This window comes from Nicotiana tabacum, chromosome 16 (genome assembly GCF_000715075.1).
Source record: "Nicotiana tabacum cultivar K326 chromosome 16, ASM71507v2, whole genome shotgun sequence".
In the NCBI taxonomy this organism is placed as follows: domain Eukaryota; kingdom Viridiplantae; phylum Streptophyta; class Magnoliopsida; order Solanales; family Solanaceae; genus Nicotiana; species Nicotiana tabacum.
In genome coordinates this window covers 130354590-130426678 of record NC_134095.1, presented here as the reverse complement: position 1 = coordinate 130426678, position 72089 = coordinate 130354590, and the positions used below count along the sequence as shown (strand labels likewise).

The 72089-nt window shown below is 39.9% G+C and overlaps 2 protein-coding genes across 2 annotated transcripts; one reads left to right on the top strand and one right to left on the bottom strand.

Moving 5' to 3' along the window:
* Window positions 1–45266: 45266 nt before the first annotated feature.
* On the bottom strand, window positions 45267–46091 carry LOC142170410 (uncharacterized). Its single transcript, XM_075232314.1, has one exon. It carries the CDS (start codon window positions 46089–46091, stop codon window positions 45267–45269), a length of 825 nt encoding a protein of 274 aa, XP_075088415.1.
* A 1432-nt stretch (window positions 46092–47523) lies between these two features.
* LOC107762383 (uncharacterized) lies at window positions 47524–50126 on the top strand. Its single transcript, XM_016580741.2, has 3 exons — window positions 47524–47751; window positions 48604–48847; window positions 49363–50126. The coding sequence occupies exons 2-3, from the start codon at window positions 48635–48637 to the stop codon at window positions 49669–49671; spliced, it is 522 nt and encodes a 173-aa protein (XP_016436227.1). The 5' UTR covers window positions 47524–47751; window positions 48604–48634; the 3' UTR covers window positions 49672–50126.
* Window positions 50127–72089: the final 21963 nt, after the last annotated feature.

Sequence of the window (72089 nt, the reverse complement as noted above, 5' to 3'; positions counted from 1 at the left end):
GAACTCCCGAACAATAGGAACAGAGTCAATTGATGGAACCTCTACGCTAGAGTCGCGAACATACGCTAGATATGCTAGACACCCCTTCTCGACCATACGTCTAGCCTTGACATACGAAATAACACTGCGGGTGGCATGGCCTGGGGTCCCTCTCCACTCAAGTTGGGGCAAATCTGGCAAGGCCAAAGTCACGGTCTTGGCATGACAATCCAGAATAGCATGATACGAGGACAACCAGTCCATCCCCAATATAGCGTCAAAGTCCACCATATCTAAAAGCAATAAGTCGACACGGGTCTCAAGACCGTCAAATACTACCACACATGAACGATGCACTCGGTCGACCACTATAGATTCACCAACCGGTGTGGACACATATACACGAATACCTAAAGCCTCACTAGGAATGATCAAATAGGGTGCAAAATAGGATGACACATAAGAATACGTAGATCCCGGGTCAAATAACACATAAGCACCCCTACTACAGACCAGAATAGTACCTGTAATCACAGCATCTGATGACTCGGCCTCTGGGCTGGCCGGCAAAGCATAACAATGGGGATGACCCCCACCTCCCTGAACTGTGTCTCTGGGGCGATCGGCTGCTGGCTGACCCCTGCCTCTGGCGGTCCGAGCTCCACCTCTACAGTTTCTCCCTCCACCCCTATGATCCTTACCCCCGCCTCTAGCTGGCTGGGCGACCTGTGGATCACCTACTGCCTGAATCGTAGGGCGAGGACCTTGCTGCTGAGAACTACTCGAGGCTCGGAGGCAAAACCTAACAATGTGACTCGGGTCACCACAACCATAACATGCCCTCGGCTGCTGAGACTGCTGGCCCTGTCGACCTGTATGTCCTCCCCTGAAGCTCTGAAGTGGCGGTGCACTGATGGGGGCTGGTGGTGCGCTGAAGGTCTGCTGACCCGAATAATACTGCTGAGGACCACCACCGCCTGGAGTACCATGAGAAACCTGAAGTGCCGACTGGAAGGGCCTCTGAGAGTGGCCTCTGTCATATGAATCCCTACATCCAGACGAGGTACCACTAAATCTACCGGAATAACGGGGCCTCTTATCAGACCCATGACCACCTCCATGAGCAAGTGCCATCTCTATCCGGCGGGAACCATCTGCCGCCTCCTGAAATGAAATCTCACCACCGGCACTCATGGCCATCTGAACACGGATCGGCTGGGCCAACCCATCAACAAACCTCCGCACTCTCTCTCTCTTGGTGGGGAGTATCACAATGGCATGACGAGCGAGATCAATGAACCGGGTCTCATACTGGGTGACCGTCATAGGACCCTGCTGGAGACGCTCAAACTGTCTGCGAAGAGCATCTCGCTGAGTAACTGGAAGGAACTTCCCCAGAAATAACTCTGAAAACTGATCCCAGGTCAATAATGGCGACCCTGCTGGCCTGGCTAAACAGAAATCCCTCCACCAAGTCTTGGCGGATCCTGCCAGGAGAAAAGTGGCGAAGTCGACCCCATTGGTCTCTACAATGCCCATAGTCCGTAGAACCTCATGACAGCTGAATATGAAATCCTGAGCATCCTCTGAGGGGGTGCCACTATATGTGGTTGTGAAGAGCTTGGTGAAACGATCAAGCCTCCACAAAGCATCCGCGGACATAGCCGCACCATCGCTGGACTGAGCCGCAATACCTGGCTGGGCTGCCACAGCTGGCTGAACTGCCACGGCTGGCTGAACTGCTGGAACCTGAGCCTGAGGAGCTACCGGCTCTGGAGTACAAGTATCGGGAGTCTGAACTCCTCCCCCAGCCTGAGATGTGGCTGTAGCTACGGGAAGCAAACCCACCCTAGAAATGCCCTCCATAAAGCCTACCATTCGGACCAAAGCATCCTGAAGCACTGGAGTGGCTATGAAACCCTTTGGGACCTGAGCTGGGCCCACTGGAACAACTAGGGCCGGAACCTCCTCCTCAAAATCGACCTGAGGCTCCGTCGCTAGAAATGCTGCTCGGGGCTGAGCTCTGCCCCAGCCTCAGCCTCTGGCATAGCCTCGGCCTCGGCCTCGCCCTCTGCCCCTAATAGGGGCTGCTGCTGGGGGCTCAGGCTGTTGCGTAGTAGAAAAGGAAGCACGTGTCCTCGCCATCTGCGAAAGAATAGAGTGGGAAGACAATCAGTACTTGAGACAGAATCGCACGACAAGAATGAACAAGGTGAAGTTTTCCTAACTCAGTAGCCTCTGCGGGATAAATACAGACGTCTCCGTACCGACCCCCCAGACTCTACTGAGCTTGTCCGTGAGTTGTGAGACCTAAGTAACCTAGGGCTCTGATACCAACTTGTCACGACCCGAATTCCCCACCATCGGGAGTCGTGATGGCGCCTACTGTCGGAACTAGGCAAGCCAACCTTAACATACCTTTTCAACTAATTTTCAACAAGATAATAATAAAAACAATAAATTCAAGCGGAAGCCTTAATTTAATATTAAAAGAACGAAAATACGGAAAAATTAACATCATCCTCTACCCAAGATTTAGTGTCACAATACTCACGGACTACTATAAGATACTACAAATAAGAGTTTGAAAGAAAATACATAAGGAGTGTTCTTCGATACAATGAAAACAAACAGAAATAAAATAGATGAGACTCAGGGCCCACGCAAGCTAGCGAACTACCTAGGAGTCTCTAGACTGAAGGCACACTCCCAATCTACTGCTATTGCGGTCCGTAAGCTACTCCCGAATCTGTGCACAAAAAGGGCACAGAAGTGTAGCATCAGCACAACCGACCCCATGTGTTGGTAAGTGTCTGGCCTAACCCCGGCGAGGTAGTGACGAGGCTAGACCGGACCTACCTCAAATAACCTGTACAAATATATGTGCAACAACAGAAAGATATACAGAATTTAAATAGATAATAGGGAGGGGACATGCTGTGGGGTGTAACAATTTAGATATAAGACCAACGAACAGAGAGATGGAAACTGAATAATTAGCATGTATGAAAGAGAGCAAGTGAATCAATAACTGCACGGCACAAACCTTCGTGCTTTTACTCTCAATTCTCACCAAAACTGTCAAATATAGTGCGCGGCATCACCCTTCGTGCTTTTCCTCACATAACTCTCACATCAAGGCACGGAATGACCCTTCGTGCTCAAATAATTAGAGACATGGCATGGAAAGACCCTTCGTGCATAAATAATTAGAGACATGGCACGGAAAGACCCTTCGTGCATAATTATCAAAACATGGCATGGAAAGACCCTTCGTGCATAATCGCTCTTCCTCACCCAATCATCAGTCACAACCAATCGGGGAAAGGGAATATACAACAAGATTAAACATCCCGGCAAGGGAGAACAAATCAACAATAGGTCCCGGCAAGGGAAAAATACCACACTTCCTTCTTTAACTCATCTACTTCTCAACTATCACTTCATAATTATATTAGCAAGTAATTAGCTCAACTGTTTCACATCTTTCGAATTTAAAAGCAACTATGACTCACGGTTATGCTAGACTCCGGTGCATAGATAACCGTCACCATGCCTATACACCGTACTCCACAGTTAACATGTAGCAAATAACATCCAAATCCTAATCCCTCAAGCCAAAGTTAGAACAAACACTTACCTCGAATGCTCCAAACTCAACTCACGCTTCTAGTATAGCTTTACCTCTTGATTCCACCACCAATCCGCTCGAATCTAGTCATAAGTTACTTAATCACATTAATAATTACTAAATGAATCATCCCTAATGCATGAAAATAGATTTTTCAAGGTTTTTCCCAAAAAGGTCAAAAATACCCCTGGACCCACGTGGAGGAAACTCGAGGTTCGGACCAAAACCCGGTTACCCATTCCCCCATGAATCCAAATATATGATTTGTTTTGAAATCGGACCCCAAATTGAGGTCCAACTTCTCAATTTGTAGAAAACCTAGGTTCTACCCAAAACACCCAATTTTCCCCATGAAAATCTTTGATTTGAAGTTGAAATTATGTTAAAAGATGTTAAGGGACAAACAAATTAAGTTAGAAATCACTTACCAATCGTTTTGGAGAAGAAAAGTTGTTTGGAAAATCGCCTCTTAGGTTTTAGGTTTTTGAAAAGTGAAAAATGACTGAGATTTCCGAACTTGTATACCATTCTGAGGACCTGGCGCGGACCGCACAAAAATGTGTTGTGGCCGCACCGAGTGGGAGAAAAATTGGGGCTTCTCTGAACCATTCCAGCGCGGACCGCACTGTTTTGGTGCGCGGCCCCGCTGGTTGACCTGAAACCCTAGCCCTCAGACTCAGCCACGCGGACCGCACAAAAATGCATCGCGGCCGTGCGGCTCCAGCGCGGACCGCGCGGAAATGACCGCAGCCGCGCTGGTGTCTGCAACACCTGAACCTGCATTTTCTTAAGTCCAAGACCTCCTGGGCCCCATTCAAAACTCACCCGAGCCCTCGGGGCTCCAAACTAAACATGCACACAACCTTAAAAACATCTTACGGACTTACTCGTGCGATTAAATCGCCAAAATAACATCATATACATAGGATCAAGCCTCAAACACATGATTTTCTTTCTTCAACTTTCATAACTCAAATTCTCCATTTTTTGTCCGAAACACGTCATATGACGTCCGTTTTTAGCCAAACTTTACAGATAGTGCTTAACACATATTTAAGACTTGTACCGGGCGTCGGAACCAAAATACGAGCCCGATACCTATATTTTCTAACTCCTTTTCATTTCAAATTTTCATATCAAATTTCAAAAAAACAATTTCTTTCAAAAATTCATTTCTCGGGCTTGGGACCTCAGAATTTGATTCCGGGCACACGCCCAAGTCCCATATTTTTCTACGGACCCTCCAGGACCTTCGAATCACTGGTCCGGGTCCGTTTACCCAAAATGTTGACCGAAGTCAAATTATGCATATTAATACCAAAATTCATCAAATGTTTCACATAATTCACATATTCTAGCATAAAAACTCTCCGGCTACGCGCCCAAACTGCGCACGCCAATCAAGGCAACTAAAAGCGAGGTTTTCAAGGCCTCGAAAGCACGGAACAAGGAAGAACTACGGTGATGACCCTTCGGGTCATCACAATATCCTAAATGCTCAATTAATATCCTAAAAGTTCAATTCATGCACAAAAATTTCAATCCATATCCTAAAAGTTCAATTCATATCCTAAAATTTCAATTCATATCCTAAAAGTCCAATTCATATCCTAAAATTTCTATTTATAAACTAAAATTCCAATACATAAACTAAAAGCCCAATTCTTTTCCTAAAAGTCCAATTCATATCCTAAAGGCTCAATTCATATCATAAAACTTCAATTCATACATAAAAATTTCAATTGATATCCTGAAGGTTCAATTCATATCCTAAAATTTCAATTCATATCCTAAAAATTCAATTTATAAACTAAACAATACATAAACTAAAAGTCCAATTCATATCCTAAAGGTTCAATATATATCCTAAAGGCTCAATTCATATCCTAAAACTTCAATTCATACACAAAAATTTCAATTCATATCCTAAAATTTCAATTCATATCCACAAAAGTTCAATTCATATCCTAAAATTTTAATTTATAAACTAAAATTCCAATACATAAACTAAACGTCCAATTCATATTCTAAAAGTCCAATTCATATCCTAAAAGTTCAATTCATACACAAAAATTTCTATTTATATCCTAAAGGTTCAATTCATATCCTAAAAATGTCAATTCATATCCACAAAAGTTCAATTCATATCCTAAAATTTCAATTTATAAACTAAAATTCCAATACATAAACTAAAAGTCCAATTCATATCCTAAAGGTTCAATTCATATCCTAAATGCTCAATTCATATCCTAAAAGTTCAATTCATGCATAAAAATTTCAATTCATATCCTAAAAGTTCAATTCATATCCTAAAATTTCAATTCATATCCTAAAAGTCCAATTCATATCCTAAACCCTAGATTCTAACTAAACTATCAAGACAATACAAAGTATAATTCAAATCTAACTAAACTATATTCAACACTAATTAAACTAATTAGTTAATAAAATTAATTAACAAAGCTAACTAAAACAAGACCTAAACCCTAATCCTCAATAAAATACAATGTTTAAAGAATTTAAACACTAATTCATATCATTAAACTACAATATTGAAATAATTGTAATAAAAACTAGAAATAACAAAGATTCAAGGTTATAATTCAAACCTAGGTTTTTTTTAGGTGGAGAAGGAGAGAAAGGGGCGGCGTCATCGGTGGCAGCGGCGACTCCGTCAGTCACAGCGGTGGCACGGGGTGGGGGGATTGATTTGTGTGAAGGAAATAGAGAAGGGGAGGGGAATGTGTTGAGAGAGAGTTGGGAAAATTTTGGGGAAGAAAATAAGAGAATGAGAAGGGAAACCCCGTTTTTGAGTCCTGATTTACAAAAAGTGACCAACGTTGGTCTCTATTTTTGGTAGCTAATTAAGTTTTGACTGTTTTACCAAAATAGCGACCAATGTTCGTCGCTATTTTTTGACTGTTTGACCAAAATAGCGACCGTTGGTCGCTATTTCTAAAAAAAAATTAAATAACTCTTTTTTCTATTTTTGTTTTTAAATATTATAATCTATAAAAAATCTTATTAGCTATAAATATTTATTTTATTTAACTATAATTATTATAAATGATTAAATACTATAAGCATAATCTTTAAAAAAATTATATTAACTAGGTAACTACTTTTATAGATTATAATAGCATGTATGTAAAGGAATTTTTAAGTTATATTTAAATATATAAGTAATTTCATACACACGCATAAACTATATTATAATTAATGATCAATCTTATACATTACTGCGTACGAATAATTAATGAATTGATAAACCAATATAATATTGTTCTATTAATTGATATAATAGTATTCATTATTTGTATTATAACAGAGTTAATGAATTATATTCATTCATCACTAGGTTATAAGTCGATGAATCAATTTACAAGTATATCAATACCTAAAAGAACTCGGCCCTGTGTTCTGAGCACTTCATATTCTTATATATACTAGTTTTAGTGTACGCGCTTTGCGCGTGTACCTTATATCAAAAGAGATAAAAAAAATTAAAATAACATAAATAATAATATAAAGATATATCTCTGTTATAAAATAAAGGTTAACAAAAAATTACAGGTTCCTGAAACTACTAAATAGTCATATATTAATTATAGGAGTAATGTTTGATTGAATTGGTAAAGATGTCGTTTCATTTATAATGAGACCAAGCTAGGTATACATGTGTTTATGGCATATTGTGCATTATTAATAATTGTTAATTGAATTTTGTGTCTCTGAGGCCTTGAAAACCTCATTTAGAGTGCGCAGTTTGAGCGCGTAGCCGGAAAGCTTATATATGATAATCTGTGAAAAACGATGAGTTATGATTATAAAATGAGCTAATTTGACTCCGGTCAACGTTTTGGGTAAATGGACCCGTGATTTGATGGTCCCGGAGGGTCCGTAGGAAAATATGGGACTCGAGCGTATGCCCGAAATCGAATTCCGAGGTCCCAAGCCCGAGAAATGAATTTTTAAAGGAAATTGTTTTCTAGAATTGTTTAAAGAAATTTGAAATGAAATTTGATTAGAACATGATGGTACCGGGCCCGTATTTTTGTTCTGGCGCCCGGTACAGGTCTTATAAATGATTTAAGACATTTCTGTGGAATTTGGTGAAAAACGGATGTCACATGAAGTGATTCGGACTTAAATTGCAAAAGTTATGTTTAAAGAAGTTTTGAGAAAATTTCATTGATCTCGAGATTTAATTTGATGTTCATGAGGTTATTTTGATGACTTGATTACACGAGTAAGTCTATATGATGTTGTTGAGTTAATACATGTGTTTGGTTAGGAGCCCCGAGGGCTCGAGTGTGTTTCGGATGTGTTTCGACAAGTTTTGAACTTAGGAAAAAGTTGTAGATTCAGAGAAGTTGCAGGTCTCTGAAGCCAGGTCTCGCAGTCCGCGGTAGAAACTTCGCGGTCACGGTGGGGACTTTGCGGTCCGCGGTGAAAACTTCGCGGCCGTGGTGGGGACTTCGTGACCGCGATGGGATTCGTGCGGTCCGCGGTGAGCAAGGCCAAGCCTTCGCGGTCGCGCTCGATTTCTTGCGGTCCACAGTGGAGCTCCGCGGTCGCAGTCTTTTTTATGCGGTCTGCGGAGAGGGTCTGAGAGGAGTATATTTAAACGGACCTTTCAGTTATTTTTCACTTTTCAAAAACCCTAAAACATAAGAGGCGATTTTTCAAACAACCTTTCTCCTCCAAATCAATTATAAGTCGTTTTTAACTAGTTTTCTTCAATCATTAACATCTTTTAACATGATTTCAACTTCAAATCAATGATTTTCATGGGGGAAAGTGGGTGTTTTGGGTAGAACCTAGGTTTTTCAAAAATTGGGGATTTAGACCTCGATTTGAGGTCCAATTTCAAACCAAATTATATATTTGAGTTCGTAGGGGAATGGATGATCGGATTTTGGTTCGAACCTAGGGTTTTGACCATGTGGTCCCGGGAGGCGATTTTTGACTTTTGGGGAAATATTTATAAAACCTATTTTCATGGATTAGAATTGATTCATTTAGCATTTACTGATATCGTTAAGTAAATTGTGGCTAGATACAAGCGAGTTTGTGGTGGAAACAAGAGGTAAAGCGGTAGTTGAGGCTTGAATTGTGTTTGTTACATTGAGGTAAGTGTTTGGTCTAACCTTAGCTTGAGGGATTAGGAGTTGTGTCCTATTTGCTATTTGCTTCTTGTCGAGTACGACGTATAGGCATGGTGATGAGTATCTATACGCTGGTGTCAAGCATGGCCGTGAGTCTTATATTGTGATTTTCATGATTTCGTTATATTATTCATGCCTTGGTGAAGATTTCTAACAATTTGTATAAGCGAAATTGTTGGTGACCTATGAACATTGAGGAGCGCTGGCTCAAGTTGTATAAGCGAAATTGTGAAAGTATAAGTGACAATTGAACTTTTAGAGCATTGGCTCGAGCTGTGAAATGAGTTGTGAAAGTATAAGTGATAATCGAACCTCTAGAGCATTGGCTCGAGTTGTGAAGTAAATTGTGAAGTAAAATTGAGAAAGTGAAGAGATCATATGTTGACACCCTTGTCGGGCTATTGTTGAATTATTTGTTGTTCCCTTGCCGGGATTTAATCGTTTAACTGTTGTTACGTTGTCGGGATATCTATTACTATTTTGTTTATTCCCTTGCCCCTTTGCTTGTGATTGTTGTTTGGGTGAGGAAGAGTGTTAAAGCACGAAGGGTAATGTCGTGCATTGTTTGTTATTGTAAGGAAAGAGTGTAAAGCACGAAGGGTGAAGTCGTGTCGCATGACGTACCATTCCGTGCCGATTCTATTGATTATATGTTGAGGAAAGAGAGTAAAAGCACGAAGGGTGATGCCGTGCACATTTTGATTATATGATTGTTTTGGTGAGGATGAGATTAAAAGCACGAAGGGTGATGTCGTGCACATTTTTGTTATATAACTGCTTTGGTGAGGCTGAGAGTAAAAGCACGAAGGGTGATGCTGTGCAATTGTTGATTTCTGCTTCTTTGTTGATATTCTAGTTATGTCGTTTCTTTCCTTACTTGATGCCTTTCTATTCAGAACTATTATCTTCCCCACAACATGTTTTCCCCTCCCACATTGACTGGTTACATATATATGAACTGTAGAGGTTTATTTGGTAGTCTGGTCCTAGCCTCGTCACTACTTCGCTGAGGTTAGGCTAGACACTTACCAACATATGGGGTCGGTTGTGCTGATACTACATTTGCACTGTGTGCAGATCCAGGAGCAGCTTTCGGAAAGTAGTTGGAGCGCTTCCTTAAGTCCACCCGGAGACCCAAGGTAGACCTGCAGGCATCCGCAGACCTTGGCATCTCCCTCTACCTCTATTTCCTATTTTATTTCTGTTACAACCCATATCCACATGTGTTAGTTCATGCCATATATTAGTTAACATAAATCCAAAAAGGAATTATCTTTGAGATGATAAGAAGTCAATCCTATCGGTCTTAAGTGATACAAGAGTGTATAAGAGTGATTAACCAGTATTAGAAGTTAAACGAATCAAGGATGTTGTAACTCGTATTTTCAGGTAATCTAGCGGCACTTAATACACTAAAGAGGTCATTTATTAAGGTATTTTAATCATATAATATCCGTATCATAAGTTTTGAAGTCAAACGAGTTATGAAACAAAAGTCGACAAAAGTTGTCGCAACTTAGGTTCATACTTTTACTTAAACATTAGGTCAAATGTTTCTAATCTTTTCTCATAATTTACAAGGAATTACGTGGTGATATACAAACCAAATTAAAGATCTATGAGTCTAGTTTCCAACGCATTAAACCGTTCATCGATACGATCTCGGAGTAGAGACATATTCACGTTTTCGCGAGACTGCGCCAAGCACCTCTCTATGGGGCCCACTAAGGCGGTTTAAGATATTTGGACCTATATAGGATGACTCCAACCCGTTTTAAGTCATTTCTTTTCACTATTTTCAGACCTTAGAACCCTAGGAACATCCTCTCAAGGTTCTCTCAAGATTCAAGACCCAAAAAAGGGCAAACAACACAAATCAAGTGTCGGGAATTCTGTGGCGCTAGTAAGTCTCTTGTTCTTCTTGTTGTTGCTCATTTTTGTGTCGTTCCAGATCGTGTGGGAGGTGGTTTTAAAGGGTTTATGTTCTGTAAATACTCCCTCATGTTCTTAATATCAATCCTAGGTGATTTCAAGCCTTCTAAAGCGATTCTAGTGCCGAAAAACACTAATTGATCGCTAGTTTCGCTTTGTTGTTGTTGTGGCAGCATTGGAGGGATATTTCATGGAAATTTAAGGTCAAATTGGAGTTGTTATTTCTTTATAAAGGTAAGGAACCTCTTACTCTATATGTATTTAAGATTATCCAAGTTTCGGCTAAGCCATTGAAGCTAGAACTTGTGAGATATATATCGAAAGGCTTGGTAGTAATGTTATTGTTTTGTGGACTGTTTTGCGTTGTTGTTGGGCTGCGTATTTTACTACTATCTTGTGGAGTTTTGGAGGAGGAAGGGTGTGGAGAAACACCATATATATGTAGGTTTATGGGCTGATAGTTATTCGTAATATTTCCAGGTTGTTTGACACGACTACGGTGGTCGTCGTATGTATGGAGTGATTAGGCTGTGTGTGGACTATTTTGGGAGGCTCAATATGTTTATTATTGATGTTGTTTGGGCTGTTTGGTGATTGTTTTGAATGGTGTGAGGTCATATATATAGGGGAGGTGCTGTCCGTTTCATCGTAAAATAGGTTGTGGTCGATACATAATAGTTATGACGCTTAAATGATAACGATAGTATCGTTTCTCTTATTGTAGACTAAGGAGTTTTGACAATTGCATAGCTTGAGATTGGGGCAGTATATACAAGGTATGTGAGACTATCCCTTTCTTTCTTTTGCACGACTCCAATTGTACATAATGTAATGAATGAGCTTCCAAAGATACTCTACTCTTAGAAGCTAGCAGTACTTACATTGTTTTCCCTCTTATGGAACGATTGATGTTAATGTTGCTTCTCTTATTCTTATGTTATCAATGTTATTGGTACTTCCTGATTCTTATAAGGTTCATAGTGAAGAGTTAGTCCTAATAACGCGTACAGAGGATACCGACCTTACGTCACTCCGAAAGGTTTAGAATGTGATTCCATGAGTCGAGCATGCATTATATATATGTATCTATTTTACTCTACCGAGCCACGCTATAGTTGGCCGGGTACGGCACCTATTGTGCAACCACTGATCAGTTGGGTTTTACCGAGCTCCACGTGGCCGGGTACGATTCTACCGAGCCTATTATGGCCGGGTACGATATGATGATGATGATGCCCACAGAGGCGAATGCTTTAAAGGTTTATGTATTTATACATATGTATCATGCATTTCATGTAAGTAGCCCTCAGAGGTACTAAGATGTTACAGGTTGTATATTCTCTATCCTTTCTTACATTACTGATCGTATTTATGGTTCCTTGCCTTACATACTCAGTACTTTATTCGTACTGACGTCCTTTTATTTGTGGACGCTGCATGTCGTGCTGCAGGTCCTGATAAACAGGCAGGTGCAGCTCCCCCACCACAGTAGACTGTCCAGTTCAGCGGTGATTGGCGAGATCCCTTCTCCGGACTTGCCTTGGTCTTGGTATGCAATTTTTGTTATAGATATTATGGGTATGTCGGGGCCCTGTTCCGGCTATGTTGCAACACTTATGTTCTTTTAGAGGATCATAGACTGGTGTCGGCTCATGTATAGTTTGGTATGCCTTGTCGGCTAGTTTTTGTTGTATAGTCTTTCATAGTAGCGTGGTAGATCATACCTTATATGTAGTTTCTTGATTGTCTGGTCATCCCCTGCTATGTATGTTCATGCCGTCATATTTTATTGCTGGTTGTCCATGATCTAGGTCTACCATTTATATTGATCTCGTCAGCCCTAAAAGATAATAATGAAGGTTAGATGAAATGTACGTTGGTGCTCGGCAAGTGTGGTCGGGTGCTAGTCATGGCCCTTCAGTTTGGGTCGTGACAAACTTGGTATCAGAGCAAGTCTGTCCTAGGGGTTGTCTATGAGCCGTGTCTAGTAGAGTCTTGATTATGGATGTGTAGCGCGCCACATTTATAATCAGGAGGCTACATGACATCTAGGGTTGTTACCTTCTTCCTGAATCTAGATCGTGCGTAGAGTTGAGTCGTAAGTGTTCGTCTCTAATATTCACCTTGTTTTTTTCAGTGATGCCTTCGACTAGGAAGCAAACGATTAGTAGACGGCTTGATACAGCAACGGGAGAGGGTACCAGTCAGGTGCCCCAAGTCAGAGCAGCACAAAGTGAGGCTCAAAGTGAGATGCCCTCTCATACCTCATCTACTCCATCTCCTCCAGAGGATATTAGAAGGCACCCAGCGCCTCCAGTTCCTCCGTCTGGCACTCCAGACCAGGATATGCGGAGTGCTTTGCAGTTATTGACTATCTTGGTAGCTGCTCAGGCTCAGAGGCAGAATACAGGTGCTGCTGAGAAACCAGTTAGTACAAGAGTTCGTGATTTTATTAATTTAGACCCTCCAGTGTTTACCGGATCAGACCCCAAGGAGGACCCACAGACTTTTATTGACCAGGTTCATCGTACACTTCGGGTTATGCATGTTAGTGATACAGAGGCAGTAGAGTTGGCTTCTTATCGGTTACGGGATTTAGCGGTTCTCTAGTATGATAGTTGGGAGAGATCCAGGGGTCCGAACCCTCCTCCAGCTGTGTGGAAGGAATTTTCTGAGGCCTTTCTTCGTCACTACTTGCCAGTTGAGATACGACGAGCTAGAGCTGATAAGTTCTTGAACCTTAGACAAGGTAATATGAGTGTGCGAGAGTACAGTATGCAGTTTGATTCTTTGGCAAGGTATGCTCCCCATATGGTGGCCGAGATGAGTGATAGGGTGCATATGTTCGTGAATGGATTGGGACCACATCTAATAAATGAGTGTACGACAGCCTCCTTGGTGGAGGGCATGGATATTTCCCGTATTCAAGCTTATGCCCAAACCCTAGAGGATCGTAAGCGCCAGCAGAGGGCAGTTAGGGAGCAGGATAGAGGCCAGCATAAAAGGGCGAGATTTGCAGGGTATTCTGATGACTTCAGAGGCCGCATCAGGCCACAGTTTTCGAGGAGTTCGGCGCCACCTGTAGCTAGTGCTCCTCCATTGTTTCAGAGGCCTCGATATGATCGATCCTATTCTGGTCCAGGTCAGAGTTCGCGGGCATCTGGCTCGCAACATCACAGGGATACTAGTCAGATGAGACCCCCAACACCATATTGTGATCAGTGCGGCAAGGCCCACTTTGGACTGTGTCGTCGAGGTTCTGATGCATGTTATTCGTGCGGGCAGCCTGGCCATATGATGCGGGATTTTCCTAATAGAGGAGGTGATGGTATGGCTCAGCCGACTGGATCTGTGTCTGGTTCTTCCTCATCAGTTCGACCTCCAGCACGGGGTTTTCAGCAGTCGACAGGTCGTGGTAGGGGTAGAGGTGCAGTGCCGAGTTCGAGTGGTGCTCAAAATCGAACCTATGCTCTAGTAGGTCGACAGGATCTCGAGTCGTCTCCAGATGTTATTACAGGTATTATATCTGTGTTTTCTTATGATGTATATGCGTTGATTGATCCGGGATCTACATTATCATATGTTACACCCTTTGTGTCTAATAAGTTTGGCATTGAACCTGAATTGATAAGTAAACCCCTCGCAGTATCTACTCCGATAGGAGATTCTGTGATTGCTAGAAGGGTATATAGAGGTTGCACTGTGATGATTTGTAGTCGTCAAACCTCGGCAAATTTATTTGAGTTAGAAATGGTTGATTTTGATGTGATAATGGGAATGGACTGGTTGGCCTCATGCTATGCAAATGTTGACTGTCGTACGAAGATGGTTAGGTTCCAATTTCCGGGTGAACCCGTCATTGAATGGAAAGGGAACATTGCTACACCGAAAGGTAGGTTTATTTCCTATCTTAAGGCAAGGAAAATGATCTCAAAAGGTTACATTTATCATCTCGTTCGCGTTAGGGATGCGGAGGCGAAACCGCCTACTTTACAATCAATCCTTGTGGTCAACAAATTCCCAGATGTTTTCCCAGATGAACTCCCAGGCCTTCCTCCTGAAAGGGAGATTGAGTTTAGCATTGATGTGTTGCCTAACACTCAACTGATCTCTATTCCTCTATACAGAATGGCCCCGGCAGAGTTGCGAGAGTTGAAGGTGCAGTTGAAGGACTTGCTGGATAAGGGCTTTATTAGGCCTAGCACTTCACCTTGGGGTGCACCAGTCCTATTCGTGCGGAAGAAAGACGGGTCATTACGGATGTGTATCGACTATCGACAGTTGAATAAGTCTACTATAAAGAACAAGTATCCACTTCCAAGAATTGATGACCTGTTTGACCAACTCCAGGGTGCCAAGTATTTCTCTAAGATTGATTTACGTTCAGGGTATCATCAGGTGAGGGTTAGGGAGAAGGATATTCCAAAGACGACCTTCCGGACAAGATATGGGCACTTTGAGTTCTTGGTGATGTCGTTCGGGCTAACAAATACCCCAGCAGCTTTTATGGATCTCATGAATACTATATTCAGGCCCTATCTTGATGTGTTCGTGATTGTATTCATTGATGACATTCTAGTGTATTCTCGTTCGGAGGCGGAACATGCGGGCCACTTGCGGATAGTATTACAGACGCTTCAGGATCGTAAGTTATATGCTAAGCTCTCCAAATGTGAATTTTGGCTGAACTCAGTAGCATTCCTTGGCCATGTGATATCTGATGAGGGTATTAGTGTTGACACTCAGAAGATCGATGCAGTAAAGAATTGGCCGAGACCTACAACACCATCAGAAGTCCGCAGCTTCCTAGGACTAGCAGGATATTATAGGCGGTTTGTAGAAGGATTTTCCTCTATATCATCACCATTGACTAAGTTAACACAAAAAGCTACCAAATTCCAATGGTCTGACACTTGTGAACGTAGTTTTCAGGAGCTGAAGAATCGATTGACATCTGCACCAGTGCTCACTCTTCCTGAAGGAACAGAAGATTATGTGGTATATTGTGATGCCTCTGGTATAGGTTTGGGGTGCGTATTGATGCAGCGTGGGAATGTGATTGCTTATGCATCAAGATAATTGAAGAAGCATGAAAAGAATTATCCAACCCATGATTTGGAATTGGCTGCAGTAATATATGCTTTGAAGATATAGCGGCACTACTTATACGGCGTCCATGTTGACATCTACACAGATTACAAGAGTTTACAATACATCTTCAAGCAGAAAGAGTTGAATTTGAGGCAGCGTAGGTGGCTTGAATTATTGAAAGACTACGACGTCGAGATATTGTATCATCCCGGTAAAGCCAATGTTGTGGCAGACGCTCTCAGCCGTAAATCAATGGGAAGCTTAGTACATATTGAGGCAGGTAGATGGGGGTTGATTAAAGAGCTTCATCAGCTAGCCAATATGAGAATCAGATTGTTAGACTCTGATGACGGAGGTGTTACTGTACAGAATACATCAGAATCATCTTTGGTAGCCGAGGTAAAAGCACGACAATATGAAGATCCTATCTTAGTAAGATTAAGAGAAAGCATTCAACAGTGTAAAAGTATGGCTTTTGGGATCGGAAAAGATGGGGCACTGAGATACTAGAGCCGATTGTGTGTGCCTAATGTGGCAGGGTTGCGAGAGAAGATTATAAATGAGATTCATCAATCCCGATATTCCATCCATCCCGGCTCGAAAAAGATGTATCATGATGTCAAGGAGCAGTATTGGTGGGATAATATGAAGAAGTCTATTGCAAAATTTGTAGCCCAATGTCCCAATTGTCAACAAGTAAAGATAGAACATCAGAAACCCGGTGGATTGCTTCAAAATATAGAGATTCCGACCTGGAAGTGGGAGGTGATTAATATGGACTTCATTATTGGATTACCTCGCTCTTATCATAAGTTTGATCCATCTGGGTGATAATTGATCGACTTACAAAATGTGTCCATTTTTTGCCAGTGAAGACAACTTACACGGCTGAAGATTATGCGAAGTTGTATATCAAGGAGATTGTTAGGTTTCATGGTGTGCTCATATCTATTATATCAGACCGAGGAGCTCAATTTACGGCTAACTTTTGGAGGTCTTTCCAGAAGGGTTTAGGCACACAAGTAAATCTCAGCACTGCATTTCATCCGCAGACTGACGGACAGGCTGAACGTACCATTCAGACACTGGAAGATATGCTACGAGCATGTGTTCTAGATTTTAAGGGGAATTGGGATGATCATCTTCCACTCATAGAATTCGCCTATAACAATAGCTACCATTCCAGTATTAAAATGGCCCCATACGAGGCACTATACGGGAGGAGATGTAGATCACCAGTTGGATGGTTCGAAGTCGGTGAAACAGAATTATATGGGCCAGATTTGATTCACCAAGCTATTGAGAAGGTGAAAGTGATACAGGAGCGATTGAGGACGGCACAAAGCAGGCAAAAATCTTATTCTGATGTTCGACGTCGTGATCTAGAGTTTGAGATTGGTGATTGGGTTTTCCTGAGGATCTCACCAATAAAGGGTATTATGCATTTTGGGAAGAAAGATAAGCTGAGTCCAAGGTATATCGGGCCGTATAAAATTCTTCGACGGATTGGACAGGTTGCTTATGAGTTAGAATTGCCATCCGAATTGGAATTTGTCCACCCGGTATTCCATGTATCTATGTTGAGAAAATGTATTGGAGACCCTTCTCGAGTCGTCCCTATCAAAGATGTACAAGTTACAGAGGACCTATCATATGAAGAAGTGCCAGTGGCGATATTAGATCGGCAAGTCCGCAAGCTGAGAACAAAAGATGTAGCTTCCGTCAAAGTATTGTGGAGGAACAAAAATATGGAAGAAATGACATGGGAAGCAGAAGAGGAGATGAAGTCTAAATACCCTTACTTATTCCAGAATGAAGATAACAAGGATGCTGGTGGAAGACAGGATACATTGGAAGGTGAAACGGCTCTATGAGGTAAGCAATAAATTGAGAATACTCCTCCTTAATACAAAATGGTGATATGTAGATAATGTAAATACGCATAATGCTTTGTGTAGCCTTGTGAAGCCATATGTTGGGCTTAATTACTTGCAAGTTTTGCTAGTGACCATTTTATAGGGGAAAATTGATCGGAAATTTCCATTGGAATCCACGATGATTTAAACTCCCCATAAACCCTTACATTCGAGGACGAATGTTCCTAGGGGGGAGGGTGTTACAACCCATATCCACATGTGTTAGTTCATGCCATATATTAGTTAACATAAATCCAAAAAGGAATTATCTTTGAGATGATAAGAAGTCAATCCTATTGGTCTTAAGTGATACAAGAGTGTATAAGAGTGATTAACCAGTATTAGAAGTTAAACGAATCAAGGATGTTGTAACTCATATTTTCAGGTAATCTAGCGGCGCTTAATACACTCAAGAGGTCATTTATTAAGGTATTTTAATCATATAATATCCGTATCATAAGTTTTGAAGTCAAACGAGTTATGAAACAAAAGTCGACAAAAGTTGTCGCAACTTAGGTTCATAATTTTACTTAAACATTAGGTCAAATGTTTCTAATCTTTTCTCATAATTTAAAAGGAATTACGGGGTGATATACAAACCAAATTAAATATCTATGAGTCTAGTTTCCAACGAATTAAACCGTTCATCGATACGATCTCGGAGTAGAGACATATTCACGTTTTCGCGAGACTGCGCCAAGCACCTCTCTATGGGGCCCACTAAGGCGGTTTAAGATATTTGGACCTCTATAGGATGACTCCAACCCGTTTTAAGTCATTTATTTTCACTATTTTCAGACCTTAGAACCCTAGGAACATCCTATCAAGGTTCTCTCAAGATTCAAGACCCAAAAAAAGGGCAAACAACACAAATCAAGTGTCGGGAATTCCGTGGCGCTAGTAAGTCTCTTGTTCTTCTTGTTGTTGCTCATTTTTGTGTCGTTCCAGCTCGTGTGGGAGGTGGTTTTAAAGGGTTTATGTTCTGTAAATACTCCCTCATGTTCTTAATATCAATCCTAGGTGATTTCAAGCCTTCTAAAGCGATTCTAGTGCCGAAAAACACTAATTGATCGCTAGTTTCGCTTTGTTGTTGTTATGGCAGCATTGGAGGGATATTTCATGGAAATTTAAGGTCAAATTGGAGTTGTTCTTTCTGTATAAAGGTAAGGAACCTCTTACTCTATATGTATTTAAGATTATCCAAGTTGCGGCTAAGCCATTGAAGCTAGAACTTGTGAGATATATATCGAAAGGCTTGGTAGTAATGTTATTGTTTTGTGGACTGTTTTGCGTTGTTGTTGGGCTGCGTATTTTACTACTATCTTGTGGAGTTTTGGAGGAGGAAGGGTGTGGATAAACACCATATATATGTAGGTTTATGGGCTGATAGTTATTCGTAATATTTCCAGGTTATTTGACACGACAACGGTGGTCGTCGTATGTATGGAGTGATTAGGCTGTGTATGGACTATTTTGGGAGGCTCAATATGTTTATTATTGATGTTGTTTGGGCTGTTTGGTGATTTTTTTGAATGGTGTGAGGTCATATATATAGGTGAGGTGCTGTCTGTTTCATCGTAAAATAGGTTGTGGTCGATACATAATAGTTATGACGCTTAAATGATAACGATAGTATCGTTTCTCTTATTGTAGACTAAGGAGTTTTGACAATTGCATAGCTTGAGATTGGGGAAGTATATACAAGGTATGTGAGACTATCCCTTTCTTTCTTTTGCACGACTCCAATTGTACATAATGTAATGAATGAGCTTCCAAAGATACTCTACTCTTAGAAGCTAGCAGTACTTACAATGTTTTCCCTCTTATGGAACGATTGATGTTAATGTTGCTTCTCTTATTCTTATGTTATCAATGTTATTGGTACTTCCTGATTCTTATAAGGTTCATAGTGAAGAGTTAGTCCTAATAACGCGTACAGAGGATACCGACCTTACGTCACTCCGAAAGGTTTAGAATGTGATTCCATGAGTCGAGCATGCATTATATATATGTATCTATTTTACTCTACCGAGCCACGCTATAGTTGGCCGGGTACGGCACCTATTGTGCAACCACTGATCAGTTGGGTTTTACCGAGCTCCACGTGGCCGGGTACGATTCTACCGAGCCTATTATGGCCGGGTACGATATGATGATGATGATGCCCACAGAGGCGAATGCTTTAAAGGTTTATGTATTTATACATATGTATCATGCATTTCATGTAAGTAGCCCTCAGAGGTACTAAGATGTTACAGGTTGTATATTCTCTATCCTTGCTTACATTACTGATCGTATTTATGGTTCCTTGCCTTACATACTCAGTACTTTATTCGTACTGACGTCCTTTTATTTGTGGACGCTGCATGTCGTGCTGGAGGTCCTGATAGACAGGCAGGTGCAGCTCCCCCACCACAGTAGACTGTCCAGTTCAGCGGTGATTGGCGAGATCCCTTCTCCGGACTTGCCTTGGTCTTGGTATGCAATTTTTGTTATAGATATTATGGGTATGTCGGGGCCCTGTTCCGGCTATGTTGCAACACTTATGTTCTTTTAGAGGCTCATAGACAGGTGTCGGCTCATGTATAGTTTGGTATGCCTTGTCGGCTAGTTTTTGTTGTATAGTCTTTCATAGTAGCGTGGTAGATCATACCTTATATGTAGTTTCTTGATTGTCTGGTCATCCCCTGCTATGTATGTTCATGCCGTCATATTTTATTGCTGGTTGTCCATGATCTAGGTCTATCATTTATATTGATCTCGTCAGCCCTAAAAGATAATAATGAAGGTTAGATGAAATGTACGTTGGTGCTCGGCAAGTGTGGTCGGGTGCTAGTCATGGCCCTTCAGTTTGGGTCGTGACAATTTCCTTTTGTTCAGAAACTGTATATTGTATTTCTTCAGACCTTGTATGTAGAAATTCTTAGATAGTTTGTGACACTGTGACACCAGATTTTGGGGTATTGAGGTTTTAAAAGTTGTAATAGACATAGCCTTAAGTTATATAATTGTTGACTTCCGCTTTATTTCTTAAAATTTCGCTTTTATTATATTGTCGCCTTGTGTTTGTTAAACAGAAGCAATGTGAAAGTGTAGTAGGTAGTTAAAGTTTGGCTTGCCTAGCTCCCATTAGTAGGAGCCATCACGACTCCTGAGGGTGGGAAATCCGGGTCGTGACAAGTTGGTATTAGAGCTCTAGGTTACATGGGTCTCACAGTTCATAGACAAGCTTAGTAGAGTCTGAGGTATCGGTACAGAGATGTCTGTATTTATCCCCCAGAGGCTATAGAGTTCGAAAAAACTTCACATTTGTTCTGTCTTGTCGTGTAGTTCTGTTTCCCAATGCTAATTGAATTTCTACTCTTTTCTTTTGCAAATGGCGAGAACACGCACTTCCTCATCCACCGCTCAGCAGCCCGAGCCCCCAGCAGCATCTCCCACGAGGGGCAGAGGGCGAGGCCGAGGCCGTGCTAGAGGCCGAAGTAGGGGTAGAGCTCAGGCCCGAGCAGCAACACCAGTGGCAGAGTCTCAGGTCGACTTTGATAAGGAGGTTCCGACCCCAGCAGTTCCGGTGGGCCCAACTCAGGTCCTAAAGGGGTTTAGTGCTACCCCAATTCTTTAGGATGCTCTAGCCCGATTGGTGGGCCTCATGGAGAGTGTTACCAGAGCAAGCTTGCTTCCTGTAGCACCAGCCGTCTCTCAGGCTGGAGAAGGGCCCCAGACTCCTGCTACTCGCACTCCGAAGAAGGTAGCTCCTTAGAATTAGACTTCAGTGGTTCAGCCAGTTAGAGCGGTACAGCTGGGTGTGGTAGCACAGGTCGGTGATGGAGCAGCTATGTTTGTCGATGCTTTGTGGTGGCTGGATAGGTTCACCAAGCTCTTCACTACTACTTTCAGCGATGCATCTACTAAGGATCTCTAGGATTTTCTAGACAGCTGCCATGAGGTTCTCAGGAACATGGGTATTGATGAGACCAATGGGGTTGATTTTTCTACATTTCGCTTGTTTGGATCCACCAAGACTTGGTGGAGGGATTATTGCTTAGCTAGACTAGCCGGATCGCTAGCCTTGACTTGGGAGCAGTTTACAGTGTTGTTTCTGGAGAAGTTTCTCCTCGTTACTCAGAGAAGGCCTATCGGAGGTAGTTTGAGCGCCTCCAATAGGGTTCCATGACGGTTACCCAGTATGAGACCAGGTTCATTGATTTGGCTCGCCATGCTCTCATCATACTCCCCACAGAGAGAGAGAGAGTGAGGAGGTTTATTAACGGTCTTATCCAAGCGATTCGTCCTCAGATGGCTAGGGAGGCTGGGAGTGAGATTACTTTTTCAGGAGGCGGCCAATGTGGCCTATAGAGTTAAGATGGTTCTATCACAGAGAGGCGGTCATGGGTTAGACAAGAGGCCCTGTCATTCAAGCTGATTCAGTGGTACCTCATCCGGAGGTCGAGATTCGTATGGTAGAGGCCATCCTCCTAGGCCCTTTCAGTCAGTGCTCCAGGTTTCTCATGGTACTTCAGGTGGTCGTGGTCCCCAGATCTAGTATCCCGATCAACAGTCCTACAATGCACCATCTGCTCCTATCAGTGCACCGCCGCTTCAGAGTTTTCGGGGTGGTCATCAAGGCCAACAGTCTCAGCAGCCGAGGGCTTATTACACGTGTGGTGATCCGGGTCACATTGCCAGGTTTTGCCCTCGAGCACCAAGCAGCTCTCAGGATCATGGTTCTCGTGCTATAGTATAGGCACCAGGTGTTCCACAGTCCGCCCAACCAGCTAGAGGTGGGGGTAGAGGTGCTAGAGGTGGAGGTAGAGGTACTAGAGGTGGAGCTCAGGCTGCCAGAGGTGGAGGCCAGCCAGCTGCAGGTCGTCCCAGAGATGTAGTTTAGGGTGGTGGGGCCCAGCCTCGATGTTACGCCCTTCTATCAAGGCTCGAGGTTGAGGCTTCAGATGCAGTCATTACAGGTACTATTCTGGTTTGTGATAGAGATGCTTCAGTGTTATTTGATCCAGGGTCTACCCACTCGTATGTGTCATCTTATTTTTCACCGTAATTGGTCATGCCTAGTGATTCGTTGAGTGCTCCTATCTATGTGTCTACACCGGTGGGTGATTCTATTGTGGTAGATCGAGTCTATCGTTCTTGTATTGTGGTGATTGGGGGACTTGAGACTCGTGTGGATTTGTTGCTTCTAGCTATGGTCGATTTCGATGTTATATTGGGGATGGACTGGTTATCACCTTACCACGCTATCTTGGACTGTCATGCCAAGACTGTGACCTTAGCCTTACCAGATTTGCCCTGTTTAGAGTGGAGAGGGACTTCTGGTCATTCTACCCATAGTGTTATCTCGTATGTGAAGGCTCGGCATATGGTCGAGAAGGGGTGTTTGGCCTATTTGGCATATGTTCGTAATTTTAGTGTTGAGGTCCCTTCTATTGATTATGTGCCCGTTGTTCAAGAGTTTCCTGATGTTTTCCCTTCAGACCTGCCGGGTATGCCACCCGACAGGGATATTGACTTTTGCATTGATTTGGTTCCGGGCACTCAGCCCATTTCTATCCCGCCGTATTGTATGGCCCTGCCGGAGTTGAAAGAGTTGAAGGAACAATTGCAAGACTTGCATGAGAAGGGTTTCATTAGACCCAGTATTTCGCCTTGGGGTGTGTCGATGTTGTTTGTTAAGAAGAAGGACGGATCGATAAGAATGTGTATTGATTACCGGCAGTTGAACAAGCTTACAATCAAGAATAAGTACCCATTGCTGAGGATCGATGATTTGTTTGATCAGCTTCAGGGCGCTAAGGTGTTTTCAAAGATTGATTTGAGATCTGGCTACCATCAGTTGAGGATTAGGGCATCCGATGTCCCTAAGATAGCTTTCCGCACTCGGTACGGGCATTATGAGTTCCTGGTCATGTCATTTAGGTTGACCAATGCCCCAGCAACTTTTATGGATTTGATGAACTGAGTGTTCAGGCCTTATTTGGACTCGTTCGTGATAGTCTTCATTGGTGATATTTTGATATATTCCTGCAGTTGGGAGGAGCACGAGCAGCATCTTAGAGTGGTTCTTTAGACTTTGAGGGATAGTCAGCTATATGCTAAATTTTTGAAGTGTGAGTTCTGGTTGAGTTCAGTTGCATTCTTGGGTCACGTTGTATCAGTAGAGGGTATTCAGGTTGATCCGAAGAAGATTGAGGCAGTCAAGAACTGGCCTAGACCAGCATCAGCTATAGAGATTCGGAGTTTCTTGGGATTGGCGGGCTACTATCGTCGGTTCATGGAGGGGTTCCATCTATCGCAACCCCGATGACCAGGTTGACCCAGAAGGGTGCCCAGTTCAGATGGTCAGACGAGTGTGAGGCGAGCTTTCAGAAGCTCAAGACAACTCTAACTACGGCACCGGTGTTGGTTTTTGCCTACAGGTTCATGGCCTTATACAGTCTATTGTGATGCATCTCGTATTAGACTCGGTGCAGTGTTGATGCAGGATAGCAAGGTCATTGCCTATGCTTCACGACAGTTGAAGATTCATGAGAAGAACTATCCGGTTCATAATTTGGAGTTGGCAGCCATTGTTCACGCATTGAAGATTTGGAGGCATTATCTATATGGTGTGGCATGTGAGGTGTTCACGGATCACAAGAGTCTTCAGTATTTGTTCAAGTAAAAAGGAGCTGAATTTAAGGTAGAGGAGGTGGTTGGAGTTGTTGAAGGATTATGATATCACTATCTTATATCACCTAGGAAAGGCCAATGTAGTGGCCGATGCCTTGAGTAGGAAGTTCGCCAGTATGAGCAGCCTTGCTTATATTCCGATCGGTGAGAGGCCGCTTGCTTTAGATGTTTAGGCCTTGGCCAATCAGTTTGTGAGGTTGAATATTTATGAGCCTAATCGTGTATTGGCCTGCACGATCGCTCGTTCTTTTTTATTGGAGCGTATCCGTGATTGGCAGTATGATGATCCCCATTTGTGTGTCCTTAGAGACACGATGCAGTGCGGAGGTGCCAAGCAGGTTACCTTAGATGATGATGGAGTTTTGAGATTTCAAGGTCGAGTCTGTGTGCCTAATGTGGATGGGCTCCGAGGGTTAATCTTAGAGGAGGCCTATAGCTCCCGGTACTCTATTCATCCGGGCGCCGCAAAGATGTATCAGGATTTGCGACAGCATTATTGGTGGCGGAGAATGAAAAAGGATATCGTTGCATATGTAGCTCGGTGTTTGAATTGTCAGCAGGTTAAGTACGAGCATCAGAGGCCTGGTGGTTTATTTTAGAGGATTGAGCTTTCCGAGTGGAAGTGGGAGCGAATCACTATGGATTTCGTTGTCGGACTCCCACAAACTCGGAGGAAGTTCGACGCAGTATGGGTCATTGTTGATAGGCTGGCTAAGTCAGCGCATTTCATTCCTGTAGTAGTCTCCTATTCATCCGAGAGGTTAGCTGAGATCTATATTCGGGAGATTGTCCGTCTTCATGGCGTGCCTGTGTCTATCATTCGGACCGAGGTACACAGTTTACCTCGCGCTTCTAGAGAGCAGTTCAGCGAGGGTTGGGTACTTGGGAGTTGAGTACAGCATTTCATCCTCAGACGGACGGGCAGTCCGAGCGAACTATTCAGATTTTGGAGGATATGCTCCGAGCTTGTGTCATTGACTTTGGAGGCTCGTGGGATCAGTTTTTGCCTTTAGCAGAGTTTGCCTACAACAACAGTTACCAATCTAGTATCCAGATGGCCCCTTATGAGGCTTTATATGGTAGGCGGTGTCGATCTCCAATTGGATGGTTTGAGCTGGGAGAGGCTCGATTGTTGGGTACGGATCTGGTTCAGGAGGCTTTGGACAAGGTCAGGATTATTCAGGACAGGCTTCGTACAGCTCAGTCCAGGCAAAAGAGTTATGCAAACCGCAAGGCTCGAGATTTGGCATTCATGGTACGTGAGCGGGTATTGCTTCAAGTGTCGCCTATGAAGGGCGTGATGAGATTTGGGAAGAAGGGCAAGCTTAGCCCTAGGTTCATTGGCCCGTTTGAGATTCTTGATCGAGTGGGAGATGTGGCTTATAGACTTGCGTTGCCGCCAAGCTTATCAGTCGTGCATCCAGTGTTTCATGTGTCCATGCTCGGAAAATATCACGGTGATCCATTCCACGTGTTAGATTTTAGCACTGTCCAGTTGGACAAGGACTTGTCTTATGAGGAGGAGCTGATAGCTATTCTAGACCGGCAGGTTCGTCAGTTGAGGTCGAAGAGTTTTCCTTCTGTTCGTGTTCAGTGGAGAGGTCAGCCTCCTGAGGCATCGACCTGGGAGTCCGAGTCTGATATGCGGAGTCGTTATCCCCATCTTTTCCCCGACTCAGGTACTTCCTTCTTCTGTCCATTTGAGGACGAATGGTTGTTGTGTCTCCGAGGCCTTGAAAACCTCATTTAGAGTCACCTCAATTTACGTGCGCAGTCTGGGTGCATAGCCGGAAAGTTTAAATATGATAATCTGTGAAAAAAGATAAGTTTTAATTATAAAATGAGCTAATTTGACTCCGGTCAATGTTTTGGGTAAACGGACCTGGACCTATGATTTGACAATCCCGGAGGGTCCGTAGGAAAATATGGGACTTGGGCGTATACCCGGAATCGAATTCCGAGGTCCCAAGCCCGAGAAATGAATTTTTAAAGGAAATTGTTTTCTGGAATTATTTAAAGAAATTTGATTAGAACATGATGGTATCGGGCCTGTATTTTGGTTCCGGTGTCCGGTACAGGTCTTATAAATAATTTAAGATATTTTTGTGGAATTTTGTGAAAAACGGATGTCACATGAAGTGATTCGGACTTAAATTGCAAAATTTATGTATAAAGAAGTTTTGAGAAAATTTCATTGATTTCGAGATTTAATTTGATGTTTATGAGGTTATTTTGATGATTTGATTACATGAGTAAGTCCATATGATGTTGTTGAGTTAGTACGTGTGTTTGGTTAGGAGCCCCGAGGGCTCGAGTGTGTTTCGGATGTGTTTCAGCAAGTTTTTAACTTAGGAAAAAGTTGCAGAGTCAGAGAAGTTGCAGGTATCTGAAGCCAGGTCTCGCGGTCCGCGGTGGAAACTTCGCGGCCGCGGTGGAAAATTCGGGCCGCAGTGGGATTCGTGCGGTCCGCGGTGAGCAAGGCTAAGCCTTCGCGGCTGCGGTTGATTTCTTGTGGTTCGCGGTGGAGCTCCGCGGTCGCAGTCTTTTTTATGCGGTCTGCGGAGAGGGTCTGAGAGGAGTATATTTAAACGGACCTTTCAGTTATTTTCCACTTTTCAAAAATCCTAAAACATAAGAGGCGATTTTTCAAACAACGTTTCTTCTCCAAATCAATTGTAAGTCATTTTTAACTAGTTTTCTTCAATCATTAACATCTTTTAACATGATTTCAACTTCAAATCAATGATTTTCATGGGAGGAAATTGGGTGTTTTGGATAGAACCTAGGTTTTTCAAAAATTGGGAATTTGGACCTCGATTTGAGGTCTGATTTCAAAACAAATTATATATTTGAGTTCTTGGGGGAATGGGTGATCGGGTTTTGACCATAAGGGCCCGGGGGCAATTTTTGACTTTTGGAAAAATCTTTATAAAACCTATTTTCACGCATTAGAATTGATTCATTTAGCATTTATTGATATCGTTAAGTAAATTGTGGCTAGATACAAGCGAGTTGGAGGTGGAAATAAGAGGTAAAGCAGTAGTTGAGGCTTGAACTGTGTTCGTCGCATCTAGGTAAGTGTTTCGTCTAACCTTAGCTTGAGGGATTAGGAGTTGTGTCCTATTTGCTATTTGCTTCTTGTCGAGTATAACGTATAGGCATGGTGAGAGTATCTATACGTTGGTGTCAAGCATGACCGTGAGTCTTATATTATGATTTTCATGATTTCGTTGTATTATTCATGTCTTAGTGAAGATTTCTAATTGTTGTATAAGTTTGTGGAGAGAATTGTGACCTATGAACATTGAGGAGCGTTGGCACAAGTTGTATAAGCGAAATTGTGAAAGTATAAGTGGCAATTGAACTTGTAGAGCATTGGCTCGAGTTGTGAAATGAGTTATGAAAGTATAAGTGATAATCGAACCTGTAGAGCATTGGCTCGAGTTTTGAAGTGAATTGTGAAGTAAAATTGAGAAAGAGAAGAGATCATATGTTGACACCCTTGCCGGGCTATTGTTGAATTATTTGTTGTTCCCTTGCCGAGATTTAATCGTTTAACTGTTGTTCTCTTGTCGGGATCTCTATTACTATTTTTTTTATTCCCTTGCCCCTTTGCTTGTGATTGTTGTTTGGGTGAGGAAGAGTGTTAAAGCAGGAAGGGTGATGCCGTGCATTGTTTGTTATTGTACGGAAAGAGTGTAAAGCACGGAGGGTGATGACATGCCATACGACGAACCATTCCGTGCCGATTCTATTGATTATATGTTGAGGAAAGAGAGTAAAAGCACGAAGGGTGATGTCGTGCACATTTTGATTATATGATTGTTTTTGTGAGGACGAGAGTAAAAGCACGAAGTGTGATGCCGTGCACATTTTTGTTATATAACTGCTTTGGCGAGGTTGAGAGTAAAAGCACGAAGGGTGATGCCATGCAATTGTTGATTTCTGTTTCTTTGTTGATATTCTAGTTATGTCATTTCTTTCCTTACTTGATGTCTTTCTATTCGGAACTATTCAGTCCACCCGGAGACCCAAGATAGACCTGCAGGCGTCCGCAGGCCCTGGCGTCTCCCTCTACCTCTATTTCCTGTTTTATTTCCTTTTGTTCAGAAACAGTATATTGTATTTCTTCAGACCTTGTATGTAGAAATTCTTAGAGAGTCTGTGACACTGTGACACCAGATTTTGGGGTATTGAGGTTTTAAAAGTTATAATAGACGTAGCCTTAAGTTATATAATTGTTGACTTCCGTTTTATTTCTTAAAATTCCGCTTTTATTATATTGTCGCCTTGTGTTTGTTAAATAGAAGCAATATGAAAGTGTAGTAGGTAGTTAAGGTTTGGCTTGCCTAACTCTCATTAGTAGGCGCCATCATGACTCCCGAGGGTGGAAAATTCGGATCGTGACCCATATATATAGTTTACTTAATCTATAAGAGTGCTAAAACTTGTATCCTTATTCTAGTCATGTTTTAGTAATCATATCAGGCATCCCAACACGACAAATACTAACTAGTCTAGTGGTTCTCTTTTCCAGTTTGTTCTGCTTTATTGTACAAAAATATTGTAGGAGTAATATTTGATTGAAAGGTAAAGACGTCACTTGATTTTATTTCTAAAGTACTTCATTTACGTGATCGATTACATAATACAATTATATTTTATTCCTATTTAGTGAGACAAAGAATATACACAACTCTTATTAAAAATAAATTTCTTATCTTATACACGTGTAAGGCAAGTACTAAGATTTCACTTATTATATTGACTAATTAGATGAATATTGAGTAAAATTAACTTATATAATTTATAAGACTAAGCTCGAGTATAGTATGTAAATATTTGTTGAGAAATGAAAATTTTAATTACCAAAAAAAAAAAATTATAAGCTTACTCAAAAATACTCTTATTTATTTTTGCCTGATTTATTGGGTTAGTATCATAATTGATTGGATTAAAAGTAATAAAATATAGGACTAAATTTAAAATAGTAATAGACGACTAAAATAAGAATTTTTTTAAGTACATGACTAAAATGAAAATAAATAAATCATAAAAAATAGACTAATGCATTATTGAGTCTTGACACAACAAAATAGTATTCTTGGAACAAAGAAAAAGATAATGTAAGAAAAAACCTACGACAAAAATTAAAAAAAGAAAGTCACATAAATACACAAAAATGTACGATAATTAAATGAAAAATCAAATAGTAATTGGTTCAGTCGATTTGGTAAAATCTTATTTGATTTTGAAATTTCAAATTTTAGAAATTTTTACATAGTTCAAATAAGGAAACACTTAATAATTAAAATTTTAGTGTATTTCAAAGTCCTAAAAATTAGGAAAAATAATTAAATGACAATTCTATCCAATGTAAAATATGATTTTAAAGGGTAAAAAGGCGAACGACATTTCGCTAAGGGGCTTCGTGGCTTTTAATATAGTATATATATATATATATATATATATATATATATATATATATATATATATATATATATATATATATATATATATATATATATCACACACAGACACTTCACTGTAATACTATAACGTATATATAACTTGTTATAGTATATGTTAGTGTGTGTATAATATATAACACACACACTTCGTGCTACTTTAACTACATATATAACATGTTATAGTACATGATATTGTATTCATTATTTGTATTGTAACAGAGTTAATGAATTACATTCATTCATCACTGGGTTATAAGTCGATGAATCAATTATAACATATTAATTGATATAAGTCTATATATACACACGCTTCGTGTACTACTTTAACTACATATATAGCATGTTAGAGTATATTTTAGTGTATTCCTCTCTTGTATTACAAAAGTGTTAACGGATTACATTTATATTATTTAGTGTCACGACCCGGATTTCCCACCATCGGGTGTCGTGATGGCGCCTACTATCGGAGCTAAGCAAGCCAAATATATAAAACATTTTTCCTGCTTTCTTCCAAACAATATAATAAACGAGACAAAATTTAAGCGGAAGACTTTAAATCTAAAGTAACTGAGAACCAAAAGTGCGGAAGTTTGAACCAAAATGCTACCCAGAGTCTGGTGTCACTAGCTCACGGACTACTACAGAATACTACAATCAATGTCTGAAAGGAAAATACATCATGTTTGTCTGATACAAGATAAACAAACGAAAAACATGGAAAAGGGACTTCGGCCTGCGAACGCCAGCTAGGCTACCTCGAGAGTCCCTAGACTGAAGATAGCTCCCAGAAGTCCTACTACTGCGGTCCGTAAGCTGCTCCCTGATCTGTGCACCAAAAATGCACAGAGTGTAGCATCAGCACAACCGACCCCATGTGCTGGTAAGTGCCTGGCCTAACCCCGGCGAAGTAGTGACGAGGCTAGACAGTACCTACCACAGTTAACCTGTACAGATATATATACAACAAGTGCAAGAAAACAATAACAAGATAATACGAAGTAAAACTAGGAGGGGACATGCTATCGGGGAGTAACAGATAAAAATGAAATATCGGAAATAAATAGAAGAAACACGATCCCATAATATCATATATAAGTGGACGGCGTGCCACACGATCCCATAATATCATATATAAGTGGACGGCGTGCCACACGATCCCATAATATCATATATAAGTGGACGGCGTGCCACACGATCCCATAATATCATATATAAGTGGACGGCGTGCCACACGATCCCATAATATCATATATAAGTGGACGGCGTGCCACACGATCCCATAATATCATATATAAGTGGACGGCGTGCCACACGATCCCATAATATCATATATAAGTGGACGGCGTGCCACACGATCCCATAATATCATATATAAGTGGACGGCGTGCCACACGATCCCATAATATCATATATAAGTGGACGGCGTGCCACACGATCCCATAATATCATATATAAGTGGACGGCGTGCCACACGATCCCATAATATCATATATAAGTGGACGGCGTGCCACACGATCCCATAATATCATATATAAGTGGACGGCGTGCCACACGATCCCATAATATCATATATAATTGGACGGCGTGCCACACGATCCCATAATATCATATATAAGTGGACGGCGTGCCACACGATCCCATAATATCAATCAATACCTTTAACCCGGCAAGGGTACAGCTAACAGCCCAAAATATCCCGACAAGGGAGAATAAATATATCAGTCTACACATCCCGGCAAGGGAGTATTCACAACACATTCTCCTTTTAAATCATTATTCCTCAACCGTTCACATTATATGAAACTTATCAAATAAACAAGGAGCTTGTGTCACATTATTCGAATTAAAAGCAATCAAGACTCACGGTCATGCTAGACTCCGGTGCATAGATAACTGTCACCATGCCTATACACCGTACTCCACATTAGCAAGTAGCAAATATCATCCTAATCCTATTCCCTCAAGCCAAAGTTAGAACAAACACTTACCTCAAATGCTCCAAACTCAACTCACGCTTCTAGTATAGCTTTACCTCTTGATTCCACCACCAATCCGCTCGGATCTAGTCATAAGTTACTTAATCACATTAATAACTACTAAATGAATCATCCCCAATGCATGAAAATAGATTTTTCAAGGTTTTTTCCAAAAAGGTCAAAAATACCCCCGGACCCACGTGGTCGAAACTCTAGGTTCGGACCAAAACCCGGTTACCCATTCCCCCACGAATCCAAATATATGATTTGTTTTTAAATCGGACCCTAAATTGAGGTCCAACTTCTCAATTTGTAGAAAACCTAGATTCTACCCAAAACACCCAATTTTCCCCATGAAAATCTTTGATTTGAAGTTGAAATTATGTTAAAAGATGTTAAGGAATAAAGAAATTAAGTTAGAAATCACTTACCAATCGTTTTGGAGAAAAAAAGTTGTTTGGAAAATCGCCTCTTAGGTTTTGGGTTTTTGAAAAGTGAAAAATGACTGAGATTTTCCGAACTTGTATACCTTTCTGAGGACCTGGCGCGGACCGCACAAGAATGTGTTGCGGCCGCGCCGAGTGGGAGAAAAGTGGGGCTTCTCTGAACCCTTCCAGCGCGGACCGCACTGTTTTGGTGCGCGGCCGTGCTAGCTAACCTGAAACCCTAGCCCTAAGACTCAGCCACGCGGACCGCACAAAAATGCATCGCGGCCGCGGCTCCAGCGCGGACCGCGCGGAAATGACCGCGGCCGCGCTGGTGTCTGCAACACCTGAACCTGCATTTTCTTAAGTCCAAGACCTCCCGGGCCCCATTCAAAACTCACCCGAGCCCTCGGGGCTCCAAACCAAACATGCACACAACCTTAAAAACATCTTACGGACTTACTCGTGCGATCAAATCGCCAAAATAACATTATATACATAGGATCAAGCCTCAAACACATGATTTTCTTTTCTTCAACTTTCATAACTCAAATTCTCCATTTTTAGTCCGAAACACGTCATATGACGTCCGTTTTTAGCCAAACTTTACAGATAGTGCTTAACACATATTTGAGACTTGTACCGGGCGTCGGAACCAAAATACGAGCCCGATACCTATATTTTCTAACTCCTTTTCATTTCAAATTTTCATATCAAATTTTAGAAAACAATTTCTTTCAAAAATTTATTTCTCGGGCTTGGGACCTCAGAATTTGATTCTGGGCACACGCCCAAGTCCCATATTTTTCTACGAACCCTCCGGGACCATCGAATCACAGGTCCGGGTCCGTTTACCCAAAATGTTGGCCGAAGTCAACATTATGCATATTAATACCAAAATTCATCAAATGTTTCACATAATTCACATATTCTAACATAAAAACTTTCCGGTTACGCGCCCGAACTACGCACGCCAATCGAGGCAACTAAAAGCGAGGTTTTCAAGGCCTCGGGAGCACGGAACAAGGAAGAATTACGGTGATGACCCCTTGGGTCGCCACATTTAGATAGTAGATACAAAAGTCATTTTTAATTTTGACCAATGTTGACCTGAAAAGAGACCAACTTTGGTCGCTAATTCTCCAGAAATTAAAATTAGCGACCAAAGTTGGTCGCTAAATTTAAATCAGATTTATTTATATTTTATATAATATTTAAAATAATAATATAATTATTAAACGTTAGAACTGAGTCCCAGATTAGCGACCAAAGTTAGTCTCTATCTGCTTTCCCTTTCGTAAGCGACCAACTTTGATCGCTAATTTTGAATTATATTTATTTATATTTTATAATTTTTTTAAAATAATATTATAATTATTAAAATTTTATAACTGGGTTCAGATTAGCGACCAAAGTTGGTCTTTATCTGCTTCCCCTTTCGTAAGCGACCAACTTTGGTCTCTAATTTTAAATTATATTTATTTATATTTTATATTTTTTTAAATAATAATATAATTATTAAAATTTTATAACTGGGTCCCACTTTAACGACCAAAGTTGATCGCTAATTTCAGTATTTCTTTGACCAAGTAAGTCTAACTAGTCCGATCAATATTTTGACCACATTATCAACCAAAAAGAGATCAACCTTGGTCGCTAATGTATTTAGAATAATTATTTAATTATTTTCTCCAATTTAGCGACCAACTTTGGTCGTTTTTCTTGACAGACCAATTTTGGTCGCCAAATTTTGGTTGCTTTTTTCTGGATTTCTAGTAGTGGTGGCCCCATGGTATCTGCATAAATCGATTTTAGATCTAAATTCATTATCTTTAACTAAGATTAATCCCTTATTATTTTATTTAATTAGTTTAACCAATGATTTATATTTTTTGGTCAAACAACTATGAGAATACTTTTTATTTGAACATGGTTTTACTATTTCTAATTTTTATTTGCCATATTAATGTCAATATCGTATTTTTTTATATAATAATTTCATTACTTTAATACTTTATTTGGATGATTGCTGTAAAAATGGGAAAAAATTTCAGGCAATTTAATACTTCATTTGTATATTCATTTTTGTAAATAAATAAATAAATATCAACTTATAAGCTCAAAATCGAAAATTCAAAATATCCAAATCAATTAATCCAAAACCAAACTAAAAAAATTTGATCCAATCCGAACTTATTTGGATTGGATTTGGATTTCATTTTATCAATCCGAAAACTGACAATCCAAATCGAAATTTCATATGCAATCCAAACTGTCCAAACGCCCCCTATTTATAACTGCTTTATTTTTTCCAAATACTTTTTTATTAAGTGAGATAATACAAAATATATATTACTTTTTCTTTTTCAGACAATTTAACACGAATACTTTATTTGTATATTCATTTTGTAAAAAAAATAAATATTAATTTATAAGCTCAAAACCGACAATTCAAAATATCCAAACCGATTAATCTGAAACCAAACTTAAAAAGTCAATCGAATCCAAACTTATCTGGATTGGATTTGGATTGTCATTTCATCAATCTGAAAACTGACAATCCAAACTGAAATTTCATATGCAATCTGAATTGCCCAAACGCGCCTATTTATAACTGCTTTATTTTTTCCAAATACTTTTTTATTAAGTGCGATAATACAGAATATATATATTACTTTTTCTTTTTCAGTTTATATGAACTTCTATGTTTTTGATAGTTAATTTTGACTAATATTTCAAGCTAACTTGAGTCAATATATAAAAGTTAAAATTTAAATATTTAAAATTATACGAAAATTATTATAAGTTGCAATTCTTCTCATGTGAATATGATAAAAAAATATTTTTCAATAATGTTGATCAAAGTTTGCATAGTTTAAATCTCGCGATGAAAGAAAGACTGAGATTTGTGAAAATTTTCTCTTGTTGTTTTATTCACACTAATATGTTCTTCATATACAACCTTGATAGATACAAAGAATGTAAATAATATATTCCTATACACTTGTCCTATCTCCTATTGGCTAATTGTGTAACTAACTTAACAAAGAATTATTCTTTACAATGTGAGCATGTGCTTACTCATGTGTAGAAACTTCCAAAATTCCTTCATCAGCTGTATCAAATGAATGGCTCAGATTTCCCTTCTCCTTTCAATCCAGCGGTCAACATTAAATCTTAGGATTATAATATCAAAGGCTAATATGCTGAAACGTCACATAATCAAAATCTTCAGACATAAGTCCAAAGCTTTCTTTGGAAATTCCGAAACTTTATGCTTTCTTCTTCACTGCATCTTCTTCTTATTTCTTCTTTTTCTTCTCCCTTGTATCTTCATCATCCATTAAATTACCATGGGGTTCTATTCTACAACATCCCCCTTCAAGGTGGAGGGGAGAGAATGGACCCCCAGCTTTCACAAAATACTCTGATGAGAACCCCCAAATAAGGGTTTGGTAAATAAATCGGCGAGTTGAGATTCCGATGGAACAAAAGAAAGAGATATCAAACCAGAGAGAAATTGTTGACGAACAAAGTGGCAATCCAGTTCCACATGTTTGGTTCGTTCATGAAAGACGGGGTTCCGAGCTATATGAATGGCGGCTTAACTATTAGAGTGAAGAGGCACGAGCAAAGTAGGGTGGACTGTGAGATCTCCCAAAAGGCGAACAAGCCAAGTGATTTCTACCGTGACTCGACACATTGAACGATATTCAATTTCGGCGGATGACAAAGAAATGGAAGCTTGTTTCTTGGATTTCCAGGAAATAGGTGCATCGCCGAGGGTAATGAAGAACCCACTTACTGATCGTCTAGAATCACGACATGTTGCCTAATCAGCATCGCAAAAGGCCATTAAATCAAAAGAAGGGTGTGAAGATAATAAAATGCCTTGTGAGGGATCTGTGCAAAGGTATCTTAATACTCGTTGAACAACAGAAAAATGAGAAATACAAGGTCTTTGCATGTATTGACTTAGAGATAAAACAACAAAGGAGAGATCAGGTCTGGTGTTCGTCAGATAGTTGAGTTTACCAACTAAATGGCGATAAAGGCTTGGGTCATCCAAAGGTGGTCACGAATCTGCCTGAAGCTTAGTGGAAAGGTCAAGTGGTGAAGAAATCTGAGCTCATGTACAATTGAACTCCTATAGTAATTCTAAGGTAAATTTCCTTTGGCTGATGATGAACCCCTATTTTTCTCTGAGTATTTCCATGCCTAGAAAATAGCGGCCTAAGTATTTCACCTTAAATTCTGAATTAAGAAAGTCAGTAATATGATGTATCTCTGTTGCATCATCCCCTATGAGTAGGATATCATCTACATATACTGCTAGGGTAGAAATGTGACGACCCGGCCGGTTGTCTTAAGAATTAATGCCCCGATTCCCTATTAACTTCCTTTCCCAAGTTTATTTTTGCTATTTTTATTTGCCGGGATATTCGGTTTTAAGTTTCGGAGAGTTTTGGGACACTTAGTCCCTAAATGAGAGCTTAAGTGTTGGAGAGTTGATCATAGCCGGAGCAGTGTGAAGACGGCCTCAGAATGGAAATCAGATAGTTCTGTTAGCTCCGTTAGGTGATTTCGGGCTTAGGGGTGTGTTCGAATTGTGTTTTGGAGGTCCGTAGCTAATTTAGGCTTGAAATGTCGAAAGTTGAATTTTTGAAGTTTTCTGGTTCGATAGTGAGATTTTGATCCGAGGGTCGGAATGGAATTGCGAGAGTTGCAATAGTTCCGCTATGTAGTGTGCAAAATTTCAGGTCATTCAGAGGTGGTTTGTTGGGTTTTTGATCAAAAGCATGATTCGGAAGATTTTGGAAAACTTAGGCTTGAATCCGATGTGTTTTGGTTGAATTGATGTTGTTTGAGGTGGTTTGAAGATTTGTACAAGTTTGAATAAGGTTTTAGGATATGTTGGTGCCTTGGTTTAGGTCCTGGGGGCCTCAGGTGTGTTTTGGATGCTCAACGGATCATTTTAAGTTGTTAAAAAGTTGCAGATTTTGTTCAGCTGTTGCAGAGGAATTTTACCCTTCGTGTTCACGAGTGGACCCTCGCATTCGCGAAGAGTCATTTGAGGAAGGAAAATATTAAGCCTTCGCGTTCGTAATGGTAAATCCGCGTTCGCGAAGGGCTGGATACTTGTGAACCGCGTTCACGACTGAGCTTCGCGTTCGCAAAGGAGGAAATTTGGCCCAGTAGAATTTACTCATCGCGATGAGAGGAACGCGTTCGCGAAGGTTAGACGGGTAAAGCATTGCCTTCGCGAGGGCCTTGTCGTGTTCGCATAAGAGAACTTTTGGTCAACATCATTTTTGTGCTTCGCGAACGCGAGGCTTTGACAGCGTTCGCGAAGAAGGAATTAAATGCCTAGGCAAAATGTTTTAAAAGGTTTATTTCGCGAATTTTAGCCTAGGTTCCTCCATTGTTAGGCGATTTTGAAGTTTTTGAAGAGGGATTCAAGAGGAATCACTTGGAGGTAACATTTTTGACTTCATAACTCGTTTTTATGTGATTAAAGACCTAATTAGTGGTATGAAATTTGGGAAAATGGGTAATTAGGGCTTGAGCTTAAGAGGTCTTTAAATGAGGATTTGAGGGGTCATTTGGACTCCGATTCCAGTGTTCTTGTTATGTATAGACTCGTGAGAGTACGTGGTTTCTGAAAATATAAATTTCACCTGATTCCGAGACGTGGGCCCGAGAGGCGTTTTGGTCATTTTACATTATTTTGCGTATTAGAGTTTAATTGTAGAATCTGTTACTTGAAGTGTTATTTACATTATGCAATTGAATTGAATAAATTTGGTCCATTTGGAGTCAAGTACTCGTGGCAAGAGCGTGGTTTCGGATTGATTATTAAGCCGGTTCGAGGTAAGTGGCTTGTCTAACCTTGTGTGGGGGACTTTCCCCTTAGGATTAGTATTGTGATAGTTGAAATGCCTTGTAAGTGAGGTGGCGAGTGCATACTCGTGCTAATTGTTGAAAATACGGTTTTCATTAAGTAACTTTAATTGTATTTTTCCTTTCTATTTATGTTACTTGCACCTTTAAACCTGTTGTTAGTTAGAGAAGCATGTCTAATTGACTTAATTGCTTTATTTGCTTTAACTACCTTATTTGTATTACATGAAGCTGCTAGGTTAGAATTGTCTGTATTACCTTGTTATGAAGTTGAGTTTATTTGAGTATTCCATGTGCCATTGTTGTGTGTTTTACTTTGGGACTACGGGACGACATCCTGGGAGATCCCCTGTACACATTTACGATTTGAGATGAAGTGTGGGATACTGAGAGATCCTCGGGATACCAAGAGATCCCTAGCATATATTGAGGATACCAAGAGATCCTCGGGATACCAGGAGATCCCTATCATACATTGAGGATACCAAGAGATCCTCGGGATACTAAGATATCCCTATCATACATTGAGGATACCAAGAGATCCCTAGCATATATTGAGGATACCAAGAGATCCCTAGCATATATTGAGGATACCGAGAGATCCTCGGGATACCAAGAGATCCCTAGCATATATTGAGGATACCGAGAGATCCTCGGGATACCTAGAGATCCCTGGTATATATTGAGGGTACTAAGAGATCCTTGGGATATAGTGAGATCCCCGGTTACTTCCTTGTGGTTTGCCTTCATCTCTGGTTTGCCTTCATCTCTTATTTCCGTTATTGTACTCTTATTATCCTATATAGATTCTTACTATAGATTCTCAATTGCACTACTTATCTTATCCTATCATCTTTATATTTTATTTAACCTCAGTCGGGCCCTGACCTTCCTCATCACTACCCAACCGAGGTTAGGCTTGGCACTTACTGAGTACCGTTGTGGTGTACTCATGCCCCTTCTACACATGTTTTTCATGTGCAGATCCAGGTACTACTACTCAGGCCTATCATCCTTAAGGAGGCGACTGCTCTAGAGACTTCGAGGTACATCTGCTGCGTCCGCAGACCGAGAAGTCCCTTTCTATTCCTGTTTTTAGTATTTAGCCCTTTTGTATTTTTCTGTTCTTATTAGACATTCCGGAGTTAGAGCTATGTAGTATTGATCTCAGCTTGTGATTCGTGGGTTTCTGGGTCTTGGAGTTACGTATTGGTATTGAGAGTTAAATATGGTGTATGCCGAGTGGCACAATTAAACACTATTATTACTTTATTCCTGTTTTAAATTGTTTTACTTCCGCAAATTTTGGTTTTTCTTCCGCAATTTAGGCTTACCTAGTCGTAGAGACTAGGTGCCATCACGATGGTTCACGGAAGGCGAACCGGGGTCGTGACAAGAAACAAGACCTCCATTCACTTTGTAGAACAGAGAATAGTCATTGAGGGAACTAGAATAGCCTTTAAAACTCAAAGCACCTGCAAGTCTGGCATACCATTGCCTGGATGTCTGTTTTAGCCCATAAAGAGATTTCTTCAATAAACAAACTTGATTTGGCTTAGGTGGAAGAACACCCGCAGGGAATTTCATATAAACCTCTTCCTGCAATTCCCTATGGAGGAATGCATTATTCACATCAAGTTGTGACACTCCCCAACCTTTCTTCACAGCTACAGTCAAAAGACACCTTATGGTTGTCATCTTCACCACTAGTGAAAAAGTTTCAAAATAGTTAATTCCTTCCTTTTGAATGTCTCCCCTGACTACTAGCTGAGCTTTCGATCTTTCCACGGTCTCATCTTAGTGATGCTTGACCTTGTAAACCCACTTATAGGGTAAGGCTTTCTTCCTTGTAGGTAAATCTACCACATCCCAAGTGTGGTTTAATTGTAATGCTGCAATTTCTGCTTCCATAGTTGCTTTCCTCCAGGGTGAATGGAAGCTTGGGCATAGCTGCTAGGTTCAAATATGTTAGAAAGTGAGTGAACAAGATATTGATTGGTGGCAGAAAGAGCCCCAAAAGAGAAGACAGTAGGTGTAGGAGGCTGTGTGAAACAAGAACCAGTGAGATCAAAAAGGATATGGCATTACACACATAGTCCTTCAAATAGGTAGGTCTTTCAGATATTCTATCAAATTTCCTGATAGGTGGTGGTGGTGTAGGAATCACATTTCTGGACATTGGTTGAATAGGTGAATAAGAAGGAGTATAAGACTCTTCTGGGATTGGTGAATTGTCAAGTTCAAGATGAAGTGGAGAGTGTGGAATTCTGAGTGAGATAGGGCTAGAAATAGGTGTAGAAACTATGTCAAAATTAGGAGAATGTGGTGAGGAAACTAGAAGTAGATTGTGTGAAGGAGAATTAGGAGTAGGAAATGAAGGTGAGGTGTCACGACCCTAAATCCGGACCCGGTCATGATGGCGTCTATCGTGGAACAAGGCCAACCAGCACAAACCCCCAATACCAATTAACAGTTATTTAGTTCCTAATTAATTCATTAATAAGTGATAAATACCAAAATAAAGTAAAATAGAACAAGTGCGGAAACAAGCACAGCCCGACATCGGGGTGTCACCAGTCATGAGCATCTAAACATCCATCTAAGAGTAGGAAAAGACTACATAGTCTACTACAAATCCAGTACAAATGAAAATAAGGATATGAAGGAGAAACACTGGGCTGCAAATGCCGAGAAACTACCTAGTGAACTCCAAACAGTCTGCTGGAAGCAATCAACCCTCGCTAGCAGTACCCGAGGCTCCTAAATCTGCACACAGAGTGCAAGGAGTAATGTGAGTATGCCAACTCAGTGAGTAATAAAAGTAAAAGCAGCTGAGAGATAAGAAAACACGAAAAAATACAGCAAAATGCTACAAAGAGGCAGTATAAAAATCAAACAAGGCAATAATAAGTAAAAGCTCGTAGAAAACACCTTAGTTCAGTAAAAATATCCTTAAAACATCTTTTAACAGTTAAACGAGTGAATGAAAAGAAGTGAGAAAAGATAAACACATAAAATCAGCCCCTCGGGCTAAAATACCAACAGAATCAGCCCCTCGGGCTATCTCACAATCACTCGTATCAGCCCCTCGGGCAATAACATGGAACAACATCAACCCCTTAGGCTAAATCACATCACACACTGGGTACTCGCGCTCACTGAAGGTATACAAACTCCGGGATGGGCCCCTTACGGCCCAAGCACAATAACAAGCCATCCTGTGGCATAATCAAACAGGCTCTTGGCCTCATATCAAGCCACCTTGTGGCATACAACTCAGGCCGTTGGCCGCATAATCATGAATCAGTACGATACCGCTGCGGTGCACAGCTCGATCCTATAATAACCTCACAACACAGGTCCTCGGCCCTACTCAGTCAGAAATCTCTAAACAAAAGCCACTCGACCACAGTAAAATATGATGCTCAGCTCAAAATGTCTTTTAAGATGTCAAAACAGAGTAAACATGGCTAAGTTTATAAAAATAGTAGAATCTAGCATGACTGAGTACAAATATAAAGTCAAAACAGTGAGGAATAGTAGTAAAAATCCCCTAATGGTCCAAAATAGTTGGCACGAGGCCCAAATATGGCATTCAGCCCAAAACATGATAATACTTTCCAAAACACAATGATATCAAACAAGTTTTAATCAAATACTCGACTTAACAATCGTACGGGACGGACTAAATCATAATCCCCAATGGTGCACGACCGCACGCTCGTTATCTAGCATGTGCGTCACCTCAAAATAGCACAACGATTTGAAATCAGGAGTTTCATACCCTCAGGACAACATGTACAATCATTACTCACCTCTAACCGGTCCAAACTCTAGTCCGCGATGCCTTTGCCTCTCGAATCGACCTCTGATGCTCCAAATCTAACCAAAATCAGTACATAACCATCAAAATATGCTAAGGGAACAAAGCCCACTCAAAAAAATCAAATTATAACACAAATTACGAAATTAACCAAACCCGACCCCCGATCCCACATCTCTAAATTCGATAAAAATTACACCAGTAAACTCCTTATCCTCCCACGAGTTCATCCATATCAAAAGTACCAAAATCCGACCACAAATGACCCCTCAAACCCTTACTCAAAGGTCTCCAATCTCAAGCCCTAGTTTCTTCAATATTTACCCACCAATTTCCATAAATTTCAAGCCTAATCAATGAAATAACACCATAGGAACGAGTTTTACGATCAACAATCTTACCTCAATGAAGTTCCCTCTGATCCCCTCTTCAAAATCTCCCAATAAGCTCCAAAGTCGATTTAAAATGGTGAAGAAAAGCTAAAAATAACGAACGATGAAATATATACCTTCTGACCCAGGGATTCCGCACCTGCGGTCCTTCTTCCGCTTCTGCGGTCTTGCCTACCGCACCTGCAGTTTTCACTTAAAGGCCCAATGTCACATCTGCGATCAATTACTTGGCGCAGGTGCGCTCAGCACTCCGCATCTGTGGATCCTGCCCTTCGCGTCCTTGACCATATCTGCGGTCCTTTCTATGCATTTGTGGCATCGCACCTGCGGTCCCCAATACACAGGTGCGGAAACAACAGGAGCAGAAAATTCTGCAACTTTTCCAAAACTCCAAACTCTCCGTCAACCATCTGAATCCATCCCGAGGCCCTTGGTACCTCAACCAAATATGCCAACATATCCCATAACCTCATTCAAACTTGTTCCAACCTTCAGAACGCTCAAAACAACATCAAAACACCAAAATTGCATCGGATTCAAGCCTAAGAACTAATATCCAAAAACTTTCAAATTCCGCTTCCGATCAAAAAGTCTATCAAACCACGTCTGAATGACCTGAAATTTTGCACACACATCCCAAATGACACGACGGACCTATTTCAACTTCCAGAATTCCATTCCGACCCCTATATCAAAATTTCACCTACCAACCGAAAAATGCCAAAATTCCAATTTCGCCAATTCATGCCTAAATCTACTTCGGATATCTAAAACACATTCCGATCATGCTACTAAGTCCCAAATCACCTCCCGAAGCTATCCGAACCATTGAAATTCACATCTGAGCCCTTTTTTATACAAGTCTACATTCGGTTGACTTTTCCAACTTAAGCTTACTAAAAAGAGACTAAGTGTCTCAAACCTTACCAAAACCTTTCCGAACCCGAGCCAACCAACCCGATAATATATAATACCGCTGAATAAGACAATAAGAAGTAAAAATGGGGAAAACAGAGCGGTAACACATGAAATGACCGGCCGGGTCGTTACATGAGGTATAGTTTGGTGCCATATCTGGTACATGGGTATGGTTAGTGGAGTCAAAACAAGGTAGAAAGTAGGTATTGGAATGTGGTGAATGAAAAGGAAAGAAATCTTCATGGAATTTGATGTCCCTGGAAATAAACAATCTTTTTGTCTCTTTGTCCATTACTTTGTAGCCTTTTTGACCTTGTGCATAGTCTAAGAAGATACAAGCCTTAGCTCTTGGTTCAAACTTTCCTCTATTTTGAGATAGAGTTGAGACATAACATAAACATCCAAAACTTTTGAGAACCTCATATGTAGGTTCCTTCCCAAACAAAACTGCATAAGGTGTCTTCCCTTTCAACACTTTGGAAGGGAACCTGTTGATTAAAAATATTGTAGTTAAAACACATTCTCCCCAACATTGGAGAGGAACCTTTGACTGAAACAGTAAACCTCTTGCAATTTCCAGAAGATGTCTATGTTTCCTCTCAACTATCCCATTCTGTTGAGGTGTGGCTACACAAAATGTTTCATGAAGAATCCCCTGTTCCTGAAAAAAATTAGATTCCTGTGTTCCCTTTCCCAATTCCCAAGAATTGTCTGATCTTACTCTCCTTACTTTATTGTTAAACTGCCTCTCTACCATGTAGAGAAAAGAATTCAGGACTGGAAAAGTATTGCACTTGGTACTTAGTAAAAAGGTCCAAGTGGCCCTACTAAAATCATCAACTATGGTCAAGAAAGTAATTGTAACCATTGTATGTAGTAGTCTTAAAAGGTCCCCAAGTATCTATATGAATGAGATCAAATGGAGATTTAGTCCTGATTTGGCTAATGGGAAAATGGAGCCTAGTTTGCCTTACCTTAGCACAAATTTCACACACATCATTAAAATTTGAAGGAAAATGAACAAAACTGAGTTTCTTCATTACTGAAAAAGGAAAATGCCCCAACCTGACATGCCATTAAATTACATCTGAAACAACATTAGCAAAGACTGGAATAGAAAAAGAGCTTTTACTAGGTACTAGACTGGAATCACTTCCTTTTGGGATGGAAATTATATTTTGACTAAATTGAATTCTAGACTCTAAACTTCTAGGCTTGAGTAGATATAATCCATCTCTTACTTCACCAAAAACTTGTCCCCTCCTTATTACAGGGACTTGCAATAGACATTGACTAGAAGTAAGATTGATGATGCATTTGAATTGAGTGCATAACTTATGAACAAATAGCAAGTTATACTTAAAAGATGGAACATAGAGTACTCTTTCTAGAACTATATCAGGTTGAATGCAAACTTGTCCTATGTGTGTGACAAAGAGCTGAAAAGAGTTAGGCAAACTTATATGTAAAGGAACATGCAAAGGTGACAGAGTTAGGAAAGATTTGGAATCAAAACACATATGTTTAGAGGCATCTGAATCAATGATCCAGGTTTTAGTATTAAAAACAACAATACATGTCCCTGAGTATTTAAGAATAATACCAGCAACAACATTGGCACTAATCTCTGAGTTTCCACTCCCTATTCTTCCAACTTTACCTGTTTGATTAAGTTTGCCAGTTTAGAGACCTCTTCTTTACTGAAAAACGGAGTTTGATTGTTTGAATTTCCTCCATTATGTTCATCAGAGTTTCCATCTCCCTGCTAATCTGCTATTGTAGCATTTACTTTTATTGTTCCTTGAAAATTTCCGCCCTTAGTAAATTGGAATTCATCAGGGAATCCTATAGCGTATAGAAATCAACCCTCACGTATCCTATTTTTGAGCAATGGCTGCAACTAACATTGGGGTTGAATTTGGACTTCCTTGGCTTGGATTTATACTGTGTGTTAGCTGACTTTTATTGCGGGTTCCACCATTTCCGTGTTTGGTTGTTTTTCTGTGAAAACTTATTTTGTGTGCCTACCATTAAAGAAGCCCCATCAATAGGATACTGTGGGCTCATGTAAATCTCCCTTTGACTTTCATCTTGTAGCAACAATGAGTAAGTTTGATCCATGCTAGGTGTAGGACTAAGCATGAGTATGTTTCCCCTTGCTTGTGTATAAGCATCATTCAACCCCATTAAGAATTGAATGACCCTCTGATCTTCCATGAATTTAGCCATCTTCCTTCTACCATCACAGTTACATGCACAAGTGCATCCTAATTGTGAGTTAACAGAGTCCAACTCACCCCAAAGTCTCTTAAGTGTGGTAAAATAAGCTGATATGCTGTTGCTTCCTTGGATTGTCTTTGAAATTTCCTTCTGCATATGGTACAGTTTGGCTCCACTCGACTGACCAAATCTGTGTTCCAGGCTGCTCCAAAAGTCCTTAGGTGTTCTTGAGTAAATGACACTGTCATCTATCTCTTTTGTCAAAGAGTTCAGCAACCAAGAGGTGACCATGTCATTGCATCTACTCCACAGTGGGTAATCCTTGTCATCCAATTTTGGTTCAACACAAGATCCATTGATGAAGCCAAGTTTATTTTTGGTTGAGATTGCAATGAAGACAGATCTTTTCCATCCTGGGAATCCTCTACCATCAAATGGTGAGCTTACCAAAGCCATCCCTAGAGTATCAGAAGAATGCAAATGAAGAGGGTGATTGGAATCATTTGTTACTCCAATGCTTGTTGATCCAGAAACTGTAATATCAGTTGCAGCTTCTGTTCCAGGCATGATTCAATGCACAGATGAAGGTAGAGCTGATTTGGGAAGATTGATAGGAATATGAGAAAATTGTGAATGGATCGAGCTAAATCTGCTCTGATACCATAAAAGAAAGACTGAGATTTGTGAAAATTTTCTCTTGTTGCTTTATTCACAGCAATTTGTTCTTTATATACAGCCCTATGTTATAGGTACATAGAATGTGAACAATATATTCCTATACACTTGTCCTATCTCCTATTGGCTAATTGTATAACTAACTTAACAAAGAATTATTCTTTACAATGTGAGCATGTGCTTACTCACGTGTAGAAGCTTCCAAAATTCCTTCATCAGCTGTATCAAATGAATGGCTCAGATTTCCCTTCTCCTTTCAATCCAGCGGTCAACATTAAATCTTAGGATTATAATATCAAAGGCTAATATGCTGAAACGTCACATAATCAAAATCTTCAGACATAAGTCCAAAGCTTTCTTTGGAAATTCCGAAACTTTATGCTTTCTTCTTCACTGCATCTTCTTCTTATTTCTTCTTTTTCTTCTCCCTTGTATCTTCATCATCCATTAAATTGTCATGGGGGTTATGTTCTTCAACACGTGAAGAGGAAAAGTTTACATAAACTCGGACGGAGTAAGTATAACATGAAAAATTAATTCAAAAAATAACTTAGACTATTATAAGGTATAGAGAATGACAAATATTAAAATAATTGACTGTACTGCCTTTGATAAATTAATCACTTTGACAAATTAAGTTTGTTTAAATTTTTTGATATTTAAAAAAATAAGTATTTATTATGTTCTTATAAGTTCACTCTTACATTTCTAACTCATAAAGTATTAATAAAGTGAGATATTTAAGAGAAAGAGATAAATACAATTTAAATAAGTACTCGTATTAATAATGTTATTCAAAAAAATTCATTAACAAGTCACAAAAGTGTTAAAAGACAGTTAATATGAATTGATTGCACACTGAACTTTCTTACTTTATCATAATTAGATAATATATATATTTTTAAAATTATAAATTAATTCTATAAACCTACGACCAAAAATCAAGAGCGGGATTTACATTATAAAAAATTTACAATTTCAGATGTGATTTTCAGAATTTGTAACTTCAAAAACTTTATTTGATATTCCAAAAACTAAATAAAATATCGAAAATTAGATTATATTTAAAATTGGTATATAATTTACAAAGAAAAGAAGTAAAACTTAAAAAGGCAAGAAAAAGAAAATGATTCGAAGTGGGTGGGAATATCGAGGAGATATCTCGCGGGAAGCACCGCCTACATGATACATTAAAAAACCCAATAACTTATCACTTTATATTCCTTTTTCTTTTTTCTTTTTTGCACCATTGCAGATCTCGCCTCTCCGTACACGGATTTTCTCTCTCTTTCCTTTTTTATTTATTTAAAAACAATAAAATATTGTACATTTGATATGATATTTTTCTCTGTCCTCTGTATAAAACTCATACAACCCCCCTCTTTGTTAACCTTCTTTACTCCTCTCTTAAAACTGACCGTTTCTTCTCTCTCTCTCTCTCTCTCTCTCTCTCTCTCTCTCTCTCATACATTTTCCCCCTTTATTTCTTCTCTGTTCCTTTATTTGAATCCTCCTCGTCAAATAACCAATACTCTTTCGTACAGCTCCTTAGGTAAACATCTCTCTATCTCTCTTCTTCCTGTAGATTGATTACGTTTTGCTTATGTTGTTGCGATTTCACACTTCTTTTTTGTCTTGGAAAAAATTGCTTTGCGTGGAAAAAATTGCTTTGAGTGTAATTTTTATAAGTTATAGCACGTAAATACTATTAGACAACTCGATTTTTTGTTCTATAGTGTAGATCTGTGTAAGAAACTAGGAAGTATCGGATTTTTTTGCCAATTAATATATAGATGTAATTTATAGGCGAAGTGTTTGTCTGCAGTAGATTCGTATTGAGCTGGAAATCTAGTCGTTTGTCTAAATATAAAAAGCTAAGTTTTTACAATTTTTTTATATGATTTGAAGCTATTTTTTAGATCCATGTTTCCCTATATTTTTTGTTCTTTTTTTCCCCAGTGACTTCTCAGTTGTTTCAACGCAGAGTTAAATCGCCGGTTAATATCGGCCTTACTCTTTCTCTGAAATGTTATTTTTCGACTCTAATATACATATACAGTGGAGTAGTATATTTGACAAATATTTAAAATTCATATGAAGCTGGAAATTTACGCGTTTTTGTAGTTGATTTGCATAGTTGTATCAATTTGTCGCATGATTCATAGGTTTTAAATTTGTAGATCCACGATTCCCTAAATTTCTGTTATTTATTTTTCCGGCCGTCTCTGGCTGTCTCAACGGAAAGGGTCAAAATCTCCACCCTGTGATTTTTTTGGGAAGATTTGACCAGATCTATAAAATTTTTAACTTAATTATTCAAGGAAATTAATTTGTATTAGTTTTATTTCCTTTATGTCACTGTTATTTTCGGATCTGTGAAGTAAAATCTTCATTTGTCGTGCAGGCGTTGTTTAAATAAATTTTGTCTGGAAAAAATGAATCACTGTGCCATTCAACAAAGTAATTTTGCCGCTTGTGAAGAGATGATGATGCGCTCCTACTCCTCAATTTCCGATAAGAAGGACGCCGTTATTTGCCCTAAGCCCCGCCGTCTCGGCGGCGGCCCTATGAGACCTCTCAGATGGCATCAGCAAGACTTTTGTGATTCAAGATCTGGAGCTGATTTATTGGATATCATCCTCACAAAGGTAGGTTTATCACTTCAATTTGTTCAGTACTTTTTTTTTTGGGTTACAGTAATCCTAGTATGTGTATGTGGAATCCATTGGTTTGAAAAGCGAAAATTAAATATTAAATAAAATAAAAAGGAGCGTATTTGTGGACCTATGGAAAAGGATTATATGTCCAAGTCCAAGTGTGTGGGCACCATGTTCTTGTCGGTGCTAGTTGTCGAATGTGAATCTCATGTTATGCTTTTCATCGAGTGGCTTTGAAGCAATGGACATGTCATGATTGATTCACTTTCTATTTTTGGTCTTCATCCATTTAGAATCAGTAAAAATCAAACTGAATTTAGATTAATTATATAATATGTTTATGGTACTTTAACCTTTTGCCTTTACATCCATGGAGTTACTTGGTTAGTGCGAATTGATATAATGGACCTTAGTTTATTTGGGATTGAGGCGCGTTATATATGCATGGTCTGTGTCACAAGTTCTTTAGATTCATCTGCTGATATTTGGTGTTGAAAATTTTACAGGGTGGTGGAGTTGATCAACCAGCAGCACAAGTAGCCTCGTCGCCTCCATTTTTTTGTGGGTCGCCGCCGAGCAGAGTATCTAACCCTTTAATTCAAGATGCACGATTTGGGGATGAAAAGGCCACCCCAGTTTCGCCACGGGCAATACCAATTCCCTCCGGATTGACTTCGTCCCCATCGTCTTCCGCCAGGAAAGGCGGCGGATGTGTGAGCAGGGCGAATTTTGGCCACAATCCGGCTGTGAGAGTTGAGGGTTTCGATTGCCTTGACAGGGATCGTCGCAATTGCAGCATCCCTGCTTTGGCTTAAGAAAAAACCTTAATACCAGTCCAATACTGAGAAAAGTACATAGAGGAAACTTGAAGTTACACGAACGAGTCATCAACTTTTGTTTTTAACTAGCGGCAGCAGAAGAGTTTGAAGATTTTCGTCGACTGAGAAACTGAAGAAAGATCCTTTTGGCCAGTGTAAATATGTCCAAAGGGTCTATGTAAGTAAATTGTAATATAGTGTCTTTGTCTCTGTAAGTAAATTAGAGTCGTTATTAACAAAGTAATTAGAGGCGAATTAGGAGTAATTTAATGAGTTTTTTTAAGTGAGGTGGTCCTGACCCTCTTGAAATGATGTATGTGCTTGGGTCGTGAATGTCAATACGAGGGCCGTAATCGAAGTGATTTTGTAAAGAGAAGGAAATATTAGGTGCGGAGTGGAATCAGTTCACTTTGTAAATAAATGTAAGATATATAAAAATTGTTTACGGCTTTGATTCTTGCGTTGCATCATTGCGTGTGGTGCATCTATATCCATCACTTTCCTCTCGTTGCAATTCAATATTGTGGTATGACTATGATTGATGCTTTCACGCCCCCACGTGACTATGGTGGCATATCGTTGCAATTCAAGGCGTATCACTCAATTTCACAGTCCCACCCAACTGATATGTCACTTTTTCTTTTTCATCCTTTCCTTCCTCAATTGGAAATATTACTGCATTACTCCCTCAGGGAGTATTTTTTTGGTTTAAAGGGATTGATTATATTAACAAACTAAATGGTTAAAATAGTTACATCAGAGGGGAAATTTGCATCCACTGAAGAATCCGGAAATTGTGCTATAGTATCTAGGCTATCACTGTTACATTCCAAAATGGTTCTAGGAGATTCCTTAGTTAAACCAACTCCCTTTTTTAAAAATCTTAATATTGGATAAGATCGGCCAGTGAGATGATAAGAGAAGGTTCATCATTGAGAAAGAGCTCGGATCACCAACTAAGGCTCTTACAAGTTCAGACTTCAGAGATACAGAGGTAAAGTTACAGGGAGAACTAAGACGTTCTCGTGTGATTTGAATTTTTGAAGTTATAAAATTATGTAGTAATAGAGTTCAAGCATCTTAGAATATTAAAAAGCAAAAGATAATGCCATATAAATTGAAATGAATGGAGTGAAGTAGTTAACCAAAAAAAGTGTGTTGGGGCCTTTGGAGAAAGTTTGGGTTTAAAAATGATGAAATAAGACTAAACTGCAAAGGTTAATTTCATCTTGATGCTAAAATGATATGCCACCTTCCTAAGTTTTTTCAATATCAAATTTTTATTTTACAATTGTTTTCACTTAATTTAAGAACCTCTAAAAATATGAGTACCATTGCTCTTAGTAAAATTTTTCTTTTATCTTTATATGTAGAATAATTTTGTCCTGCTCCAAATAAATTGCCTCCACTAATCTGTTGCCTCTGTCCTAAAAGAGTAAATCTCGAAAAACAAAACTCGAAATTCTTCCGCTAGTTCTTTTCACTTTTTGGTATTTACCCAAATGAAAATATATGAATCAAACCCTCGAACAAAGGGTAGTTCGGAAGATTTGCACAGTGTGTGTACGCGGAAATTCTAACGAACACAAAAGGCAAATGGGGTGGAAATGGTTGCGGAATCGGAATACTGGATTTGGTTTTGTGCGTTACAACTAAGACAATATTAATTTGACCATTCATTCAATGCATAAAGAATTTGGCAGTTCCAACACTGTGAAGACAGCGTCACAGCAACACTATAGACGGGTTCAAGTTTCAGCACTAACTCCCGTCTATTTTAAATGCTATTTAAGTTTTTGGCATACCATCAAAAAAATAATTTTATACCATTGGTTCTAAGGTTTATTTAACTAAATTACTCTTTAAATCTCCTCAAATTTTCCTTGATTTCTATTCTTACTGTTCAAATCATATATTGGAGTATTGATAGATATGAAAAGAATAATTAATGTGTTTTTCCAAAACAACACTTATTTTAGACCAAATTTAAACTAAAACGATATTTAAGATAGACGGAAGTAGTATTACTTATATAGATATCAAGACTCCCACTGTTTCTTTGTGATGACTAATGATGAGTTCCAACCAAATATACATAATTTTAGTAAGTAGGAGTACTGTTTAATCGTATACAGTATAATTCGAGCAGAAGATATTGAATGGGTCGGATCTTACTACTGATACAGTATATTTGTCATGGCTCCCATTGGGACAAAGCACAAGTAGATAGACCAAACAATTATCTTTCCTATTCCTTTAGCCCCTATATTCCTCTAGTCTAACGTGATACCAAGATGATATTTTGTGTATTATATGATATTCGAAATTTATTGGCCTGATTAATTTAAATTAGTGTCGTGCATAACTTGTTAATTAAGGAAAACACTTTCTCTCAACAATTTTTCCATTCTGAGAATCCGAATTCGAAACTTTTGGACGCACCTCTAGTGGTGATATATACCAAGAGGGTTTTGTATTTGTCAATAATGGAGTTGATATATAACTGACCCTCGAAGTGATTAGTTTGATGGTTCATACCACATATCGAAGCCCTTTATTGATCCTAGATTTGACTATATGATTTTTCACTTAAGGTCTTTATTGAGGGAATATCTCACTGTATTAAGAATCTAACACCTGGCTAAATTAATTGGCGCAATTTCAAGATTAATCCCCTACACGCTTCACTGAGCTGGTATATTTGGTGTATACGGTAGAAATCGGGGCTATCCGATTTCGTTCTTTGGTCGAGATAGGAATGTCACGTCAAAGAGCTAGGACGTCGAGTTCGGACCGAGGTAGACATCGATTGCAACCAAAAAGAGGCAGACTTCGAGTGACATTGACATAGCTTGATAACGGAAAAGGCGAGATATCCACGATTGGTCGAGGATCGTGGCGTGAATCTCGGAGTGGATCAATCTACAATGGTTTATTAGATGTTAATATGGTTTCCTACTATAATTAGAAGTGTACCTTATTTAGGACTCCTCTATTATATAAAGAAATGAATGGGTCGTCATTTTTCACTGATAAGAATTGATACACTCATTACTTTCTTGCCATTTCATTTACTGTTCATCAAAGTTGCTTTATCATTTACTATCCCACCTCGAGGCTATCCCAAGTCGAGGTTGAGACTTGGCTTGCATACTGGTTTGATTTATTTTATTCTCTAATTTATTCGTTTATTTTCTTACTTATCAATTGGTATTGGACGAAATCATATATCCTTTAAACCACAATACAAGTTTAATTGTTATCCGAATTTGAGGGTAACAGTTTGGCGCCCACCGTTGGGCTAAGGATAATAGCGATTGTTCGGTGCTGATTCTAATAACATGCACTATTTTACGCTTGTTCTTGTCAAGTGTCTTTGTTCTCAGGTTAAAACATGTCAAACTCACAAAACGCACCCACACATTATGAAGATGGTCTCGGCTTTCACGGGGAAAACGACAATGTAATTGCTCTAGGAGCCGAGGTGCCACAAGCTAATCTCGGGGGAGCATCAGTTGCCAATCCAGTCGATGTTAGTTCGCACGTTGCTTTAAATGCGAACCTAGGCATGGACCCCGAAGGGAGTGTACGCAGAGAAGGCCAATCTGGTGGCCAAGGTACATAGGGCAGAGGAGACGGAAGAGTTAATCTCAAGGTTATATTTGAGATGCTACATGCTCAACATGCCGTTATTGCTCAGTTACAAAATCAGCATAGAACTCCGAGTGTGGTCGAACCAGAAATCACTCGCCGTATCGAGCCAGTGCCAGAAAGGTCGAATTGTAATGAATCGGGGATTGGTCCTGCAATAATGAAAATGCTCGAAGAGCTCACCAAAAGAATTGAGTTAGGAGAGAAGAAAATCGAAACTAATGATAAAAAAGTGGAAACATACAATTCCCGAGTTGATCAGATACCAGGGGCACCTCCAATCTTGAAAGGGATGGATTCGAAGAAATTTGTACAAAAGTCGTTCCCTTCAAGTGCAGATCCGAAACCCATTCCAAAGAAGTTTTGTATGCCGGACATACCTAAATACAATGGGACCACCGCTCCCAACGAGCATGTCACCTCCTACACATGCGCCATCAAGGGTAATGATTTGGAAGATGATGAGATCGAATATGTTTTATTGAAGAAGTTCGGGGAAACCCTATCAAATGGAGCAATGACTTGGTACCATAATCTACCACCAAATTCCATTGACTCGTTTGCCATGTTGGTAGACTCTTTCATAAAAGCACATGCCGGAGCCATAAAGGTTGCGACAAGAAAATCGAACCTTTTCAAATTAAGATAGAGGGATAATAAAATGTTGAGGGAGTTTGTATCCTGATTTCAAATGGAACACATGGAATTGCCACCAGTCACAGATGATTGGGCCGTTCAATCTTTCACTCAGGGATTGAATGAAGAAAGTTCGATAGCATCACGTCAGCTAAAGCAAAATCTGATCGAGTATCCAGTTGTAACTTGGGCATATGTACACAATCGATACCAATCAAAGATCAGGGTCGAGGATGACCAATTAGGAGCTCCTTCCGGTTTAGTGCACCCGAATAGGCCAGCCGCAAAAATCAGAGGGACATCGATAGAGAGCCAAGATCGAACAAAGACCGATATCAACCGTACACCTCAGATCGCAGGAGCAGTGGTCCAGGACGGAATTACGCCTGAAACGATCGAAGAAGTGATCGAGGATAGAATTCTCGGGGACTCATGAGAAAAAATGGTTTTGACAAGTACACTGACCCCCTAGAGGCACCTTGTTTATCGAAGTATAATTTTAGTGTTGATGCGTCAAATATTATGTCAGCAATTGAAAGAATCAAAGACACTAGATGGCTTAGGCCCATACAAACCGATCCTTTCCAAAAGAACCCAAATCTGATGTGTAAATATCATGGAACGCATGGTCAAGGACCGAGGATTGCAGGCAATTGAGAGACGAGGTAGCCCGTTTATTCAATGAGGGCCACCTTCGAGAATTCCTAAGTGATCGAGCCAAGAATCATTTCAGGGAAAGGGACGCCAATAAGAAAATTGAACAGGAAGGGCCACATCATGTAATTCATATGATCGTCGGAGGAGTCGATATTCCACAAGGGCCCGTGTTCAAACGCACTAAAGTATCAATTACTAGGGAGAAACGAACTCGAGACTATATGACGAAAGGAACCGTGTCATTCAACGATGAGGAGGCAGAAGGAATTTCTCAGCCTCACAACGACGCTCTGGTAATCTCTATTTTATTAAATAAAGTTCAAGTTAAGCGTGTTTTAGTGGATCCAGGTAGCTCAGCAAATATCATCCGATGTTTTAAGCGTCAATACCACACAAGAGGGGGGGGGGGTGATTTGTGTGGTACCCAATTTTCGCTTAACTGAACTATAGAAGGACTTGGTTTTTCTAGGTGTTCCAACTACTACTGTTTGCGGAATAATAAATATAGAAAATAAAGAACACAAAGATTTTTACGTGGAGAACACCTGACTCAAAAGGTAAAAAAACTATGACCTACTACTCAGTAAGATTTTTCCAAACTTCCACTAAAATCACTGAGCCAAAATAGCATTTACAAAACTCTTTGTAAACCTAAGGGTTAACTCTAATCCCGTTATAGCACACAACCTCAACTGTTGCGACAACTTCAAGTTAACTCTTAACTTGAACACTCTAGGTACCTAATATAATTGCTTCTATGAAAGCTGAAAGGTACAATGTAAAATCACATACTACAATTGAACTAGAATAAAAGACAGACACATGAAACTCTTTATGGATCTCGTTCAAGTAGCTTCAGGATTGCACACTTAAATCACACATAAATTGCTTGCAAAATCGCTTTGCTCTTTTGCTCTCAATTTAAGTTTAACTTCTGCTTATGTGCATTACCTGTAAAAGAGAACAACACTAACATTTAATAGGTTAGTAATCAGAGTTTGACTGGGATTCAATTGCTACTCTTCTATCATAGAAGAGTTTATGGTGATCTCAAACTCTAACACTATCTTCTTCCTAAACTATGTCCTCTTCAAGTAAGGAGTCTTTCTCTCCTTATCCAATATGTAATCTTTTTTATCAGATCAGGAGATATTATTTCTTGATCAGTTAGATTTATCTCCTTTACATGCATCTCACATAAATAGGTTGATCATGACTGTGCTTCACAAGATGGACCTAGTCCATGTCTGAGTTCTTTTGTCAATCTTCAAAACTTTACCTGTTCTTGGGCCAACAAATTCCCCCATCTTGATGATGACAAACTCTATGATTTTTACTTTCTTGCATCTTGTAAGAACTCAACTGAACCAAATTCACTTATCATCAAGGACCAGGTTCATTAGGTTATAAATATCACTTAATTTAGAATGTGTAAAGCACTATCTCTTCCCCCTTTTGGCATCATCGAAAAGTTGCATACAAAGTGTGATTCCCAGATTTTAATAAGTATTCATGGCCACTGGGGCAACTGCAAGTGTAATCAAGGTTTAATCATCAGTAATCAAGCAAACATATTTAAACTATCAGGGAAATATTAACATAGAGCAAGAGCAAAAACAATAGATATCATTGATAGAGGATATGTTGCTACCACAATCCACAACCAGAAAACAAAAAACATTTAAACCATGAGCAAAAAGATAGAAAAATCCCTAATCCGGGTCACTGAATGTCACGACCAGGATTTTTCACCCTCGGGAGTCGTGATGGAGCCTACTAATGAGAGCTAGGCAAGCCAAATGTTTAAAACACCTTTCCTGGTTCCTTTCAACAATATAATAAGCGAGACAAAATCTAAACGGAAGACTTTAAATTTAAAACAACTGAAAACCAAAGGTGCGGAAGTTTGAACTAAAATGCTACCCAGAGTTTGGTGTCACTAGCTCACGGACTACTAAAGAATGCTACAAACAATGTCTGAAAGGAAAATACATCATGTTTGTCTGATACAAGATAAACAAACGAAAAACATGGAAAGGGACTTCGGCCTGCGAACGCCAGCTAGGCTACCTAGAGAGTCCCTGGGCTGAAGATAGCTCCCAAAAGTCCTACTGCTGCGGTCCGAAAGCTGCTCCCTGATCTGTGCACAAAAATTTCACAGAGTGCAGCATCAGTACAACCATCGAAATAAAATTAAGTAACAACAGAAAATCAGTAAATAAACGTAAAGGACAACATAACTCAATTAGAATTAGGAAAAGTCGAGGACAAGTGCAAGAAACAATAACAAGATAATACAAAGTAAAGCTGGGAGGGGACATGATATCGGGGAGTAACAGATAAAAATGAAGTATCGGAAATAAACAGAAGAAACTCCGGTTTCCATAATATATATATATATAGCGCACGCCGTAGTGGACGGCGTGCCACACGATCCCATAATATCATATATAGTGGACGGCGTGCCACACGATCCCATAATATCATATATAAGTGGACGGCATGCCACATGATCCCATAATATCATATATAAGTGGACGGCGTGCCACACGATCCCATAATATCATATATAACTGACTTTATATAGTAGACCCCTTCAGGGGAGGATAACAACTCAATACCTTTAACCCGACAAGGGTACAACCAACAGCCCAAAATATCCCGACAAGGGAGAGTATATATCAATCTACACATCCCGGCAAGGGAGTACTCACAACACATTCTCTTTTTAAATCACTTCTTCCTCAACTAACACCTTCATGTTCGAGCTAACGCTCCAAAAGTACACCAATCACAATTCTACCTCAATCGTTCACATTATATGAAACTCATAAAGTAAACAAGGAGATTGTGTCACATTATTCGAATTAAAAGTAATTAAGACCCACGGTCATGCTAGACTCCGGTGCATAGATAACCATCACCATACCTATACACCGTACTCCACATTAGCAAGTAGTAAATAACATCCTAATCCTATTCCCTCAAGCCAAAGTTAGAACAAACACTTACCTCGAACTTCCACGGCCAACTCAAGCCTCAAACACCACTTTTGCCACGAGTATCAGACTCCAAATGGCCCAAATCTAGTCAATTCAATTCATAATGTAACTAACACTTCGCGTAACTAATTCTACAATTAAATTCTAAGCTAATATGCAAAATTATTTAAAATGACCAAAATGCCCCTCGGGCCCACATCTCAGAATCAGGTAAAATTTACATTTTCAGAATCCTCATACCCTCACGAGTCTAACCATACCAAAATTACTCAAATTCGACCACAACTCGGCCTTCAAATTCTCAATTCAAGTCTATGGAATTTTTCTACCATTTTTTTAACCCAAAACACTAATTTGTTGATAAAAACAATAATAGATTGATGTAATTTAACCAAATTCGAGTAAAAATCATTTACTCTAATCAATATGGTTATTCTCAATTCAATTCCTCACTAGTATCAGGAGTCTGAACTCCTCTCCCAGCCTGAGATATGGCTGGAGCTACGGGAAGCAAACCCGCTCTAGAAATGCCCTCCATAAAGCCTACCAGTCGGACCAAAGCATCCCGAAGCACTGGAGTGGCTATGAAACCTTCTGGGACCTGAGCTGGGCCCACCGGAGCTGCTGGAGCTGGAACCCCTTCGTCGTAGTCAACATGAGGCTCCACCTCTGGGACTGCCGCTCGGGCTGAGCTTTGCCTCGGCCTCGGCCTCTGGCACGGCCTCAGCCTCGCCCTCTGCCCCTAATAGGAGCTGCTGCTGGGGGCTCAGGCTTATGCGCGGTAGAAGAAAAAGCACGTGTTCTCGCCATCTGCGAAAGAATAAAGTGGAAAGACAATCAGTACTTGAGAAACAGAATCGCACGACAAGCATGAACAATGTGAAATTTTCCTAACTCAGTAGCCTCTGCGGGATAAATACAGACGTCTCCGTACCGATCCTTCAGACTCTACTGAGCTTGTCCGTGAGTTGTGAGACCTAAGTAACCTAGTGCTCTGATACCAACCTGTCACGACACGGATTTTCCACCCTCGGGAGTCGTGATGGCGCCAACTAATGAGAGCTAGACAAGCCAAATGTTTAAAACACCTTTCCTGCTTCCTTTAAACAATATAATAAGCGAGACAAAATCTAAACGGAAGACTTTAAATTTAAAACAACTGAAAACCAAAGGTGCGGAAGTTTGAACTAAAATGCTACCCAGAGTTTGGTGTCACTAGCTCAAGGACTACTACAGAATGCTACAAACAATGTCTGAAAGGAAAATACATCATGTTTGTCTGATACAAGATAAACAAACGAAAAACATGGAAAGGGACTTCGGCCTGCGAACGCCAGCTAGGCTACCTCGAGAGTCCCTGGGCTGAAGATAGCTCCCAAAAGTCCTACTGCTGTGGTCCGAAAGCTGCTCCTTGATCTGTGCACAAAAATTTCACAGAGTGCAGCATCAGCACAACCGACCCCATGTGCTGGTAAGTGCCTGGCCTAACCCCGGCGAAGTAGTGACGAGGCTAGACAGGACCTACCAATATTAACCTGTACAGATATACATAACAAGTGCAAGAAACAATAACAAGATAATACAAAGTAAAGTTGGGAGGGGACATGCTATCGAGGAGTAACAAATAAAAATGAAGTATCGGAAATAGACAGAAGAAAACAGATAAAAATGAAATATCGGAAATAAATAGAAGAAACTCCGGTTTCCATGATATATATATATATATATAGTGGACGGCGTGCCACACGATCCCATAATGTCATATATAAGTGGACGGCGTGCCACACGATCCCATAATATCATATATAAGTGGACGGCGTGCCACACAATCCCATAATATCATATATAAGTGGACGGCGTGCCACACGATCCCATAATATCATATATAACTGACTTTATATAGTAGACCCCTTCAGGGGAGGATAACAACTCAATACCTTTAACCCGACAAGGGTACAACCAACAGCCCAAAATATCCCGACAAGGGAGAGTATATATCAATCTACACATCCCGGCAAGGGAGTACTCACAACACATTCTCTTTTTAAATCACTTCTTCCTCAACTAACACCTTCATGTTCGAGCTAACTCTCCAAAAGTACACCAATCACAATTCTACCTCAATCGTTCACATTATATGAAACTCATAAAGTAAACAAGGAGATTGTGTCACATTATTCGAATTAAAAGTAATTAAGACCCACGGTCATGCTAGACTCCGGTGCATAGATAACCGTCACCATGCCTATACACCGTACTCCACGTTAGCAAGTAGCAAATAACATCCTAATCCTATTCACTCAAGCCAAAGTTAGAACAAACACTTACCTCGAACTTCCACGGCCAACTTAAGCCTCAAACACCGCTTTTGTCACGAGTATCAGACTCCAAATGGCCCAAATCTAGTCAATTCAATTTCATAATGTAAATAACACTTCGAGAAACTGATTCTACAATTAAATTCTAAGCTAATATGCAAAATTATGTAAAATGACCAAAATGCCCCTCGAGCCCACATCTTAGAATCGTGTAAAATTTACATTTTCAGAATCCTCATACTCTCACGACTCTAACCATACCAAAATTACTCAAATTCGACCACAACTTGGCCTTCAAATTCTCAATTCAAGTCTATGGAATTTTTCTACCATTTCTTTAAGCCAAAACACTAATTTGTTGATAAAAGCAATAATAGATTCATGTAATTTAACCAAATTCGAGTAAAAATCATTTACTCTAATCAATATGGTGATTCTCAATTCAATTCCTCACTATTCATCTTCTTCTTTCCCCAAAAATAGCATTTTCAAGACCCACCCTTAGGGTTCATACAATATCCCATTACAACTACAAATAAAACTCATAAACATGCTATCCATACTCCAATATTATATATATATATATATGAAGCTCAAGTGAAGGAATTATCTTTTGGTGGAGGAATCTCATTTTTTTCTCTTTTTGGCGTTCTTGAAGATTCAACCCATTTCCTATAGATTTGATCCATAATAATGTTAGTATTCTCACCTAGTGATGTTATATAATCATCTTTGTGCCAAAATAACTTACCTTGAAGTGTATCCACGCTGGAAGAGCTCCTCTTTCTCTTTAAAATTCATTCCAAGTTGAAGAACTAACTCATTCTCTCTCTAAACCCACGTTTTCAGCTCTTTAAAATTCAACTCTAGTCCTGCGTAGCCTCCTTGCGTAGCCTACGCATGAAACCTATGCAGGAGGCTTTCAATTTGGCCAGATTCTGATTTTTTCTACGCATGTTGCGTAGCCTGCTACGTAGCCATGCGCAGGTTGCGTAGTCTGCTATGCTAACTTTTTGTAAAACGGTTATAACTTTCTGTATACACCTCCAAATGAAAATTGGTTTGATGTTCTGGAAACTAGACTCATAGAGCATTAATTTGCTAGGTTGTGACTCACACAAATCCTTATATATATATATGTAGATATGCTCGTCCAAAGTGAGGTCTTGTGCGTACTCATTTGCAACGTTAGTCTATTATGAAATTTTCCAAGTTGGCTTAGACTTAGGACTTTCCTTAGACCCCATATCTCTTCTAATATGCCTCGTACACCTATTATCATATCTAATTGGTATCCATCATATTAATAGTCCTCGAATGAGAAGTAGAGTCGACCCCCAAACACTTAGCATAACTTATCGCTTTTCTCACACATCTCTAACTCCCAAATTTTGACTAACTCCCAAGTTTTCCAAAATTTTTGCCAGAGTTTCCTTTGTAACTAGGCCTATCCACTTGTCAGAGAATCCCAAGAACCAATCCTAACAACACATACACAATCCAATCAACGTAACACCACACGAAAAATAATTCTGATAGTGACCTCATAAGCAATATGTTGCTAGAAAAGAAACGCCATATACATCAACTATTTAAGTGATACTCAACTCATAGCAGGTAAGTTCTTGACATTTTCATGAAACATAGGAATAAATATTTAAATTAAAGATGACATTATTGGGTTATCACATTGAAGGTACTAGACAGGTTCAGGAGACAAAAGCTAGAATTCCTAAGGCTTGGGGAAGCTAGAGGGTTGGTTTTGGGCTTGGAGAAGATTCAGCATATTATGAAGAATTTCATCATTCTTCTCCTTTTCCTTGGCAAGCTCAGTTCTGAGAGCATCTCTCTTAGATTCCACCTCTGGCACACGAGCCTTAAGCTTAGCTATCTCATCATCCTTGGCTTCACATTCCTGAACAAGAGCCCTGACATTACTGTTGATAAGAGTCTTCTTGGATAAACCAGGTTCATTTGGGATGGCATTGACCAAATAGTCATAAGCAATCAGAGTGTTAATGCCAAAGTAATCCTTGCTTGAAGCCATTTCCCATTTCTTCAAAGGCACATTGCACCTATCCAAAATCGTAGTCAGAATAAAGCCATAGGGGGTAGCACGAGCCTTTGATCCATTGATGACCCTGTCCAGGAGCTTGATGATGAAGGCAGGCCAATTAATTTGCCTTACACTTTCCAGGCACTCCATAAGAACTAGGTCCATATAATTTGCAATATGCCTTCTCTCATGTCTGGGCAATAAGCACTTATTGACAAATTCAAACAAGACCTTATGCTGAGGCCTCATTTCACTTTTCTGAACAGCCTTAGACTCATTCACATCTTCAGCATCACAGAACCTCCTGGTAATGTCAAGGACAGTAGGAAGGGAGTCCAGACAAGGCCACCTTTACCTTGTATAGTCATCAAACCCTTCAGAGGGTGTATCAAGGATCTCTCCCAGTTTTTCTACATCAAAAGACACTTGAACTCCTTTCATCAGGTTGTTAACCTTGCCATCCTTAACCGCTGCATTTGCCATGAACTCGATGATCTCATTCCTGGATAGCCTACTATCCATCTGAAGGACCATGTCCTTCCACCCCTGAGCAGCTAAGGCATCCACCAGTCTCATCATTCCCGGTTCCACCAGGTCTTTCAGCAGTTTACCCTTCAAAATCTTTCTTTTGCCAAACATGGCAAGCTTGTCTTGTTCACCATCAGACTCATCATCTTCTTCTTCTCCACTCCATTCCTCATCTTCAGAAATTCTTACTTGTTTACTTTTCATTGCATACCTTGTCCTCTTGGCTAATGAAGGTTCAGCAGCCTCAGACATAGAGGAAGACTTCTTGGAAGAAGTCATGGACTTTTTGGGCTTGGGGGTCTGAACCTCCACTGTTTGAACTTCCTCCTGATGGACCTGTTCTATCTCCTCAACCTCCACAGCCTTTGAGGACTCTGCAACCTTCCCTTTTCCTTTAGATAGCTTTTTCTTCTTACTCTCAGCTAGAGCCTTTTGAAGATCACTCTCACTCTGCTTCACCCTGCTTCTTGTAGCTCTTCCCTTTGGCAATGAAATTTCAGTAGTTGTTGGGGATGAAGCCTTTCTTTTCTTGGAGGGTTTAGGAGCAATAGAGGAATTTGGTGTGTGGGATTTCTTCGTTTCTTAGGATTATAACTTGCCCCAACCTTTTTCAATAGGTCAGCTAGGGTCTCTTCAGTAGATGAACCAGGTTCATCTCTTTGTGTGCTTAGATGAACTAACCCTTCAGCAGCTTCACCAGAACCACTTCCACCTGACTTCTTGCCATTCTCTTCTACCTTTTCTTGTTCAACCCCACAGATAGCAGGCACAGACAAATCAGCAGTGGGTGAATGATCAACTACTCTTTTCCTATTTCCCCTCTCTTCACCACATGCACCCTCTTTCTCTTTTTCTTTTTCAGATTTCTTTTTACCTCCACTACTTCGTAACTCAAGTAATTCTACATCCTTAACAGGCCCAACCAGAACAAACCTAGTTTCTAGATTTTCAGACAAAGAAGAACTTACCTTAGAAGGGGATTTTTGAGTCTTTTCAGAGTCAGAAGACCCAGGTCCTTCCCCCTCACTGGCAGATTTGTATGACTCAGAATCAGAGTTGGAGTTAGAGTCTTGGACCTGGATTGCCTTTAATTTCTCATTTAATTTCTTTTTGAGAGCCCCAGATGCTACTATTTTCCGAGCAAGCATTTTCACCGTTCTCAGCTTAGGTTTGGGAGATGCACTAGGTGGAGGAGGGGTAGATGAATTAGAGGGAGTGGGTTGTGGTAGAGTTCCAGGATTGTCTTGTGGGTTTGTCATAATCACTGGTTTCTTGAGAGAATTGGTGAGGTAGAATTTTGGAGAAGGAAGCAAATGAAAGTGAAGAGGGATTTTTGACGGTTTAGAATTATGGAGATGGTAGGAGGTAATGATGTGTATTTAAAGAGAAATACATTTAATGTATAATGACAGCTTTAGCAGTGGTCAATTAGAGGTCTAATCAACCTAAAATTGCAGGTTTTAATGATTGGTTAATCTTCCCTAGATTTTAGGCAATTTTTGTGTTTTAGAGTTCTAAGGCAGACAGAACTGGCTCAAAGCTGACAGATAGAATTTTCTAAGGAATTGAATCAATTGTAGGACTTTTTCTCATGATTTAAATAATTATATTTCTAGTTGTGCAGAGTATAGAAAACATACCTTAGCTTTCTGATGAACCCATACTGATGAACCACGTTCTTCATTTAGAATTCTCTTGAACGAGCCTCAATTTGCCATAATAGAGAAAATTTTGTAAGAGATCAGTGAGTCATATTAACACATGTCATAGGAGTATACTAATTACAGTATGAAGCTAAGTAAAAATTAATCTAGATATTTACACAAGTTCAGATTTCCTAGCCAAATATTTTTTAATTTTTTTTTTCATTTTGCATTCTGAGGTGGTCCTATTAGGTGATCTTAATCATCCCTAATTCCATTCTGTTCCGCTCAAAGTTTTCCCTACTTAGTGCTTTAGTGAAGATGTCAGCAATTTGTTTATTAGTAGCACAGAATTCTATGGAGATCAATCCTTTCTCATAGTTATCTCTTAAGAAGTGATGTATAACATCTATGTGCTTAGTCCTCTTATGATGAACAGGGTTCTTTGTCATGCTTATAGCACTAGTGTTATCACAGAAGATAGAAATGCAACCAACTTCAATGCCAAAATCTACCAGCTGCTGTTTGATCCACATCAATTGAGCACAACAAGATGCAGCAACAACATATTTAGCCCTAGCAGTGGATAAGGCCACTGAATTTTGCTTTTTAGTGGCCCATGATACAAGACATGAACCAAGAAAATGAGCCATACCTGAGGTGCTTTCCCTATCCACAAGTAAACCTGCATAATCAGCATCAACATACCCTACTAGATTGAAATTACTACCTTTAGGGTACCAAAGATACAGATCTGTAGTGCTTTTAAAATATCTCAGTATCCTCTTGACAACAACCAAGTGAGATTCCTTTGGATTAGCCTGAAAGCGAGCACAAAGCCCTGCACTAAAAACTATGTCAGGTCCGTTGGCAGTAAGATACAAAAGTGAACCAATCATACCCATGTACAACTTCTGATCAACTGATGAACTAGGTTCATCTATGTCTAATTTAGTGGCAGTTGCAATGGGGGTATCTATTTCCTTTGATTCATCCATTTTAAACTTTTTGATCATCTCCTTTGCATATTTCTGCTGATGGATCATGGTTCCATTTGGGCTTTGTTTGATCTGTAAGCCTAAGAAAAAGTTAAGCTCTCCCATCATACTCATTTCAAACTCACTCCCCATTAATTTGGCAAAATCCTTACTTAGTTTTTCAGTGGTTATCCCAAAAATTATGTCATCAACATATATTTATACCACAAGAAGATCCCTACCTTTTTCCCTCAAGAATAGAGTACTGTCAATTTTACCTCTTTTGTAGCCATGCTCAAGCAGTAATTTGGACAATCGTTCATATCATGCTCAAGGAGCATGCTTGAGTCCATAGAGAGCCTTGTCTAATTTGTACACATGTTCAGGACATTCCTTGCTCTCAAACCCTGGAGGTTGTTTAACAAACACTTCTTCCTTTAGGTAGCCATTCAGGAAGGCACTCTTGACATCTATCTGATGAAGAGTGAATTCCATGTGTGCTGCAAAAGATATGAGAAGTCTTATTGCCTCCAGTCTTGCAACTGGAGCAAAAGTCTCATCATAATCTATACCCTCTTCTTGGCTATAACCTTGGAGCACCAGTCTTGCCTTGTTTCTTATAACTGTTCCATCTTCATCAAGCTTGTTTTTGAAGACCCATTTTGTGCCAATCACTGATCTATCCTTGGGTCTTGGAACTAGATGCCAAACTTTACTTCTCTTGAACTGATTGACTTCATCTTGCATTGCATTTACCCAGTCTGCATCCTACAAAGCCTCAACAATATTTTTAGGTTCAATAAGAGATAGAAAAGCATCAAAAGCATACAGATTCTTTAATTGTGATCTAGTTTTGACTCCAGAGGTTGGATCGGTAATTATGTTCTCAATAGGATGAGAGCTTTGATACTTGTGAGGTTTCACAACCAACTGATTTCTGCTTGATGTTTCTCCCATGTTCTGCTGCTGAGGAACAAGGTCATGAACAGGCTTCTTTAGGGGATTGGTTTCAGTTTCTCTTTGATCAGTTCCCCCTATCAGGTTGCCATGGATGGAAGAACCTGTTCCATCACCTGTTCCTTCTTTTGGAGCCACTTTAGCTTGAGCTGAGACTTCACTCAAATCTTTTACCAGCCCAATAACTTCATCTTCATGTTTCCGTCTCTCAGAAAGAATGTTAGTTTCATCAAACACTACATGTACACTTTCTTCTACACACAAAATTCTTTTATTGAACACTTTATATGCTTTGCTATGTGAAGAATATACCAAGAATACTCCCTCATCACTTCTGGGATCAAACTTACCTAGGGAGTCCTTTCCATTATTGTGCACAAAGCACTTGCATCCAAATGCCCTAAGATGGGATATATTTGGTTTTCTCCCTTTAAGTAGCTCATAGGGAGTCTTGTCTACAAGAGGTCTAGTCATGCATCTATTTATGATATAACATGTAGTGTTGACAGCCTCTGCCCAGAAGCTATAGGACATTTTACTAGAAAGAAGCATAGTCCTAGCCATATCTTCAAGAGTTCTGTTCTTCGTTTCAACTACTCCATTTTTTTGAGGAGTCCTAGGGGCAGAGAAGTCATGATCTATACCATGCTCATCACAAAATTCAGTAAACTTAGCATTTTTAAATTCAGTTCCATGATCAAACCTAATGGATGCAAGTTGATTACCTAGTTGTTTTTGGGTTTTTCTAACAAAGACAGTAAATATATTAAATGCTTCATCCTTAGATGTTAAGAATAGTACCCAAGTAAACCTAGAGTAATCATCAACAAGTACCATCACATATTTCTTACCACCTCTGCTCAATGTTCTCATTGGACCATAGAGATCCATATGAACCAGTTCCAACGTCCTGGTCGTGCTTACCAATTTCTTGCTTTTAAAGGATGATCTTACCTGCTTCCCCCCTGGCACAAGCCTCACAAACTTTGCCTTCCTTGAACTTTATATTAGGTAACCCTATCACCAAGTCCATGGAGACTAATTTGTTGAGTTGATTCAGACTTGCATGACCAAGTCTTTTGTGCCACAGGAGGGGATCATTGTCCAACACACTCAAGCAAGTGAGTTCATTTTCTAAAAGAGTGGACAAATCTACAACGTAAATGTTGTTAACTCTTTTTCCCTGCAAAACAACCTTGTCAGTGGTAAGGTTAATCACAAAGCATTTGGTAGAGGTAAATGCTACAAGGTTACCTCTGTCACACAGTTGTGATACACTGATTAGGCTATATTTCAAGCCATCTATCAAGTAGACATTGTCAATGGAGTGTGAGTTTGTCTTACTTACCTTTCCAACCCCAATAATCTCACCTTTCTTCACATTTCCAAAGGAGACATTACCTCCTTTTAAGCCCTCAAGTGAAAGAAACTAGTTCTTGCTTCCAGTCATATGTTTTGAGCAACCACTATCCATGTACCATATTTGGCTACTTCCCTTCACTTGGACCTTCAAAAGAAATCAGGGGTTAGTCTTAGGAACCCAAACTAGTTTGGGTCCCTTTCTATAGGAAAAGGGATAAACCAAATTCCTTTTAGCCCACCCAGATAGCCTATTTTTGTCTTGAACAAAAGCTTTATTCTTTTGACTGGCCTTTTATTTTACATTACATTCATTTTTGTAATGACCAGTCTTGCCACGGTATGTGCAGATTTTACTTTTAGGAAGAGTGAGGTACTTGCTTTTGGGGTCCCACTTAGGTGCTTGTGCCCCATAGCCAAGTCCTCTCTTGTTGCTACTGTGATGTTCTTGTAGCCAGGATAGTGCATCAGAAGCCTTATTCCATTTGTAAGTTTTGTCTAGTTTATGCTTTACCTTCCCTAAGTCTTCTTTTAAGACTCTTATCTGCTCATCCTTCCTGTACAAATCATCCTTTATTTTTCCTAGGTTTTCTTCTAAGGTGAGATGTGTGTGATCAGCTTTCTTCTTACATGTTCCTAATTTTAGTTTTAAATTATCAAACCTAAGTTCTAGGACACTGGTGTCAAGTTCATGAACCTGGTTCTTCAACTCAACATTTTTACTGTCACTCTCATTAGCCCTAGATTCTAGATTTTTGCACTTGGCTTTTAAGATCACACACTCCCTAGACAGCTCTTCCTTCTCATTGTTAATCATTTTAGACTCATCAATGAAGTCCAACAATAGTTCAGACAACCTTTTTTAGACAAAAATTTAATCTTGTCTTTGAGATGAAGGACACTTACCTCCTGTTCATCATCTGATTCTCCGATGGCCATAAGTGCTTGTTCATCTTCTGAATCCTCATATGATGTTTCTCTCCAAGTAGCAACCATAGAATTTGTTGATCCTTTGTTCCTTTTGGGTTGAACCTGTTCCTTCTTCCTATTCCTTCGTTCAACCCTTTCCTTCTTCCATTCAATTTTCCACCGAGGACAGTTTTTGATCATGTGATCAGTCTTGACACATTTGTAACAACCCTCATTGGTCTGTTTCTCAAGAGCCCTTGGTTTGTTGAAGGTTGTACCTCTTGAAGAACTATTTCCTCTCATTAGATACTTTTTGAAATCCCTTAAAATCATGGATATTTCATCATTCTTCAGATCTGCATCTTCAGCTATTATGAGAGCCAGACTCCTCTACTTCTTGGGTGCATCTATTTTCATGGTTTGCCTTCTCAATTCATAGGCAATGAGGTTTCGAATCAGTTCATCCAACTTGAGAGTAGCAATGTTCTTTGATTCTTGAATAGCAGTGATTTTGCTTTCCCAAGTCACTGGTAAGACCCTTGTCAAGATTTTCTCAACCTTGTCTTCTTCAAGGACAATTCTCCCAAGAGATTTAAGTTCATTTGTTAGTATTGTGAACCTTGTGTACATCTCCTGGATATTTTCTCCTTCATTCATAGTGAAATTCTCATATTGAGAATATAGCAGTGTTCTCTTGATCTCTTTACTTAAGGAGTTCCTTCATGAGCCACTTGTAAAGTGTCCCATATCTCCTTAGCAGTGGTACATCTTTGAATCCTATTGTACTCGTCTGGACCCAGTCCATACACAAGCCATTTCTTGGCCTTGGCATTCTTCTCCAATTTCTTCAAGTCTTCAGCAGTGCAGTCAACTCTTGTCTTTGGCACATCCACTCCTTCAGCATTCTTCTTTGTAGTCGCCAGGGGACTATCAGTGACTATGTCCCAGAGTTCATAGTCCTCTCCTATGATATCATCTCTCATCCTATTCTTTCACCAAGAATAGTACTTACCATTAAAGAGTAGGGGCCTAGCAGTGGATTTCCCTTCCAGTTTCCAGGTGGTGCACTCATCTTGATCTTTTCCTAAGGTGTTAACCTCTTCAAGGATAACCCACTCTGATACCAATTGATGTTTTATACGTCAATACCACAAAAGAGGGGGGTGATTTATGTGGTAGCCAATGTTCTCTTAACTGAACTATAGAAGGGCCTAGTTCTTCTAGGTGTTCCAACTACCACTGTTTGCGGAATAATAAATACATAAAATAAAGAACACAGAGATTTTTACGTGGAAAACACTTGGATCAGAAGGTGAAAAACCCATGACCTACTACTCAGTAGGATTTTCCCAAACTTCCACTAAAATCACTAAGCCAAAACAACATTTACAAAACTCTTTGTAAACCTAAGGACTAACTCTAATCTCGTTGTAGCACATAGCCTCAACTGTTGCGATAACTTCAAGTTAACTTTTAACTTGAACACTCTAGGTACCTAATACAATTGCTTCTATGAAAGCTGAAAGGTACAATGTAACACCACCTACTACAATTGAACTAGAATAAAATATAGACACATGGAACTGGTCCTTTTATCTCATTTAAGTAGATTCAGCATTGCACACTCAAATCACACATAAATTGCTTGCAAAATCACCTTGCTCTTTTGCTCTCAATTTAAGTTTAACTTCTCCTTATGTGAATTACTTGTAAAAGAGAACAATACTAACATTTAATAGGTTAGTAATCAGAGTTTGACTGGGATTCAATTGCTACTCTTCTATCGTAGAAGAGTTCATGGTGATCTCAAACTCTAACACTATTTTCTTCCTATACTGTGTTCTCTTCAAGTAAGGGGTCTTTCTCTCCTTATCCAATATGCAATCTTTTCGATCAGATAAGGAGATATTGCTTCTTGATCAGTTAGATTTATCTCCACGTGCATCTCACATGTATAGGTTGATCATGACTGTGCTTCACAAGATGGACCTGGTCCATGTCTGAGTTCTTTTTTCTCTTCAAAACTTCACCTGTTCTTGGGCCAACACATTCGATCGAGGGTCGTGGAGAAACTCAGCCTACAAGATTAGATCATGCTCGCAGCTCGGGTCTTAAACAATTTCAATATGGCTAGTGAAACAACTAAAGGAGAGATTATCCTACCGGTGAACGTGGCCGGAACTATCCAAGTTACCAAGTTTCACATGATCGAGGGCGACATGAGGTACAACTCCTTACTTGAGAGGCCTTGGATCCACAACATTAGGGCATTCCCTTCGACTCTCCACCAAATGATGAAATTCCCAACGTCGGATGGGGTAAAAATAGTATATGGGGAGCAGCATGCTACAAAAGAAATGTTCGCCATCGATGAGGTAATACCGATTTTGGTGCTATCCACAGTGGAAGGATCGAGCATCAAAGGTAAACAGGAAGCCAAATAGCAATCATCGCCATCATCCTCGACCGAATCGGAGAAGTAGGAGATGGAAAAGGAAGAGGAAGATTTTTTCACCCCTCTAACTTTTGTTGTTCCCGAAGATTCGGACGCCACCAAATCAACGATCGAAGAGCTGGAACAGGTTATATTGATTGAGCACCAGCTCGAGCGAAAGGTATACCTGGGAACGGGGTTAACCCCTGAACTTAGAAAAAAGCTTATTCATTTTCTTATTGATAATAAAGATTGTTTTGCTTGGTCCCACTTAAACATGACAGGGATCCCACCGGAAATAACAATGCATCGACTAAGCCTGGACCCAAAGTTCAGATCGGTGAAATAAAAGAGAAGGCCCCATTCCGAGGTAAAGAACGCGTTCATAAAGGACGAGGTAACTAAACTTCTCAAAATAGGGTCCATTCGGGAAGTAAAATACCCCGAATGGTTAGCTAATGTAGTCGTAGTTCCTAAAAAAAGGGAACAAACTTAGGATGTGTGTAGATTATAAAGATTTAAATAAGGCATGTCGCAGAGATTCTTTTCCACTGCCTAACATCGATCGCATGATCGAGGCCACGACCGTCCATGAGATCCTTAGTCTTCTCGAGGCCTATTCCGAGTACAATCAAATTCAATGAACCCGGAAGACCAAGAAAAGACTTCATTCATCACCAAGTATGGAATATATTATTATAATATAATGCCCTACGGACTAAAAAACGTAGGATATACCTACCAACGCCTAGTAAATAAAATGTTCGAAGAACAGATAGGTAAATCAATGGAAGTATATATTGATGACATGCTAGTTAAATACCTGCACGCAGATGACCATTTGACACATTTGCAGGAAACATTCAAGATATTGAGAAAATACAACATGAAGCTCAACCCCAAGAAATACATTTTTGGGTTGGGCAAATTCTTTGGCTTCATGGTGTCAAATTAGGGAATTGAGATCAACCCTGATAAAATTAAGGCTATCGAAGACATCACCATCGTAGAAATCGTTAAAGCCGTGCAAAGGCCGATGATACGGATAGCTTCCTTAGGCCGATTCATATCGAGATCTTCGGATCGGAGTCATAGATTCTTCTCTCTACTCAAAAAGAAGAACGATTTTGCCTAGACCCCGGAATGCCAACAAGCATTAGAAGAATTAAAGCGATACCTCTCGAGCTCACCATTGCTTCATACTCAAAAGGTGAATGAGAAACTCTACTTATACTTGGCAGTCTCGGAGATCGTGGTAAGTGGTGTCCTTGTTAGAGAAGATCAAGGT

Excerpts from the sequence above, each read along its gene's own strand:
- LOC142170410 (XM_075232314.1), bottom strand. The coding sequence starts at position 46,091 with ATGCCTGGAACAGAAGCTGCAACTGATATTACAGTTTCTGGATCAACA.
- LOC107762383 (XM_016580741.2), top strand. The coding sequence starts at position 48,635 with ATGAATCACTGTGCCATTCAACAAAGTAATTTTGCCGCTTGTGAAGAG. Across the intron at positions 48,848-49,362 it reads TGGATATCATCCTCACAAAG|GGTGGTGGAGTTGATCAACC; the intron begins GTAGGTTTATCA and ends AAAATTTTACAG.